This window comes from Brienomyrus brachyistius, chromosome 25 (genome assembly GCF_023856365.1).
Source record: "Brienomyrus brachyistius isolate T26 chromosome 25, BBRACH_0.4, whole genome shotgun sequence".
Lineage (NCBI taxonomy): Eukaryota > Metazoa > Chordata > Actinopteri > Osteoglossiformes > Mormyridae > Brienomyrus > Brienomyrus brachyistius.
Genome location: NC_064557.1, coordinates 4,185,856 through 4,250,228, shown reverse-complemented (window position 1 = coordinate 4,250,228; position 64,373 = coordinate 4,185,856). Strand labels below are relative to the sequence as shown.

At 47.5% G+C, this 64,373-nt stretch overlaps 4 protein-coding genes across 10 annotated transcripts; 3 read left to right on the top strand and 1 right to left on the bottom strand.

The window, feature by feature from the left end:
- Positions 1-4,193: 4,193 nt before the first annotated feature.
- Positions 4,194-15,327, top strand: smox (spermine oxidase). The gene is made up of 7 exons (XM_048995510.1): positions 4,194-4,446; positions 8,789-9,023; positions 9,474-9,700; positions 11,229-11,402; positions 12,234-12,924; positions 13,757-13,917; positions 14,894-15,327. Exons 2-7 carry the CDS (start codon positions 8,816-8,818, stop codon positions 15,044-15,046), a joined length of 1,614 nt encoding a protein of 537 aa, XP_048851467.1. The 5' UTR covers positions 4,194-4,446; positions 8,789-8,815; the 3' UTR covers positions 15,047-15,327.
- A 144-nt stretch (positions 15,328-15,471) lies between these two features.
- Positions 15,472-34,642, top strand: si:dkey-37g12.1 (atrial natriuretic peptide receptor 1). 6 transcript variants are annotated; one of them, XM_048995499.1, is made up of 27 exons: positions 15,472-17,526; positions 18,158-18,349; positions 18,558-18,679; positions 19,177-19,266; positions 19,488-19,633; positions 19,835-19,953; positions 20,615-20,761; positions 21,206-21,360; positions 21,732-21,816; positions 21,900-21,991; positions 22,364-22,502; positions 24,326-24,404; positions 25,173-25,263; positions 25,951-26,043; positions 26,336-26,413; positions 26,550-26,654; positions 26,756-26,827; positions 26,933-27,092; positions 28,559-28,711; positions 28,941-29,115; positions 29,893-30,036; positions 31,390-31,513; positions 32,030-32,098; positions 32,233-32,407; positions 33,298-33,396; positions 33,516-33,689; positions 34,212-34,642. In XM_048995499.1, the coding sequence occupies exons 2-27, from the start codon at positions 18,160-18,162 to the stop codon at positions 34,298-34,300; spliced, it is 3,165 nt and encodes a 1,054-aa protein (XP_048851456.1). In that variant the 5' UTR covers positions 15,472-17,526; positions 18,158-18,159; the 3' UTR covers positions 34,301-34,642. The 6 variants fall into 6 exon arrangements, with proteins under 6 accessions (XP_048851456.1, XP_048851460.1, XP_048851455.1 ...); XM_048995503.1 differs by having other exon boundaries at positions 21,681-21,816; positions 33,516-33,607; XM_048995498.1 differs by having other exon boundaries at positions 21,681-21,816.
- Positions 34,643-40,509: 5,867 nt separating this feature from the next.
- Positions 40,510-49,376, top strand: LOC125720296 (5-hydroxytryptamine receptor 4). The gene is made up of 2 exons (XM_048995514.1): positions 40,510-40,581; positions 48,036-49,376. Exon 2 carries the CDS (start codon positions 48,041-48,043, stop codon positions 49,100-49,102), a length of 1,062 nt encoding a protein of 353 aa, XP_048851471.1. The 5' UTR covers positions 40,510-40,581; positions 48,036-48,040; the 3' UTR covers positions 49,103-49,376.
- A 1,398-nt stretch (positions 49,377-50,774) lies between these two features.
- On the bottom strand, positions 50,775-62,704 carry adra1d (adrenoceptor alpha 1D). Of its 2 annotated transcripts, XM_048995512.1 has the most exons (3): positions 61,791-62,704; positions 61,270-61,544; positions 50,775-52,409 (listed from the first exon to the last, which is right to left on the bottom strand). In XM_048995512.1, the coding sequence occupies exons 1-3, from the start codon at positions 62,219-62,221 to the stop codon at positions 51,841-51,843; spliced, it is 1,275 nt and encodes a 424-aa protein (XP_048851469.1). In that variant the 5' UTR covers positions 62,222-62,704; the 3' UTR covers positions 50,775-51,840. The 2 variants fall into 2 exon arrangements, with proteins under 2 accessions (XP_048851469.1, XP_048851468.1); XM_048995511.1 differs by having other exon boundaries at positions 61,270-62,704.
- Positions 62,705-64,373: the final 1,669 nt, after the last annotated feature.

Below are 64,373 nucleotides of genomic sequence, written 5' to 3'. Positions count from 1 at the left end.
ACACACTCCGAAACAATGTCAGCCCAAACCCCATCTTTAGGGGTACATGACAGTACCATGATGACCCCGCATGCTCCTATAAACCACTTCCTGTCAGTCACATCTGTTCTCTTGTATGAAAGTGTCAACCTGTCTCCCTGTCATCCTACTCCCTACCCACAGCTGACTGGATTCACTTTGCTGTTACTCCTGACAGCAATGTGATGGTTGTTGGTTCGAGTCCCAGGACTGCTCTTCTGGCGCTGTCCCCTGTCGTATCATCTTGTGCAACATTTCATGTGCCGTGACTGCATAATAAGCCCAGATGCTGCTACATCCTTCCATGTGCAATATTATATACCATGTGTACTATATTATGCTGTATATTATATACTGATCACCAGTGTTTACAGATATGCAGGCAAAAGCTTATTTTGTATTACATCTACATATACATTAGATGCGACTGGATCGTTATTGTTATATTGTCTTGTGTCTTATGTCTAATGTCCACTGTCTGCACTTTAGATTAGTTCAAATCATAAGGCCCCTGCTCTGGTGCCGTTCTCACTTATTCTGAGCCACTAGTTGTTGGTTCGAATCACAGGCCCCTTGCTCCAGTGCTGTCCCCACTTATTCTGAGCCACTGTTTGTTGGCTCGGGTCCCAGGGCCCCTGCTCTGGTGCTGTCCTCACTTATTCTGAGCCACTGGTTGTTGGTTCGAGTCCCAGGGCCCTTGCTCCAGTGCTGTCCCCACTTATTCTGAGCCACTGTTTGTTGGCTCGGGTCCCAGGGCCCCTGCTCTGGTGCTGTCCTCACTTATTCTGAGCCACTGGTTGTTGGTTCGAGTCCCAGGGCCCTTGCTCCAGTGCTGTCCCCACTTATTCTGGGCCGCTCTCGAAATAGGTCAGACACGGTAATTAGCTTTGTTTTAAAGAACAGGCTGACAATAAAATAACACTGTTAATAATGATCACGTCCTGCAGTGCACAGTGTTCAGTAACAACCACTGTCCAACTGTATCTGTGACGTATTGGTGTCTTCTCCCTTTACATGTCCTACTCTGTAGAGTAGCCACATCTCCGTTGGGCTCTTCAGCGAGGCCCTTAAGCCCCCAAAAAGGGTCCAGGGGCCCCAGATAAATGGCTAAGCCTACGCTTAGACCCCAAGCTTCACTCTCACCTCCATATTTTTGTATATGTCCTAAAAGAGCAGAGCATCATGGGATATGCAAAACGTTCCAACATACCTGTACATTTACAAATATCAAATGAAGTTTCAATTTGTCTTTTTTAATGAGCTGATGAGCTTCAGCTCACGGAACGCCACTTTTAATTTGGATAGCTGAGCTTACCGTAATAATTAGTAATGATTAACATGTACTCGCTTGGCGTCGTCAGAGTTACTCTCTCCCCATACTAAGTCACATGGCTCCTCTCCAGTTCCGTTTCGATTGTAAAATACTGTTATTGGAAATGTGCATCGTGTGACAGGAGATGACTCTGCAGGCATCGTGAAGGAAGCCTGAAGGCACGTGAAAACCGTCTGAGCAAATGGCCAGTTTCAGGTCTGTGCAAGGCAACAGTAATCCACTTGTGTTTTCTACCAAGGCCACGGAAGAAAGGATTTAGATCACATGGCACTAGAGTAAACACTTGGATTAAAGTGTGAAAGGGCACGATCTGCTTTGTTTATTTCCATTCAACAGGCGGGCATTTTCCCAACTCGCTACACTCGCACTGGCACATAACCTGCTTCTGTTCCAGAAACTTCCTAAGTTAAAGCAAAAACAAGTTCTATTCTTCCCACAAGATGTGGCGAAAGTCCCACCTCAGGAGCAAGGAATAACTCAGACTGGGATCCAAACTGGACAGCAAGACCTGGTGAAGGGGTCATCTACCAATACAAACCTCACATTGTATTATTGTGTGGTTTTAGTTTGTTCTGTAGGGCAATCAGAGACAGATTAAATAGATAAGATAAGGATCTTTATAGTTACTGCGTGCACAAAGCAGTGAAATGTCATTTGACAGCACTACAGCCAGCAGTCAAACATAGAAAATACAAAATATGCATAGACAGGGACAATAAATATAGATGCATTCATGGATGGGCATAGAAATACACAATATGCATAGACAAGGACAATAAAAATAGATACATACCTGGATGGGCATAGAAATACACAATATGCATAGACTGGGACAATAAATAGAGACACACCCACAGATGGACAGTGAAATACACAATGTGCATAGACAAGGACATAAAATAAAGATATACACATGGACGGACATAGAAATGCACAATATACGTAGAATGTTACTCATGTAACAGTGCAAAATCCAGAGTAATAACAAGCAGAAAGTAGAATTTTTACAGAACTTCAGTTTACTGTTGTTTTCGCTATATGGTGATGATTAAGCCATCGCTTGTTTCGTAAGACTATCGTGTTATTTTTTCCCCTTGCATTGTTCTTCACCAGCTCCACCTTTATGAACATCACCTCCATTATTCTCGAATAAAGGCTGTGCCGTAATAAGAGGCCGGTTCTCAGAAAGGTCTCCCTCAGACTTTCTGACCCCAATCCGGCCCAAACAATAACAAGCTACAGTTTCGTCCTTGGCCTCTCCGCCGAAGGAGGGCGAGAGGAGAACAGAAACCGCCGGAGGAAGGAACAGAAGAGCGTCCCGGTTCCTGCTTCACTCCAGGACACGAATGAACGACTTAATTTGATTTAGTTTGCTTTGTGACTTGGTATATATTACACAAGTGCGCATGACCACAACTTCTGCAGTCCTGTCAGCAGACGGGGCTCACCCTTATAATTAAACCACAAGAATAACTCCTCGTTTGGTGATCTACAACACGGTCGGTCAAAAAGAAGCCAACGTCAGAGTCCAGAGACTTTAACAGATCAGCATGTGACTGGTGTATAATTAACCGAGACTGAAAGTCGGAACAGGAGCGAGGGGGTACAGACTTCAGCCTGCATAGCAGGAATTCCGCCGATCATGGGTTAACTTGAACTTAAGTGACATTTCTGTTCGTCCGTCTCCTTGGTTACATCGGTCACGTTTTTTGCTGATGATGCCGCTGAATGTTGCTGTATAAATAGCTTCAATGGTGACCGCACACCACAGAAATTAAAATACTTCAATGCACACATGAGCCCTGCAAAATAGACAAATACGCAGATTTTCTACCCGCTTATCTACGAAAGGAACTATTTCACGTTCACATAATTTGTCATGCAAGAACGTTCTTTTGTTATTGAAAACATCTGATTGAGCTCGTTTAGGGTATACTGTGTACGCAGCCTGTCGTTTCAGTTTTGTTAATCTATAAAAAGGTCCCTGCTGTCTACACTTACAGTTTGCATACAATCGTTTACACTGCACTTTCATAAACGATGAAAGCTGTCTCCTTCATTTCCCCTGCTGGTCTGCACACTCCCAGTACACGTAGCTGGTGTACTTACAGAACAAGGCCCACTGCACCACTGGGTACAAGCACATCTTCACACGGTACAAGTCGCCTTGTTAAACAGCGTTTGTGCACTCTGAGGACTGCTGTGGTTTGTTTTAATTTACAAGCAGTTCAACCTGCTGGGATCATACTTCACTAAGATCCATTTTTAAGGTTCGTTTTTTTTTAACAAATTTTATGTGCAGATAACATTTCAGTTTAAAACAAACTTAGGAAAATGAACTCATTGTTCTAATAACTGAATGTGGTGTGAGAGGAAGGTAGTGTCTCACATATGTGGGCCCTTCTATAAGGTAAATGTCATACTGAAAGTAGTCAGTTATTTATATACAAAATACTGCACCTTATAGTCGGGGAAATTAAAGCATGTGAAGGTTATAGTTACACAAATGGTTCTACCCATATAAACTGCTTTTTGTTTTATCTGGTGACAACTTCGGTAAGGAAATATGGGAACGTGGTGACTGGGCAGGCGACCTTATTTTTCATTTCCTCTTGACAAACGACACTTGTGAACGATGACATCACTCATGTAGTCCGGAGTACAGGAGCATTACAGTCTCTACTACAAGACTATCAGGCTCCACAGTACACGACCTTTCCGTTATGTAGCACCTGAGTATTACAGTTTGCACTGCAGGGCAGTTATGGTCCATTGCACAAGACTAGCGCAATGTGTCACGCGTAATGATTTCAGTTTATAGTACAGCTGCGTGCTGTAATACAGGATCTTTACAGTCCGCGACACAGGGGTGTGTTTGCGCTGGCAGGTCGGAGCCGGTAAAGGCGATACTGGGCTGGTCTTTACAAGCGCGTCACCGCTCCTCATATTTATTTAGCGAGGAGGCAGGGGCGACTGCGAACTGGCTGCTTCTGGTTTTTAAGGCACACGAAAATACAAAGCGCAGTCGGAGACGGGGAAACACAAAGGACAGGAGCAGCATCGAGACGCTTCATCCCCAAGACGAACGGAGTCAGGTAGCGTCCGTCTCAACGCTCCGCGGCGCTTGTTTTACGCATCTCATTAACGTGCTTTTCGGTCTATAAATATTATGTTACGCGGCAAACGTCAAATTAGTAAACACCGCCGTGGAGTACAGAGCTGACAGCTGTAAATATGATATGTTCTGCAGTTTAACGTGTGCAGATCACAGTGTGTTATTCATCATGTAAACATGCCATTTAAGAATACATTCGTTTAATGTGCTGATCCGCAGTATTTTAGTTATATTGACAGTATGGGATGTGCGGCAACAATTAGACTTACGAAACGCCGAAACTGTCACAAAAAATAACAAGAAGGGGGATTTTCTCGCGTTTAGCTGACGAAGTGACACGAGCGAGCGCTTAGGAAAAGTAGTTAATTTTTAACCCCGTAGTGACGCCCAGATGCCGGCTGGCAGGTCAGTCCGCTTTACGTGGCAGAACTGTCACAGCGGAGGATGGGGGGGGGGGGGACTTCCGGGAAGGGAGCGGGCCGAACCGAGCCGGGCTGCCGAACCGGCGCGGGGACTCAGCGCGCGGCTGCTCCGGGACTCCCCCCATCCCCGACATATAACAATGCGGGGCAATGCAGGACACCTGCGACCCGCAACTTCATAATGACCCCAAGTCTGCGGAGCTAAGCGCCAGCGAGAATATATTCAGGAAATAACTTTGAGATTTAAAAAGTATAACAATATTAGTAAAATAAATAAATAAATAAAGTGGAAAAACAGGGGGGAAATATTCCCCGCACCAGTGAGAGGGAAATTGGGCCCCCCAAGGTGATGGCAGTGGTTTCCGAGGTGTGACAGTACAGTCCAGCAGTGATCCGTTACAGGGATAACATTTGGCATTTCCATCTCTGGCCATGGGGAGGATGTTTACATGACCAGCTGGTCAGGATGACATCCAAGTACACTCAGTTTCTCAAGATGATAGTGGCTCCACAGAGGGTACGGTCAAGAGGGCTGTTCTGATTCAGCTGCAGCTTCTGGCCCTACTGAAGAAAGAGTTTTGTTAGAGACAGTAGCATGGAAATATATAGAGAGGGCAGGCGCTCCTGACCTGACCCCTGCTGGTCATCCTTGAGACGGTCACCTCAAGAACCTACTCATCTGCTTCTAGTGGTGCGGAAAAGCAGCATGTGTGGATGTAGTGGTTTCTAGGTCATGCGATGTCTCCTATCCCGCGAGAAGGAGCGCTTTCGACGTGCTAAATGCAGTAACCAGCACTGTAATGAGATCGGCTGGGGGGGGGGGGGGGGAGTTTGCCAGTAGATGTTTTTTACCTTTTGGCAGAATGTTTCTTGAATTACGGTTCGGAAAACCCGATTCTCCGTCTTTGTTTTCTCATAGTCCACAAATTACCCTTTATCTCCCGCCGCCCTGTTTTTATATTTCTATATATTCTGCTATTAATCCCGGAGTCTGGTGCTGACATTGAATTTGCCCTTATCTAGGAATGCATGGTGTATTCCTGCTCTCTGCACCACCGAGATGTTCCCCGGTCACAGGAACACCCTCTATCTGCAGGAGATAAGTGACGGCTGAGTTTTGCTTGGGTGGACCTCAGTCAAGCAGGGTTTTGTTCCGACTTTTTATATATATTTCTACTTCCGCACCTTACTAGATGTAACTTTTGACCCATTTTCCCTCGAAACAATAACGGGCAGGTGAATCCTCGTTTCAAGGGAAAAGCAGATACACGTCTGATCCTGTGTAGCTAATCGACTCGCTCAAGCCCGTAGGTCTCGCCGAGGACCCTTCCGACCTCTGGATGCGGACGTCCTCGCAGAAGCCTGAATTAAAATTAGAGGGACATTGGAGGGAAAGGGGGGATATTCACCTGTGGTCTCTTAATGGGTGGCGCAATGACGCTCCGCATGCTGCGGACACTTGGCGTCCATCAGGTGTTTTCTCCTCTGACCAATGAGCTGAGTAGTTCTCTGTATATACAGGTACTCTAAGACGTTACCGCCTGCGATCTGAAGAGATGGGTTATTTCCCTCAGGCCATTTATCAGACAAACCCTTTGCTAGATATATTGTACCTGGGTTAAATTGTGGGGGAATAGGGGTGGGTTGTAACCCCCTCAATAATCAGATCCGGCCAATAAACCCCCCCCCCCCCCCACAAATAATCAAATTTTCATGATGAACTGGAAGGAACCTCAACCCCCCTCCCGCCCCCCATGTTCAATCCAAAGTTACACCCTAGATATTGTGTGAGTTAAATGGGTTATATGGGTCTGTATGTATCTATACATATATAGCCTCAGTAATTGTCACATTTGCCAGGTGCACCCGGCTCGCCCCGTTGTCATTTGGGCTGCTTGTTTCTGAGGGACGATGTTGTACCGGCATGTTAACATTTCGCACTCAGTTTATCTGTGTCTGGTCCAGTTGCCATGTCTGCCCTCACTGAGCCTAGCATGTAGGGTGGGGTGCTGGAAATGATGACACAAGTTAAAGGCAGCCTCTCGCTTTGATCACAGGGAATTTTAGGGCATGTAACGCCCCCCCCCGCGCGAAAGAAGCCAGTCAGCCAGGGAACTGAGATTTATGAATGGGACGTGGCAAAATGCCGTTACCGTTATTGTATTTATAGTTGGAAGTGTTGCCAGACTGCTAACATGTCACTGTTTCATTCACAGTTGCCCCTAGCGTTTGGATGGGGGGGGGGGGGTTAACTAAGAAATACTCCAGAAGGGAGGATCTAGTGCACTGCCTGGGTACAATAGGGTTTAAAAAAGGGCAGGTCAGCCATCAAACTCAACCGGAGGCTCCGGCACGAAGAGGGCCAATGCTTGGCTTTGTGCTGGAAGTGTCATCCGGTTTCCGAGTGTCAGTCCAGGGTTCGAAACATGGCCCCCCGGGGCCCGACACTCACTTAGAACTACTTAAAACGGAAAAAAAAAACACAAAGGCATGAGAAGCGGCTTGATGCCAGGCACAGAACGTGCCGGCTCATGAGGACGGCACTTAATGACGCGAGGCTTCACACCACGCACGTCAATGTGAAGACACACACTCCGTGCTCAGAGGATCTCGCAACCAGAAAAGACTGTTTGTTTGTCTGGGTCTGGGTAAAGAAAAACATGCATTAACATAATGCGGTAATGCAATATGGGCATGTCTGCATCGGCGGCAGGCCGTTTACAGCTGCCAGTCTTTTGAAATGAATGAACCTTGGAATTCTAGGGGGGGGGGGGGGGGTAGGATTATTGCCTGCATTAACGTGGTGGGGGCACTCGCAGGAAGTGGGTTAAACCAGTTGGTGACCGGTAGTGCATGACCGCCCCCCCCCCTCATAATTTAGCTCAAATCCACACATCTCTTATCATTTTTACAGAACTCGCAAACCTCAGGCTTCTCTCTCCCGAGTATGATCTGTCTTTTTCTCCATTTCTTTTTCTCTTTTACGCCGTTTGAAATTAAATCCTCGCACCGGAATGCTGTTGTTTCCCACCTGGATCTGTTTTTCCGAAGCAAAATTGCGACTGTTATTTTTTTTTTTGTGTGCAAGTGTTTTTTTTTTTTTTTTTGCGCATATCTGTGCCAGGCCGACTGTGTGGCCCTGCGCTCGGTGTTGCCTTGACGATGAAAGGGTGGGCACCGCGGGGAGGAGGGGGCGAGGTTGCGCTGATTCTGGCTTCCAGACGGTCCCGCCCCCCCATTCTCCCACACGAGGCTTTTGTTTAGTCTACCCCATACGGAAACCCGGTCCCCCCCCAGTTCTGCCGTGACACCCCCCTTCCGGAGCCTGCTTCTCGTCAGGACGTGCCTGGCCCTCACGCCCAGCACTGTGCCCTCGAATTTCCCTGTGTCACACATTAAATGAAAGCCATTATTTCCCACCTGGTTTTAATCTGTACAGTCAGTATCCAAAGAATGAGGACTTATGGGAAAACAACACAACTCAGTGGAGGGCAGCTGCTCTGGGCTGATCAGGAGAACAGATCGTTTTCAGCCATTATTTAAGGTTCCTTGAGATTACAAGCACTTGGCGTGAATTCAAATATGAACGTGTCACTGTTATTGAAGCGCTTAGCGGTGTGAGGGTTCAAAGGAAGCTATTTCAGAGGGATAAAGTGCTTGTTTGGGACATCAGAGGGAAGCTGTAAGATGTGGAATGAATGGGTGGTTAACGAACACACCTTCGGGAGTGCGACGATGTCGTGCTTGACGAACACGCCTTTCGGAATGCGATGTTGTCATGAAGTCATTCAATGTAGCGGAAGGGATGGAACTGAGGCGTGAGATGAATGGAGTTTGTTCGAGGACAGAGTGAGTATATTATTAAACATCTTTCCTCTCCTGTTTCTCCGTTTTCCATAGGACCCCTAGAAGAAGAGCTCGGAAGGCATGCAAAGTTGTGAAATATCTTCAGACAGCACTGATGATCCCCTTAGTAGTGGCTTACGCAGTCAGCGGCAACCTCGAATAGTAGTCATCGGAGCTGGCCTAGCCGGCCTTGCAGCGACCAGATCTCTCTTGGAGAACGGCTTCACCGATGTCACAGTCCTAGAGGCCTCGGATCGAATTGGCGGTAGAGTGCAAAGTGTTCAAAACGGTAAGGGTCACATGTGTTCTGTGTGACGGAGATTAATGTCATTTAAATATGGTTTGCGGAGGATTAGCCGTGGTGGGTGTGCCGCTGTTTTTAAGGACTAAATAATTCATTTGAGGCTTAATATTTCATAGTGGTTAAGTGACAGATTTCGTTTTGGTGACTTTAGTGTGAACCCGACAAGTGCATACATGAAAAACTTCCGCCTTTGTTCACTTTATATTAAGTCTGATTCATATAGAGGGAGGTTTGTTGTTACACCCTTGAGTAAGATTTATAGTATTAATATATTTGCAATGAACTTTGATTGGATTATGTATTGATGTGAAGTATTAGCTTTGCTGCTAATTATGCTAAGTAATTAACGCTAAATGCTAATTATGCTAAGTAATTTATGCTAAATGCTGAGCAATTAATGCTAAATGCTAATACCACTGACTTTTAACGCTTCAGGACAAGCGACTTTGGAGCTCGGAGCCACCTGGATCCATGGCGCCCACGGGAACCCCATCTTCCACCTGGCTGAGGACAACGGCCTGCTGGAGCACACCACGGACGGAGAGCGCAGCGTGGGTCGCATCAGCCTGTATACCAAGAACGGCGTGGCCCACTACCAGACCAACAGTGGCAAGCGCATCCCCAAGGACCTGGTGGAGGAGTTCAGGGACCTGTACAATGAGGTCTGTGGGGGTGCGGGATCAGCCATCGGAACAGCAGCTTGTGATCAGGCACAGTCAAGGAAGGAACATAAACCAGTAAATGAAGTATGAAAGCTCTTAGGGTTCAACTACCTCCACCACCCCTTTTCCCTCACCCGTTGCAAGTTGTGTCATTTTTTATGTTGTAAGGTGTAGTGACCATGTGCTTATGTTGCTGAGGTGTTTTTTTCGGTTCCTACAATGTCCTCCCCACTGGAGTACAGTCTGGGGGCTGTTTTTTTATTCTCCTCCTCTCTCCTCATGTTACTCTGTTTCTTTTCTTCTCTCTTCCCCTGTCTCCCGACCGGTCTACCCCCTACTGTGATGTTTGTGTATATGTATGGTCGGGTTGATGGCCAGTTTTTTCGCTGGTACTCGTGACTAGTGACATGGTATATTGCAACAGCAATAAAGGGTTTCATCAATCAATCAATCAAACTGAAATTTACGAAGGGTACAACAGTAACTCCCTTCCTGGGATTTCATGAGTGCTTCCTTCCATACTCCTTTAGCCCAGTTTAGCTTCTCCACATCCGTACCCGAAACTGTACGCTCAACCTCTGTGTGGTTCCGCAGAGGAGGCAAAGCAGGTCTCCAGAGTCAGACGTCACGAAAGGCTCTGGGTCTCTGGAATCCGCAGACTCCCCATCATTTGACGTTTACTAGGGTTTGGAAGCCACCCCATTTCCATCCGGCACACGGGGTCTGTTTTGGGAAGCCATGCCAACGATTTTCCCCGCCGGGCTTAAGTCCTACTGGCGTGTCTGTAAAACGGAGGATATCCAGGCTTCCAAAGGGTGTAAGTCTGTGTTTTGTTTGGAGAAACTTCTTCCGTCTATGCCAGTTGAAAGATTGCATGCCTGTGGTGACTCCAGACAGCCTCCTTCTGCTGGCATTGATGGACACTCACGCGGCCCATACTCCAGAACCACACTGGGTCTAGAAAAAAAAGGCTTTGGTCCCGAGACCGCCTGTCAGCCCTCGCTCTTGGCACTGACCAGATTCATGTCATTATTCTCATAATGAGGTGGGGTGGGACGACTCGCTATCATCTTACTCATGGCCCAGATGGGGTCAACCCTGGGAACAAGCAGTTAGATCAGTTCAAAATGCCACTGACTACGTTATGATCCAGATATGATCCAAAAAGATAGAGGGAATATGATGTAGAGCATAACATAGGTGACGTTTATGTGGTGCAAGCCGGGGAGAGGAACTGCTGTTGTACCATTGGGGGAAGGGACTTACAGTGAATTAATCCCGTCATTAAGCTTCACCCTTGGAGTAACATGATCTCAGGGGATGGCTGGGAAAGTGAATACATCATGAATACTTCGGTTTAAAGTTTGGTGCAGGTCGTTCATGCTTTTGACTTCAGATGGAATGTTCGATACTGTGGGTGACTCTGGGGTTGGTTTCGGGTATTGGCTCCAGTTAGCCGGTTTTGACCCGTTACGCGTCATCGCGTCACTGCCTTGGCACTGACGTCTCCGATGGGGTTCTGCCGCAGGTCTACGAGCTGACCCAGGAGTTCTTCCAGAACGGGAAGCCCGTTGGAGCCGAGAGCCAGAACAGTGTGGGCATCTTCACCCGCGATGTGCTGCGCAAGAAGATCATGCTGGACCCCGACGACTTGGAGGCCACCAAGAGACTCAAGCTGTCCATGCTGCAGCAGTACCTGAAGGCGAGTGCTGCTGCTCCCTTCCAGCAGGGGGCGGCCTCAGTGTGGCGGTCACACCCGTGTTGCTTTCTGCTGGCTCCATTCGGAGCATGAGTACTCTTCATATAAGGGGGCCACTTGAAGCAGAAGTAAGGAGAGCGCTTAACGCCTCGAATGAAAATCCAGCTGCTAAGTGCTGCAGCATGTATGGCAGCAGCAATGTGACCCCTCTGGTGAGGGAGCCATATGCCTGTCTGCCCGTCAGGTTCTGATCTGCTGAGGGCTCAGAGTTTGTGTTCCTATCTCAGGCTGGTTCATTCTTTGACATTTGATGGCCAGTAGGAAGAACCGTCGATTAGCCAGTTGATTCTTTCAGGTCCGGCTCAGGTCTGACTAAGATATGACAAAGTTCTCATTTTCACCGTGACTGGAAAGTCATCCTGATCCGTTCACATGGCGACAGTTAACCTCATTATGCTTTAATTTAACATGTGGCCTGATTAGCTTAATTGCTCATGTTAAGAAATGTTGATGCATGGAGTGAACTGTGTGTGGAACTTGTGGTTCTCTTATGAAAGTCATGGGTGGGGGCATAATTATTGCCCTCTGCCAACCGCTCAGATCCCTGGGGGGGGGTGGAGAGATGGACCCTATCCCAGGCAGCATGAGGTAGGGGTACCATATAGACAAATTCACACCCAGTCATACATCATGTGAGAAGGGTTAATGATGTGGAAAAATGGAGGGAAAATATCTCACCTCAAGGTTATATGATATTATAAATGGGGGGGGGTGGTAGGGGAAATCAGGGAGTCTCAAAGTAACTTTTGCCCCCTCTCCCCCCCCCCCATTCAGGTGGAGAGCTGTGAGAGTAGCTCTCCCAGTATGGACGAGGTGTCCCTTAGTGAGTTTGGAGAGTGGACCGAGATCCCCGGAGCCCATTACGTGATCCCGGCCGGCTTCATCAAGATCGTGGAGCTGCTGGCCCAGGGCATCCCGGAGCGGCTGGTGCGCCTGGGCAAACCAGTCCGCCGGATCCACTGGAACTACTCTCAGCGGGAAGAGATCGGCGACACCGATGACCACAATGCTGACACCCAGCCGGGCCGGCCCGTCCGCGTGGAGTGCGAGGACCGCGAGTGTATTGCCGCTGACCACGTGATCATCACGGCCTCTCTGGGGGTGCTGAAGAAGAGCCACGAGTCACTGTTCTCCCCCAGCCTCCCCGAGGACAAGGTGCAGTCCGTCCAGAAGCTGGGCATCAGCACCACCGACAAGATCTTCCTGGAGTTCGCCGAGCCCTTCTGGAGTCCTGAGTGCAACAGCATCCAATTTGTGTGGGAGGACGAGGCTCAAATGGAGCAGACGGTCTACCCTGAGGAGCTGTGGTATCGCAAGATATGCAGCTTCGACGTGCTGTACCCCCCTGAGCGCTACGGCCACATGCTGAGCGGCTGGATCTGCGGCGAGGAGGCGCTGATCATGGAGCGCTATGACGACGAGGCTGTGGCGGAGATCTGCACCGAACTACTCCGCAAGTTCACAGGTTGGAGCAGATACCAGGCCACGGACTGGGGGCATGCTGTATTTTATAGTGCCTCAGCTTGCTTGGTGTCTAGGATGGGGAAGGGTGACCTGGCGGGGGGGTCTCTGTGTGATATCCCGATTGATATTCCATAACCACGGAGCTGTGACCTCGAGTGAGGGGAGCCCTTCAGGGACAGGTTAATGGGGTCGGTCTGGTTTCCTGAAGGGGGGGGGTGGTAATGAAGTACTTCAGGTAGACAGGGAGCCCTCCTCTGGTGCGGCTGTCCCCCGGGACTGCAGAGCGGTCCCTGTCGTCACCTCCGAAGTGGGCCGAACTACTCTGATTCCCCCTCGGCCCCCCTCGTTGAGATTAGCCCCCGTCGCGTGGCAGCCTCGATTAATTAGTGGCCTGAAATTGGATTCGGATCCTTCCTGGGAGGGTGGCACTTTGGGGCGTGCGGTTTCACTGCCTCCATCCTAATCAGGATTAGTTTGGACTCGGCTCTGAGAAAGAAGGAGATGGAAGAGGGTTAGACGGAACTCGTTCCATGGATAGTAGTTACCTGCGAACAGTGGATTGGCCAGTCAGTTGTCATGGACTTGATTATTCTGATAGGTGTGAGGGTACCCACGCACTGTAAGGTGGATATTTATTTATGATAATTAATTATGACGACGGGTCGATAATCGAGAAATACCCCCTTTTTTATTAGAATAATCTTTGTTGAGGCCCACATCAACTACACAAAGATCTCCAAGGCTACTGCATTGAAAGGATATTTCTCTGTATTGCCTAAATGTTTGTTATTATGGTGGCCATTTTTTCGATGTTCTCCTTTCTTCCATTCCAGGGAACCAGAACATTCCAAAGCCCCGGAGGATCCTGCGCTCATCCTGGGGCAGCAATCCCTACATCCGGGGCTCATACTCATTCACGCGGGTAGGCTCCAGTGGGGGCGACGTGGAGCGCCTGGCCATGCCCCTGCCTTACGCCAAGAGCACCAAGGCCCCGGTGAGTACCTGCCCAGCCCCCCACCCCATACGGCCTAGCTACACCCAGGTCATACCAGTTCATTGATGCTTTTACATCCCACAAAATTCTCCATGTTTATATGCCTGATATACAGACGCTCCCTGGGTTACGCTGGGGTTACATTCCAATAACCGATCGTGAAGCGAAAATATTGTAAGTCGAAAATGCATTTTAATAGAGTACACCTAACCTAGCGAACATCACGGCTTAGCCTACCTTAAACATGCTTAGAACATTAGCCTACAGTTGAGCAAATACATTAACACAAAACATATTTCTTAAATGAAGTGTTGAATATTTCAAGTAATTTATTGAATAATGTACTGAAAGTGAAAAACAGAATGAATGTTTGGGTACTCACCATTAACGTAAACAGCTGAAAGCACACTGGGCCTTGAAGAATGAAACGGTATATTTAGGATAATGTAGATGCGACAGGGTCATCAACATATCGCTTTGAATTAAATTCAAAGCTGGAATACCCGTCGTAAAGTTAAAATATCGTAACCCAGGGATCGTCTGTGCATCCCTATGCCATGGATGTCCATCCATCCATCCATTTTCCAAACCACTTATCCTACTGGGTCGCGGGGCCATGGATGTAAAATCCATAAATAAACTCAAGGTTGGCAACTCAACTGAGGCCCTCCCACGAACATTACCCCCCAGTAGACCCCCCCAATAATCAGTGAGCGAACAGAGCATGGCAAAGGTCACCATTGCCTCCCAGGACCTGCATCACTGCGCCCCCTACTGTTTGACCTGCCGCTGTCCCGAAAAGGACGACCCGGCCCTGTTTGCGTCATTCCCCGCGTGCTCCTGGAGAGCCGGCTTTTTCACACAAAGACATCCTCGCTCCGAAAATAACCCGGACGCGGGCAGCAGTAATAGCTCGTAGCGCTTGCCGGCTTGGGCTAACTCTCACCGCCGCCATGCTACCCTCCTTTATCCACAGCCTCTGCAGGTGCTCTTTGCTGGAGAAGCCACCCACAGGAAGTACTATTCCACTACCCATGGTGCTTTGCTGTCCGGCCAGAGAGAGGCCAACCGCCTCGTCGAGATGTACCAGGATCTGTACAATGCAGAAATCGCCAAGCCTAACATGTAAAACGAACCACCGACTAGTGAATACAACTACATGTTTATTTCTTTATGTATTTTAAACTATAAAAACCGTAGGGGCATTAAACATCGTTTTCACTGTATGTAGTTACAGATGTGTAGACTGTGGCGTGTGCTCTGAGAGATGCCATCATCTCCGATCTAACCATGTTTATATAACATTTAAATGATTTTAACTTTTTTGTAAGTGCCTTCTGTATTTACTGTCCCCGTGTTACCAAAAGAACAAGCCGTCATTCGGAAGGAATAAATGGTATGTTTATGTCAGCAGTATGCCTGCAGCCTTTTTTTTAAAAATAGCCGAAACCAGAAATCGTTTCTGTGGAGTTGGCAAGTACTTTTCTCCTTTAAAACGGGATGACGGAAAGGATGGACTGTCTTTGCTCTTTTTTCCTCAGAAATAACTCAGGTATGCGTTAGTAGGGGGCCTGAGCCGAAGTGTGTCCTCGTCGTGCCTGAGCAAAATATATTGCATTATTACATTAAATGGCCTTTAAATGATGTAACTTATTGTTGCATGTGTTTCTGAGCCTGTTTCACTGTGCTTCCATGGAAAACCTGAATGATGGTGTGCAGCTGATAGGATCTTGGAATCAGGCCAAGATGGCCCTCAGACTTCCTGAAGTACCATTTTTCTGGTTACTGGTCTGACATGCAAGGCATTTGCAATGACATATGAACTTGCTCTGTATAATGTACAAGTAAAGGCAAAAGGATTTAATAAAAAAAATGCAAAATGTTATTTTTGGTGTAAAAGCCATGAATAACCATGGGGGTTGTTCGGTCCGATCACTCCGGGCTACAGCCCTCAACAATTTAGCCTTATTTTAGCTTCGATGCCAATCTGCCGTCAAAAAAGTAAGTCCCAGGTAAAGCTGACTTAGCCCCTGATCTTTTCCGTAGCTAGGAACTCCTCTGACTGTCACAAGAGCAACCTTGGTTGTGAAATCAGTGCTCTTGAAGTTCCGTTCCCAGTGAAGGATGACTTTGCTGCCACCTATTGGCATGAAAATGAACACGCAGCTGTCGCCACCACCGGCTTGATGCCCCCTATTCTCACATAATAAAGCCAACTGATGGTCTTACGGCGCATAACCGTAAATGTCACAACGGGATTGCCAATCAAAAAATACAAATGGTAAAAATCGCACTTAAACACACCCGGTTTTCCGTTACGTTTTTTTCCCATTTTCCTAAGGAAAATTTTCCTTGAAATACTGAATTACGTAAGTACGTTTAGGCGTCGGTGATAAAAGATTTCATTTACAGAAAAGTATTTCATTCACAGCGAACACATCTATATAGAAAGGCGAACAAGGCAAACTCTTGACGTCAGGAAACACAGTACAGTGCTATTTTCTGTCTATTTAATTGTACATATATAATTTATACTGGACAAAATTCAGGTAACCTTTAAATATCAACGCCACAGAACACAGGTGGAAATACCGAGATTTATCTCTGAAATAAACAGCCATCAGTATTTTCACCATTAAAAACATTGCTTGATTTTTAAGTGACGAAAATGTAGTGGGTACATTTCCATTTAGATGGTTTTGTCCAAGGCGGCATCAGGCAAGTGATCGCAAATAGGTCGACCCTTACGTGAATGACCATCGTACATTGCCCTTTCGAAAGAAACCTGTTTACGTCAAGAAATAAACGATTAAGCAAAAACAAGAGATTATGCATACGTGCCGAGCCACAGATAGGTCAAGCTTTTCCCATCGTTGAAAGAAGATGTTTCCAGTGACTTTCCAAATATCATTCATCTTTATGTCAGACTTCTGCACTCAAGTATCGTATGGTCCTAAAGCTGCGTTAACAGTCCCACGGTCCAAAATGCACGCACGACATCTCCCATAACCTCTCCCATAACCAAAGGAAGATTTCGTTATACAGATGCGGAATGGAAGGCTGCATGTTGCTATGGAAAGACCGAATAAATAGCTCTCTATGCATCTGTCAAACAAAATTGTGTGGATACGAGCAGGCCGTGCCAATTTCATTTTAGCATTCGAAAATAGCAGCATTTCAAGTGCTGCGTCCAACTTTCAAGCATTAGATATTTTTTTTGCTCAGCAAAACCACGCGCTCAAGTGCTTGTACATGTAGGGCAAATAAGTAAAGCGCAAGCAAAACAGCGGAATTGCAGTTTTTTTTCCATAGATTTATTTTTAACGTTCCCATAAAACGTCATTTGAACTGTTTATTCTCTCATGTCTATTAAGTAAACAACCTAAAATGGGAAGTTCCCAGCGAAAGCCAGGGAGAGCACGGAGCGATGGCGAGCAGTCAGGGTGCTCCGCCGACGGCGAGGACTCTGCAGGAGCGGCTCATCTGGACTAAAGTGTGTGACAGATCTGAAGAATTTCTGACAACGGGCTTGATTTAAAAACTGTTGCCTTACTTATGTGTGTCATCACGAGGGAAGCATAGTTTCCAGTCTTCTTGATTAAACTTACGGTGAGTTTACTTTCTACTTAAACGTTGCACACGTCATTTTGTCAGGGAGAACAAATTATGATCTTGAATGTTACAGAGGAAATTGTATTCACCCCCTTCAGTTATGTAGCGCTTTTTATTGTCGCAGCAATTATGCCATGTACATGAATTAAACGTCCACTGAAATTATTTTAATTATGTCTGATAGGAATTACTTTATACAAAAGCTTCTGTTGCTTAAATAATTATGCCGATGGTGCTTGTTTTTTTTTTTTTTACACTTTTTTTGATTGAGAAAATTAAGTCTGGAAATAATTGGGGTGTTTATAATAATGTATAACCCAGACAAAGTGGAATGTATGCAGGGACGTCAGGGAGTCATGAAGACCCTGTCAGATTCAGGGGCCCAGTACTTGAGAGGGGCCCTTGAATATGTAAAATCATAATTAAAATAAAAATTGGGGCATAGACAAGGAGCCATTTTCTCAGGGGCAGTTTCTAGGTGCACCCCTGAATGTAGGACTTGGATTTAAATGATTGCTGGCTTCCTTTGTGTGTGTGTGTGTGTGTGTATTTGCAGTTTCGCAGCAGTCCTGCATTGTAGAAACACTCGCAGGTCATCCTGTGACCTATGACCTGTGACCCCTGACAGAAATGGAGATCCTTGCCAGGGCTTGGTGGCTTCAGATTCTTCTGCTGCTAGTGTGTCACGGTGCCACTGGGCTGAACTTCACGGTCCTGCTCTCCATGCCCAACACATCCATTCCCTTCAGTGCCGGACGGGTTGGTGCTGGAGCCCTGATAGCGATCGATAAAGTCAACCAGGACCCAAATCTTCTTCCAGGTCACCTGACCACCCTCAGAGCAGATCTGCAGGGTGTACATCTATTGCATTGTGTCTTTAGCCTGTGAGATGTATGGAACATTTTGAGAGAAAAACAACATTATTTATTCTCCCTTAGAACTTAGGGCTGGTGGTAACGTGCAAGGCTGCCACGTGAGCTTGTGTATTAATGTGACGCTGTGGCCTGCGTTGTTTTCACTGACTGCAGGACACCACCTTGACTATAAATACTTGGATGACCACTGTGATTCGGTGGTGGGACCTGGGAGGATTGTCGACCTTCAGCGCACGCATAATTTCAGCGCTTTCATTGGTCCGTCCTGCTCCAAGGTGAGGCGGTTTCCTGAGGGGTGGTAAAGCCTGCTTGTTAATGCCAGATCTGAAATGTGGTTGGGACTAGGCCTTCGGGGTAGGGGTCCAGCCTGAGAAGACTGCTTTGGTTTAGTTGATTGTCCCAGCATGCAGTTGAATTAATCAAAGGTGCCATCTGCTCCAGCCTCTTCAGGTTTGAATCATTGGCTGATTGGAGCCACTCTCGAGTCGGTTGATGCTTTAGCTTTTGTATCTGTGATTTTTCAGTTGAGTTCTGGGGTCCCTGGCCTCAGTGACTGTAGCGGTTCTTTTGAATGCTTTCAGAGTTTTGAGATATAATTTTGTCGTGATTAGTGGGCCCAGACGTCCCAGAAGACTTTCTGTACACTTGAGCAAGGAACTTAAGAACTTGGTGACTGTCCAAGTGCATGGAATCATTGCATTTGTCAGGTCCTGCTGTTTCTTTAAGGAAAAACCATGCTGGTGCCCTTCTTCAATATCCACCTGCCCTCTAGGTTTGCTCTCTCATTGGCAGACTTGCTTCTTATTGGAACATTGCTATGATCAGCCCAATATGTGCAGACCAGCAATTCCTGGACAAGAAGGTAAGGCTTATAGATATATATGATTTTCTCACAACCATTTTGGAAGCTTACCTATTTGTTAGATTTCGAAACACTTTATCTTTGAGGGACCTACAACTAGCAACTATGATTTCTATGAAAAAGCTCTATGAACCGTAAGAAAACCACAGGAATGTCAGCAGACGTTGCGTGAAGGTCTCGGCTGTGGTTCCCCTGTGCAATCCTCTCGCCTGTGGTGGCAGGACTTCTCCACGCTCACCAGGGTCTTCGGCCCTTTCACGAAGATGGGCTCGTTCTTCGTCCGCATCTGTGAGAACTTCAGGTGGAAACGTATCGGGATCATCTACGACGAAAGTCCTGCTTGGAACATACCAGCAGAGGGAATCAGGTGGGTGAGCGAATCACGAAGCTGTGTCTTCAGTAGCTGAGCTGTCTGATTGGCTGCTGTGACTGCTGGTGATGTTAACATAGCAGATGTTTCTCTCAAAGTTGGCTAGATAAATGTACTGCAGGAAGATGATTGAAAGCCAGACATGACTCGGACTATCATTTAAAGACACTTAATTTGATTTGTTTTAATTTCTTAAAGGTACAGTGTGCAAAATAATTCTATCACTGTGGCCAAGTACGTTGGTTTCCGAGACAACAACAACAGGGATGCCTCAGACTTTGCCAAGATCCTCCAGCAGGTGGCTGCAGTGTCTCGCAGTGAGTGACGTGGGATTGGCGGGTGGGCACGGTTCGTGCCAGGTGTGTGATAGGGGAGGGGGGGGGGGTGTACCGCCCCTTTAAAGTTGTAAAAAAGGTGAACCAGTTCACTAAGTGTCTGTGTTATCCAGACACCTCAGATCTCATAAATTCACATCAGAAGCCAGTGAAGTTAAACATGCTACCATCATACGGTTTTTCTGACTACATAAATCAGATAAACACCATCTCAGGGACGTTATTAAGATATGAATCGTCCGTATGTACAATGGGGATTGAATCTCCGAAACCAAGAATCCATAGCGTTGTTATGAAACAGCTCCAAACAGTATGAGATGTTTACACATAATCGGTAATCACAGAATTGCAGCCGTTGTGGTTGGGGAAGCAGTGGGACGTAATTATGATTAATCACGGCTTGCCTGCGAGTTGCCACGTTGGAGCACAGACGTGCCGACATGCTGTAATGTAGCATTAGCATTAGCGGCTAGCCCAGAGTCTGCACTGACTGTGTGATGCCCAGCTGGCTGGCTGCCTCCCAGAGCTGATTACTCTCTCTGCTCGGCCGGCAGTGCCACCTCTCGCCATACAGATGTTGCCAGTTCATTTGGGGAGTCTGCCCGTTTTCACTCCGTTCGCCCTTACTGCCCCCCCTCTTCAGTTATTGTGATTTCAGCCCGAGGCGAGGTGGTGAGGAGGTTCCTCATCGAGGCCCACAAGCAGGGCCGGACCAACGGGGACTTCGCGTTTTTCTCGTTCGAGCCTTACAAGGAGAAGCAAATGTTTGGCGATTTCTCCTGGAGGAGAGGTAGACTTGCCCCCTCCTTCTCTAGCCCCCTGGCTTATGTTTGTGATGCCCCCACGCTGGGCTCTAGGGCAAAATCCCCCCACCCGCCAGTAGGATCTGAATGCTCTTGGTTTTCCATCTAGGGCTGAAATTTACACAGGTCTAGCCTGGAGCATTTTTGGTTCACAAGATGGCTCGATTCGATTAATTTAATATGACATAGATTAAAGGATTAGCTTTAACACTTCAGTTCAATTATTTTAAGAGACAATTTTCAAGTGTACACAGTGACGGTTGAAGCCCCCATGATGCCGTAGGCAAGTCACCCAAGTCCTAAGTCGGGGCCCTGTCAGATGATGGCTTCCTAGGTGGCCACCTGTGTCGCCTGATGGGTTGACCGGCACTGAGTGTGCAAAGCTGGCCTGCCCCATCGCTCACCCTGGCTCCCCTGCACCATGTTCCCAGGAGACCCCGACGACTCCATTGCCAAGCAAGCCTTCCGGGCTCTCTTCCTGCTCTCCCTGTACAAGCCCAGCAACGAGATGTACGAGAACTTCTCAGCGGAGGTGGTCCGACGTTCCAAGGAGAACTTCGGCTACACGTACGACCCGGATGAGAAGGTGTCCTCTTGCGTCCGTCACTGGAAGAATCTCAGTGGTTCTGTGTGCGCATACAATCGCCTACATCGACTAGAGTGGATAGGAATCGAAAGAAAAAAAATACACTTTCAAAGTGCTTGGGGTTGTTTGCTACTGAGAGGAACAAAATCATTAAGATCCAGTTAGGCTGCCAGTGCATAGTGGCATCATTACAAACGCTTTGTACTGACCAGTATGTCCTGAATTTTATTATATGGCCAAATTAGTCACCAGTTTCCTTTCTTTTTATCGCTGTTGGATGTAAACCTGTGTAGGTTTTGCGTGGCTGTTTTTTTAAACAGGTGTCAATCCTGGCTGCCCTCGCCCACGATTCCGTGTGGCTGTACGCCCAGGCGCTGCATGAGACCCTGTTGGAAAACGAAGACCCCTACGATGGCCGCAATGTCACCCGCCGCATGTGGAGCAGAACGGTGACAGGTGCAGTGAGGCTCACGGTGGACCGATCAGCCGGACGGGGAGACGAAGTGGACTGACTCTGTTCTGTTGTCGTTCTGCCGCAGGAATCCAGGGCGATGTCACCATAGATGACAATGGGGATCGGGAGTCGGCCTACATGATGTACCACTCCCAGAGCAGCGAGGGCGTATTCAAAGTGAGCTGTTCTCATTGTGCTACGTGCTGTAAACCAGCTGCCTTTGTCACAGAGATTAGTATTGCAGCTATTTAACAATAAAACCGGATTTGAACTATATCGTTACGCTGTACTTGTCTGTCCATATGTGCATATGTCAACATGTAATGTTTACAGCTTTCTTGCACTGGGGAAGGTGGTGGTGCAGGAGGTAGTGCTATCGTTCGGCAACTGGAAGGTTGCCAGTTCGAGCCTTGGTTCCTCCTAACCCTATCGAAGTGTCTTTGAGCACTGAACCCCAAATTGCTCCCGGTGTGTAGGTTGGTGCCTTGCATGGCAGCCTCTGCCTCCGGTGAATGAATCGTCCTTCAGTTCCTCTGATCGTCCCTGCAGGTGATCGCAAATTATTTTGGGACAAACAAGACCTATGAGCAGGTGAAGGGGGTCCAGATCATGTGGCCGGGAGGCAGGAAGACCCCGCCCAAAGACACACCAACTTGTGGATTCGGTGGGGAGCTTTGTCCGTTTGCTGGTACGATGTTTTCCGTTGACCTTCCTTCAAGATATATAATAATGTAAAACCTGTATCAGGTGGGATTATTAGATTTCTTTGCATGTGTGTAGAAGGACATAAATTTGAGTCCCATGCTGTGTACTTTGCTTTGGACCAAGGTCCCCCAATTCTGACCTGGAGAGCCAGAATCCAGCACAGTCTGCAGATTTTCCTGCAAAGCACACCGTAATCAGCTAATTACCAGGGGCCTGTAGTACGAAGAGGGGCTACGGGCTTATCGGGGTAACTTCTTGGATTTAAGGTACCACAGTTTAAATGGACTTCATATTCGTTCACTTACATTTTGCTCAAACTACCTTAAATCTGACAAGTTACCCCGATAAGCCAGTAACCCCGCTTCGTAGTACAGGCCCCAGGTTAGGTAGGTGTGTTTGAGCAGGCAAATCTACAAAGGGTTTTGCAAACTGACCCTCCAGGACTGGAATTGGGGAACCATGCTTTAGACACCAAACTAAATGTAGACAGGGGTGTCGCTAGAGATTTTGGGCCCCATGAAAGCAAATCATACTGGGCCCCCAACCCAGAGCAATCCAATTATGTGTCAAATTTTTTAGGGCCCCTGTCTCTCAGGAATCATCCTAACTTTCTCCCTCTCTATGGCGTCCTTGAACAGTATGTATGTATCCGGGTCTCTAAGCAGTGGAATGGATGATCTGCCAACATCACGGCTGGATTGGGATTCGTCTTTTTTTGTAGTGTAATGGGATCTAGAGAATGACCTGAATTTTGCAAGCTTTTGAAAAGTTTAAGGAAAATTCTTTTTTGCCAAGTGCTAGATTAACAGAAGATCGGAACTTCTGCACTGACAGGCAGTCGCCTACATTGGCCAGCAGGGGTCAGTACTGCACTGCCTCAGAGCCTTCGTTCCTTCTTCGCTAGTTCTCCATGGCTGCCTGCTACATTGAGTCTTTCTTGGCTTGGATCACTGCTAAGGTCACCAGACTCATCAAATCTATGTCCGTGGTCTTTGGTTGCCTCTAGAAAAAAATAAAATATATCAGTGTGCATTATTCACTTCTACCCCGTAGACCCTAAGCGCGCCATTTATTTTAGCTGAAATATAGATTTTCTATAATAATCCGGGATTATTAAATTGCCCTCGGCCAGCAGGTATTTGCAATAAAAAAAAAATCAGATGAGCTTATATGACATGGCTTACCATTTTATTGTTTTTATTATACAGTATATTGTTAGTTATTTATTTGCTGATACATTGTGTCGCTTGAGAGGTTGGAGGTAGGTCCTGGGTTGAAACCTGGGGCTGACTGAGTCATTTACCTGGGAGTGGTGTGTAGCTGGGGGGGGGGGGTTAGGTCTCTGTGCTTGTCAGCAGAAGGTTGCTGGTTCAAATCCCATGGTCAACAGTGTAGTCATCTCACTGTTAGATCCTCTCCTGTCTGTGTCTCCCTGAAGCAAGTGTGGCATATTCTGTGTATCCAGAATGTTAATATGTCTCTTTCAATTAGCGTTCAGTGATTAATTGTTATTGTTGTCACACCACAGTGCACAACAATGAAATGTGTTCTCTGCATTTAACCCATATGTGTCAATGTGACATAGCAGGGGGCAGCTAGGGAGCAGTGCTTGGGGCGGTACCTTGCTCAGGGTACCTCAGTGGTGCCTTGCTGGTCAGGGATTCGAATCTGCAGTCTTTCAATTACAAGTGCGCTTCCCTAACCATTACGCCACCACTGCCCTCTTTGTCTAACCTGCTGAACACAGTCTTTTTTTAATATGTCTGTACTGTGCTGGACATGCTCTGGTGATTGTACATCCTACAGAGAGGACCCTGATCATCTCTGTGGCCTTGATCCTTGGCCTACTGGCTGCGGGGAGTCTGACCATTGCCCTGCTCTACAGGTACCCCCCCTCACTCGCACGGCCCACTCAATGGCTCAGGTGAAGTCGCCCAGGCTGATTTTAATGAGCCAGTTAATCATCTTCTCCCATTCTCTTTCAGTGGCCAGTTATGTCAAGTGGTCACAATTACAATTAATGATAAGGGGAAAGGAAACGATTGGTTTCCACGAACAGACATTTGATTGTGGCGCTCAGGATGACATGACATGAGAGAAGTGGGGCCACCTAGAGGCTGAGTGGCAGAATGGCTGACGTTTTTCTGAAAAGCATTCCGCGTCGGAATCAGAGACAAAACTGATTGTTGAATCAATTTATAATATCTTCATAGTGTGGAGAATTGTGCTTTAATGCTTTTAGCACTATGTCTCGAGGAAGTAATCAGGAACAGTGATCAAGAAAGGGAATCAAGACCGTGAATATAACTGGTAATCACTTGGCTTCAATGCAAGAGATCATTCATAATATGAAGATAATGTTTAATGTGTAGATAAAAATTTTATTCATCCTTTATAGAAGAGCAGAGCTTATTGTACCTGGAAATCAATTGTCTTTTTTGAAGTGGAGTGATTATATTAATCTATACTGGCATTTTATTGGCATTGACATTTTATCGGCATTGACATTTTATCTGCAGGATCCGCAGGCTGCCGTTTTTCAGTAGAAGTCCTTATGCCAAGAAAATGAGTGCCCAAGAGCGGCAGGGATGGGGCAGAGGGGTTCCCCCCAGCATGCGGATTATGCTGATGTGTCGCCCATGTTTGGCTCCAGGAAGTACAAACTGCAGGAGAAAGCGTCGATGATGCTGTGGATGGTCAACCTCGATGATGTTGCCATGACGGAACACCACACTTCGTCCTCGGTACATGGTCCCCGGAAACCCCAGCTCACATTCAACAGACAGCCTCGATCACAAGGGGCCATTCACCCATAATGTGTCACAGCGCCACCTAGTGCTGTACCATAGGACTAGAATCCTGTCTAGGGTGCCCTGAGATGGACTGGCATGCCATACAGGGTGTCCCCCAGCCCTGTGCCTTGAGATTCACTGGTATCCCATCCAGGGTGTCCCTCTGCCCTGAGATGGACTGGCATCATGTCCAGGGTGTCCCCCAGCCCTATGTCCTGTGACAGACTGGCATCCCATTCAGGGTGTCCCTCTACCCCGTGCCCTATGATGGACTGGCATCCTGCCCAGGATGTCCACCTGCCCCGTGCCCTGTGCATTTCTCTTGGATAGACTCCAGATTCTCCCCTTTACAGAAAAAGAGCAGTTATATAAGAAGGGTAAATGGATGTCATTTCTTATTCATTCAGTATTTTTAATTTTGTGTCCTGACCTTGGATCAGTACTTTGCATTTGCTCTCAAGTGACAGATGGGAGGTTTACATGATAACACAGATTGCAAAAAATGAAATATATTAATGAGTATACAGTAGAGGGAATAAGAAACCACTGGCAAAGGTACACAACACGAATGCGCGTCTCTTACACGGCTGTAGAAGACATTGTAGTGCTAATACTTCTGTCCTGTTACTCTTTTTTAAGATGTTCTCTTTGAATGGCGGCTCAGCACAGGACGAAGCTGCTAGCAGTGAGGTGGACAGTGAGATGCTGTCCAGCAGGACTGCACTGTATAAAGCAAGTTTGTCTCTTCTGTCCCCACGGTGATGATTGGGGTTTAGTCAGAGTATAGTTCACTTTACTGTAAACCACAGACTTATTATTGATTATGAATCGGTCCATGTTTTGATCATGGTACATTCAGCTCATTGAAAACCCCAAGCTGCACTTAGCAGATATGTTATATTCATCAATGTTTATGCACTGTGCATATTTTATGCACTGCTTTTGAACACATTAAGATGCACGCTTAAAAATACAGGTTTCAGTCTTCTCATTTGCTCTAGCCTTTTTCCATCCTCTTTTTAAGGAGAACATGTGTTCCATCCGGTTCTTGAACGTGCGGAGTGTCAACCTGACAGGCGACCTACTTGCGGAGTTGCAGCAGGTAGGCGCCGCAAAGCAGGAGCGTGTGCCAAGTCAGGGATGGGTGCCAGCAGAGGCTACCGCGGTAATAAATGCGTCGCGCTCTGGGGAATTGGCTTGTGACATGATTCCCGGTGCGTTCTCCGCCATGGCGGCAGTGCAAGGACCTGAGCCACCCGAACATCTGCGGCTTCGTCGGGGCCTGGCTGGAGTCACCTCCGCTGTTTCTGCTCACCGAGTACTGCTCCAAGGGCAGCCTGCAGGTGTGCACCGTTGGTTTCCATCCAGCCCCGGAAGGACCTACCGTACCAGCAGAACCGTTTTCTGTCAGGGAGCTGAGCTGGTGCCATGGCTTGTCTTTTAGGACATCCTGAGGAACGAGTCCATCAGACTTGACTGGACGTTCAAGTACTCTCTGATGCTGGACATCGTGAAGGTGAGCAAGTAAATTCTGGGTTTTCCGACCTATGGGGATTCTACTCCCCACCTTCTGATGAGACCGCTCCCCACCTTCCATCTGTCACACCACGCACATGCACAGGGAATGGACTACCTACACCGCAGTCCCCTACGTTCCCATGGACACCTGTCCTCATCCAACTGTGTGGTGGACAGCCGCTTCGTGCTGAAGGTCACCGACTTTGGTCTCAGCTCTCTGAGGCGGCCACCAGGGTCCCAGAACCACCAGAACCACTGGCAACGTGAGTAGGCTTGAGGGGATAAAATCCTGGGGCTGGTTGCACAAAACAACTTAAGATTTTTCTTAAAGTCTGAGTTAAGGTTTCCGTAAAATAAAGTCAGTTGCAGAAAACACTCTTAACTCCGTTCGTTAAAGTTCTCTTAAAATGTGCACTTAAGTATTTCAGTTTTTTTCCTTATCTTGGTCTTATACTGCTGGCCCAGGACGTGCTTGTTCTCGAACTGCTCCATAGCCCTCACCACAGTCTTAACTCCTTATAGTTCCTTTAACGATTGCACGAAAGACCTTGACAACCAAAGTAAAGAGAACAACCTGAGGCGCCTCTGGCTGAGTTCATGGCGATAAATGAAGAAAATTAATGCATCCCAAGATGAGTGTTCTGCGACTGAGCACCCCAAGTGGATACGATTAATGACGAGCAATTGATTTTACCTCACCGACAGTCGATTTATAATTTTATTTGCATGGCCCGCGACATGTTTATAATTCATATATTAAATCTGGCCAGTAGATCAATCTTTCAGTTTTACAGAATAAAAAGTGAGGTAATGTTACCCCGCTAATAAGCCCTGGCAGGTTTCACCGCCGGCACCGCCAGTTATATTAGACAGAAGTACATTGGTCATTGATTGAATTTTCTGGTGCAGAGATTCGGAGACGCATACAAAAATGCATCTAATGTAACTGAGATACAACAATAATTTTGTCTGCTCAATTTTTTTCCTCTGTTCTCTTTTCCCAGTAGTTCTACGTATCTTCTAAGTTAGCACCGGTACTTGTCGTCGACCATTCAGCAAAGTTTATCGCTATATGCTCCACTCAGTTCTTAGTCGAACGAAAAGTACCTACTTGCAGTGAACGAAATACACCAGAGGGAACAGTCTTTCAGATTAGGATGTAGTGGTGATGAAATCTGGGTCTTTTTATTTCATTTATATTCGTCAGACAAATAATATGGTTAATTTTATTAACACATATTTTAATTACGTTTTTTGTTTTCATTATCATCACGAAAAAACCTTTCCTTGGGCTATATTTTCGTCAATATTTTTGTCAATGAAATTAACATTGGAGGTGATAATGGGTATCGTGAGCAGGTGTGAGTGCAAGCAAACAAATGGTCTCCATGGAAACTGTACAATTTTACTGCTGTCAAATATCTTTCAATACAGAATAATACCATAAATAAGTAAATAAATAAGACAGTAAATAAATAATGCAGTAAATCCCTTAAGGTTTTTCCTTAACTAAGGAAACCTTTTAAAGGCATTCTGTGCAACACCCGTAAATAAATCCCTCTGCTAAGGAGGAATTAAACTTTAAGTGTCATAGTTAAGGGGAAACCTTAAGGTGTTTTGTATAACTTAGATTGTCTGGGTGGGTGAGTCTTCTGCTTATGAACACATGCTGGTTCCGTTTTTCTTTTACGCTACTGTGGTTCTCACTGTGTGTCTCTCCTCACTTCAGGTCTGCTGTGGAGAGCCCCTGAACTTCTAAGGGGCACCACGCCCCACAATGGCACTCAGAAGGGGGACGTCTATAGCTTCGGCATCATCGTCCAGGAGATAGTCTTCCGCCGTGAGCCCTTCTACATTCCTGGGCGCACCCTTAAGGCTGAAGGTGCTACGCACTAATCCTTGCATCCCATTCATGGCAGAAATCCCAAATTGTGTCCAAAGAGCATAAGATTTTAGAAGATTCTTTGGCCCATATAAATGCCGTTAGCCTCTGGCAGCTGGCTCTTCTAGGTGATTTATCAAGCATCCCTGGTACAGGAAGCATCCGGTCAGAACTAGTCCTTCTCACAGAGCAGATAGAGTGTTTTGATATTCCTCTGGGTATTTTCAAGATATCGCGGAGCGGGTGAAGGCGGGAGGCTGCAGCCCCCTCCGGCCACATGTCGACCGGGCAGAGTGCCCCGAGGCTGTGGAGACCCTGATGCGAAGTTGTTGGAGGGAGAGGCCCGCAGAGCGACCAGACTTCCCCGCACTGAGGACACTGGTGAAGAAGCTCTCCCCAACTGGGTGTGTACAGAGCGTAGGGCTGAGGTCAGCCATGTCCTGCTAGAAACTGGGCTCTGCCAACCACTGTGGTCTTTGATCTTGCCCATCTCACTGTCCTATTGTAAGTCATCTGATGGATCCTCAAAATGATAAATGAAAGGGCTAAATCTGACAACATGTGCAACACCCCTTAGTTAGAGGATAGCAGAAGCATCTTCAGGCACAGATGCTGGAGCAGGGGGGCTGGGAGGCAGCAGTATACGTGGGAGCTGCATGACGAACAGCAGTTAAAGAATGAACCAAGAGCAAGATGAGTTTGTGTTAATGGAGGTCTCTGTGATGTGTGCTTTTAGTGATTGCTCAGTTGGTTTGGGATTGCCCACCAAACTCTGGTCTGTTTTCAGGTCTTCAGTGCTGCCATTCACCTGCAGCTGGGGAATCGGCACAGTCTGTAGTATGATTACACACATTTCTGACGAGTGAAACTAAAGAGGTGTAACTGGAGCAATAGTTGAATAAAGTTCTGCAGCCTCTATCGATTGGAATCGTTTCCACAACTTTGGCGACTAGTGTAGAGGATTTAAAATGAAGACGTACATATTCATAAACAATGTACATAATTGCGGTGCATGGACAAAACTTGATTGCAGTCTCACTTAAATTTTTGTTTTCTCTGACCTGAGTTTCATTCTGAAATTTGTGGTCTTTGCAGTTGTAGTCCGTGGTTTGTGTGGTCTTTGCGGTTGTAGTCCGTAACCTCCTGGTAACATGGCGGGCGCCTCTCATATCTGAACTCAGGGGAAGCGACAACATCCTGGATGACCTGCTCTGCCGCATGGAGCAGTACGCCAACAACCTGGAGGAGGTGGTAGAGGAGCGCACTGCCCAGCTCGTACAGCAGAAGAAGAAGGCGGAGAGCCTCCTCACGCAAATGTTGCCTCGGTAACGTCGGACTGCTGACGGGGGATAATGTTTGTAGCAACTCCCCGGAAAGGGGCACCCGCTTCTTTATTGGCTATGATCGGCACCCATAGTACAGGGTGGGCCATTTATATGGATACACCTTAATAAAATGGGAATGGTTGGTGATATTAACTTCCTGTTTGTGGCACATTAGTATATGTGAGGGGGGAAACTTTTCAAGATGGGTGGTGACCATGGTGGCCATTTTGAAGTCGGCCATTTTGGATCCAACTTTTGTTTTTTCAATAGGAAGAGGGTCATGTGACACATCAAACTTATTGGGAATTTCACAAGAAAAACAATGGTATGCTTGGTTTTAACGTAACTTTATTCTTTCATGAGTTATTTACAAGTTACTCTTTGTTAACAGCCATTGACATGTCGCAGAGGTTAACACATGAGGAGCGGATAGAAATTGTGTTGATGTCTGGTGAACGCAGTAACCGGGTCATTGTAGCTATTGGTCTGACACTAACCCACATTGGATAGATCCCTCCAAGACTGTTGGAACAAAAAAATTGATGGTATGGTGTGGTGTATGGGGTACAAAGATAGTGGGGCCATTCTTCATCAATGGAAACCTCAAGGCCACTGGATATGTGAAATTGCTACATGATGATGTGTTTCCCTCTTTATGCACTGAAGCTGGCACGTTCCCTGAGTTTTTCCAGCAAGATGGTGCACCACCACATTATGGGTGTCAGGTCCCAGCATTCCTAGATGAACAGTTTCCTGGAAAGTGGATTGGTCGTCATGGGCCAGTTTAATGGCCCCCAAGGTCTCCCGATCTGACCCCCTTAGACTTTTATCTTTGGGGTCATCTGAAGGCAATTGTCTATGCTGTGAAGATACGAGATGTGCAGCACCTGAAACTACGGATACTGGAAGCCTGTGCTAGCATTTCTCCTGTGGTGTTGCTATCAGTGTGTGAAGAGTGGGAGAAGAGGGTTGCATTGACAATCCAACACAATGGGCAGCACACTGAACACATTTTATAAGTGGTCAGAAACTTGTAAATAACTCATGAAAGAATAAAGTTACGTTAAAACCAAGCACACCATTGTTTTTCTTGTGAAATTCCCAATAAGTTTGATGTGTCACATGACCCTCTTCCTATTGAAAAAACAAAAGTTGGATCCAAAATGGCCGACTTCAAAATGGCCATCATGGTCACCACCCATCTTGAAAAGTTTCCCCCCTCACATATACTAATGTGCCACAAACAGGAAGTTAATATCACCAACCATTCCCATTTTATTAAGGTGTATCCATATAAATGGCCCACCCTGTACATGAGCTCATTTTGGTTTTTTTGCATGTATGTATCCTTAGGTCAGTTGCTGCCCAGCTGATAGCTGGACAGACAGTGCAAGCGGAAACGTACGACTGCGTCACCATCTACTTCAGCGACATCGAGGGATTCACGGTGTTGGCGTCCAGTATTACTCCCATGCAGGTGAAGACCGCTTTCTGGTCTGGTGAACTTCTGGCTGGTTTCCTCTGAAGGACACTCAGGAAGAGGACAGCGCAGGAGCAGATCCACTTTTATCACTGGCAGGGAATCACAGCTGTTAAGGCTTGACTTGGCGTCAGTCTCACGGAGGTCATAGGAAGGATGGGTGGTAACAGATTTTTTCAAATAACTGAGATATGAGATCAAAAGACCACGCAGCCCCCTCTTCCTGCTCCACCGCCCTTCCACACCTTCAGAACAATAGCTGTAGATAAACAGATTCCCACAAAACAGTATTTTGGGCTTGCGTGGGCCTGGTCCGGCTAAAAACAGGTTCTCAGTTTAAGAGGACCCTCTCATGGGGCAGAGGCATGATCTCCAGGAAAGCAGAGAAGCAGGTCATGTCAAGCTTTTGACACTAGGAGTTATTTTGGGACAGTAGATGGATACCGGACAGAAAAAGACTATCACCCCCCCTCCCGTCACTATGTATCTGGTAACCAGATCTATGTCCCTCAGGTCGTAGACCTTCTGAATGATTTGTATACAAACTTTGACAAGATCATCGACAATCACGACGTCTACAAGGTAAATGGATACGTCAGGTCTGTCCAACCTTGGAGCCTCACTTGATATTTGCTTTCTGATATTTTAGTGGAGACATGGCAAGCTGTCCTTGGGATGTTTACGACCGTGCTCATCTTCACCATGACCACCTTCAGGTCGAGACCATTGGAGATGCCTACATGGTGGTGTCAGGTCTGCCCATCCGGAACGGAGATGACCACGCCAAAGAGATCGCCAGGATGTCCCTGGCTGTGGTGAGGGCTATGGAGCAGTTTGAGAACAAGCATGTCCTGGGCCAGCAGCTGAAGGTCCGGATCGGGCTTCACTCAGGTAAGTGTGGGTAACAGAAAACCTATTTGCACGCACAGACATTTGTTTTTGAAATAAAGGCCAGCTGCTGTGAGATATCAATCAAAACGAACTAGAACCAGAGTATTTAATGAAAACTGCTATGATACATATAAATGTCACAATCATTTCAAATTTCGGTTATTGTCTGGCAAGCTGTGCATAGGGTAATAAATCTACACTGAAGCCACTTGAAATTTTATATACTCTCAGAACAAAAGAGTAAAAATGTGTACCTTTACTTGTCACTGTGGCTATACCCTTGTAATTGTACCTTTAAGGTACAGAAATGCACTCTGAGGAACATCCCAAAGATACGAACAACATTGATGTACCTTCAATGGTCCACTTCTGTACCTTAAAAGGTTCAATTACCTACAGCTAAGGGTACAATTGGCAGAGCCTTGAGGTTACAGGCCCCAGTGACAAGCAAAGGTACAAATCTTTACTGTTTTTTCCTGAGAGACATCAATACATGCCGATCTTCTACTGCTCAGTTGAACCGGTGGCTGATAAACAATCATACATTTCAACACTACATATTAGTCCTTTACCGACCTGTTCTGCTGTTGTTTTTATTGTACACTCTCCACTGATCTGTTTTTTTTGTGTGTGTGCATTGTATCAATTTGGATATTAGTCTGTATGTATATTATTTGTATGTGACATTTTGATAAGCTAATTTATATTGATTTTAGGTTGTGTTTTTAAGAACAGGTGAGGAACAACCGATGAAAGTTAGCTTATAGAGCAAACTCTGGCTCATTAAAAGTCTTATCTGTTGATCAATCAGCACTGTCTCTGTTAAAAATAAAATAAATGAAAAATAAAACTACCTTGAGCAAATGATCTTAAGCGAGTCTGTCTCTTAGGGCCCTGTGTGGCTGGCGTCGTGGGCCTGAAGATGCCCCGCTACTGTCTGTTTGGGGATACGGTCAACACGGCTTCCAGGATGGAGTCCCACGGCTGCCGTAAGCAAGGCCCGGTGGGGGCTGACGGTGCTTTGGGCTCAGTAGCACTGCCAGGGAGGGTTTCGTCTCAGGGTGATGTTGACAGCACCTAACCTCGCCCCCGTCTTCCCCTCCCACAGCGCTCAGGATCCATGTGAGCAGCCCTACCAAGGCGCTCCTCGATAAATTTGGGACGTTTCACCTGGAGCTAAGGGGGACCGTTCATATGAAGGTGCGGGGGCTGCCTCTTCTCTCTCGTTGCTGTCGCTGTAATAGGACAGCAGGTGGCATTGCAGTTCATGTCCACATACCAGGTGGGGGCATCTGCCATACCATTCTGCAACATACTGAACCCAAATTACCCCAGCAATTGAACAAATGGGTATGAATGATATCTCTTTGTATATGATTCAGTTAAACATGACTAAATGAACTAAAATAGCCTACTAACATAGTTTTAATGTCATATGACATTTCATGGGACGTGTCACACCATTGGCGGTAATTGTCCTCTTTTTGGATTGGAATTGAAGATTAAGTGCTTTGACTAGTCAAAATGTGAAACTCACAGGATTATATTTTACTAGATTTCCTATGCATTGGCATGCATTATGGGGGGTGGGAATACAACCTCCCCAATAATCATGTCTCCTCCTAAATGTGTAGAGACCTCAGCCCCCCCCCAATGTTCAAACCAAATTTACTCCCCTGCTCCTTTGAACAGCTATTTCTACAGCTTAGCCCAATAGCCTCTGGTCCCACAAACTGAAGCTCTAGACTTTGTTCAGAATGTTGCTTCTGTCTCTGCCTTTCTTTTGTCCTCCTTGTAATCCCAGGGGAAGGGTCCTGTCACTACATATTGGCTCCTGGGAGAAGAGCAGTGAAGAACCGCAGCACGATATACACGTCGTCTCGCACTCCGTAAACTGATCCTCAGTTTTTATGTGGGCTCTCTAGTGGTTATTTAAATTGCTACCTGTTTGGATTTGGATTTCCCATTCAACACTGTAGCGATCCATAAGGTATGCATGGAAATACATTTATTGTGAATCCATAAAGAGAGTTTATTCTGCTAGAAAGAAGAAAAGTCAAGTCACTAAAATATATAGATATACATAAAAATAATCACAAACTACACTGTAATTTTTAAAAAAAAATTTGGATGACATAATAAAGAATGTTTTTCATGTGCTTGGACCAGACAAGAGGAATTAGGACTTATTTTCATCTGCTTTTTTATGCTTTGTCGTTGTGCTTTGTGCTTTATGTTGACAGTGTTTATTAAAACTTGATAAATGACTACTTTTAGGTTTAAGTGCTGCTTTATTCTACAGAGCTCTTCACCTTCCTGAATCACGCTCAAGAATCTAAAATATCCAACCAGATGTTCCCATCCATCCATTTTCTAACCATGCATCTTAGTCGCTAACCAGATATTCTTCATCATCACTATCATTTTCATGGATTATGGTGGCAGTCCACTGAGGAGATCCAAATGTTTTTTTTCCATGGCTACAGACTCTGCATCATTCTGGGGGATACTTAGATGTCAGTCATTCTAGGAGATACTTAGATGTCAGTCACTCTGTGGGATACCTTAGATGTCAGTCACTCTGTGGGATACCTTAGATGTCAGTCACTCTGTGGGATACCTTAGATGTCAGTCATTCTGGGGGATTTATAGACGTCAGGCATTCTGGGGGATCCTTAGATGTCAGTCATTCTAGGGGATCCTTAGACATCAGTCATTTTGGGGGATCCTTAGGTGTCAGTCATTCTAGTTGATACTTAGATGTCAGTCACTCTGTGGGATACCTTACATGTCAGTCATTCTAGGGGATCCTTAGGTCTCAGTCATTCTGAGGGATCTATAGACATCAGTCATTTTGGGGGATCCTTAGGTGTCAGTCATTCTGGGGGATCCTTAGAAGTCAGCTGGGAAGTGTAATTCTTCCAGTATGGCCTGGGTATGCTCCAGGGACTCCGCCCAGGCAGATGTGTCTGGAACATCTCCCTTAGGAACTCTCTCAGAGGCATCCTAAGAAGATGCCCAACCCACTTCAGCTGACTCCTCTTGATACAAAACAGAAGCGACTCTATTTTGTGGCCACTCTAAACTTACCTTGTCACAGAGAGTGAATCCAGCAACTAAACAGCGAAACCTCATTTTGGCCACTCGTGATTTTTTTGTTTTGGTCGGCCTGTTACCGTAGGTAAGGATAGGGATGTAGATTGACCAGTTAACTGCCAGTCCTGTTTTACTTAATGCTTTACTGCCGTGAACCTCCTAAAAGCATCAGTGATGTCAGAATCTGCCTGTGAATCTCGCATTCCATTTTAACATCACTTGTCATCAAGATCCCTGAGGCACTCACACTCCTTCAGTATGGACAAGTACTACCTGAAAGGGGCAATCTACTCTTTTCCAAGAGAGTATTTGGATTTAGAGGTGCTGATATTTTCATCCTCACAACTTCACATTCTCCATCATATTGCTCAAGTATGTCCTGGAGGTAATGGTCAGATCAGGCCAAAAAAGCATGGTAAGATAGCCGCAGATAGTAGGGATGTCACTTCTAGGCCCCCATGTCGGACGCGATGTCAGATGCAGCTGAGCCTTGAAATCCTTCCGAGACTCAACGGCATATCATGGTGCTCCTGGTTCCCCATATTCCTGCAGCACTTTCCACAAAATATGCCAGGGCATGCAATCCACAAGGAACGTAGAGACTGCTAGTAATGTATATTCTCACAACCCTTGAAGTGGGTCTGCAATGAAGACGATTTGGTCCAGTGTTCCAGAATCCGCATTGTTCCTCCTGAATTCCAGATTCGACTGTCGGTGGTGGGGGGGTCTCCTCTCCAGTACCTGGTGTTTTTCTATGGACAGTCCAGGGCACAGAAGTTCAATATCAGTTGACTCAAGTTTAGGTTTGGGAGACCATTCTTCCTAATCATGTCCTCCCAGGTATCTCTGTCGCGTTGAAACCTCCGCATAGGACCACTGAGTCCTCAGGGAATATCCTTTCGAGTACCTGACCCACGCTCTGCTTTTCGATGTCTATGCAGAAACACAAAGGCAGCTGTACTGCGCACTTGGAAAACTCCAGCAGGGGTCCCCACATGAGCCTAAGGTGTTTCACAATGGAGAAGCCCAGAACAGGAGAGACTCAACCCTTGATCAAGATATCTGATTCCAGAACCCACAGTCTGCGTGAAGCTGATGTTCCTATCTCCTGTGGTAGCTTGGGCTGCTATCCCGCCAATGAGTTAACATTCCACCTCCATCCATCCATCCACCCATCCATCCACCCATCCATCCATCCATCCATCCATCCATCTAACCATTTATTCTAGTCCGGGTCATGGGTGTTGCTAGAGCCTTATATTATTCACTGATGTCTGTCAGAATGAACTGGACCTCCTTTGTGCAATGAGAGAGTTTCGGTTTCTTGGTTTAGGCATTTGCCGTTTGTCGCCTTTGGCAGTAGAGGAATATTTATGTTCTTGGGACAAAGAGGTGCCCTAAGTCTGAAAAATTCATTCCATTTAAATTGGGTCTGCGTACTTTTAACTGGGTAATTTTCTAGCTACTAAAAGGATGGTAATTTGAGCAGTCCTTTTTTTTCCTTGTTTTTTAGTTGGGAAAAAAATCGAAATGAACAGTTTAATAGACTTTATTTCAAACTCGGAATGGATGAAGCGTTCTTTAGAAAGACACAGGCAATTGAATATTTAATGTAGCTGTGCAGAATATGGCAGTGGGGGTTTGTGTTTAATTTGTGCAGTGCTCACTGACGTTTACTGTAAGATGACCAACCGTGTTACCGTTAAATTGTTTCTCAGTTCAAGATGGTCATTGAAGGCGTTTTAGCTTACAAACTCGGCCCGGTAATTGTGTCCGTTGTCGTTACCATCAGAGTCTGTTAAAAGACTCTGCAAAAGTCCATTATGAGAATGGCTCAGAGTGCTTTGGTGAGTCAGGTGCATTTGGTTCCATTGGTCACTTGAGCCTATTTAATCCAGGGGCTACTGGCTTGGAGGTCTCCACCCAAGGGGGCCACTTGAGTGATTTTTTTAGGAGCTGAAACAAATGAGAGAGAATAGAAAGTGATGTGACCTCTAATTAGTGGCTTCAGTGGGGGGTGGGGAGGTTGCTGGTGGTGCAGCTCCCCAAGGTGGGAGAAGGGGAGCGCCAGTGGAACAATGACATCGACAAAGGAATTCGACCTGCAAGCCAGATTTCATGATGAATTAAAACATGTTATGGGCCACATGAAACGGACTTGTGGGCTGGGAAGGTTTAAATGTAGTTCTGCTCCTCGTTCTGCTAACAGTGAGACTGCAATGAGGAACCCAAGCTTTCTGGCTGCCTGGATTCTGCTGTTTACTCTCAGCACCCTGTGTCTGCGTCTGTGTGTCTTCATTAATGAAAGTGGGAGCATGACAGCAATTAACATAGGACTAAAGGTAATTGATTAACGTCCCTCGGTGGGTGTTATTGGATGGTTACGCCCTTAAATGACATACTAAACCAAAGCTGCTTCAATAAATGGAGCACTTGCAAGTCATATGAGCGAATTTTAAAGAAGCGTTCTACTACGTGTGTAACTAACAGTAGTTGTTAATAAACAAAGACAGTCAGGGGAACCTTCCCTGATTTTTTTGAAGGAAGCATCATCTCCCTGATTCCATGATACCCTCCCGGCCCTGAGGAAGATCCCTGTAGCCAATCCAGCTTGGAACCATGACCTCACAACAGCAAAGGTCAGCAGGGTCATGGAACCGCCACCGTTTCCCCGGCAACAAGAGGAGCGTCTACTGACCAGAATAAACAAGCAGAACAGATGTTCATTATTTTTGAACCAGATTTTACCAGGATCGCTCCGTGTCAAATCCAGCGTTCCTTATTTATTTCCTGGCAAAAGTTGAAAAGGCATGAAAGGCAGCGGTAAGTGACAATAAAAATCCCCATGTTGTCAATCAGCTGCCAGAACGAGATTAACTTTGAAGCAGGAAACCTCAACATGATCCTCCTTAATATCCCATTTCCATCTTTTGATTTAGGTCTTGGCTTCAGGCGTTTGAGTTGAAACCTCCTTCTTTAGGTGTAAATTTAAAAAAACAAACAAAAAAAACTTTACTAGTTTAAAAACTAATAATAAAAAAAAACTTAAAAACTTTACAAGTTTAAAAACTAGTTGTTTTGCTGAAGTTTCCTATGGTGTAGAGATCTCGATGACTCACAGGCGTGCATTGGCTGACTATTTCTACCCAGCTGAGTATCGGTCTGTGAGCTGCTGCCAGATATCACTGACTTACGGCCGGGGGTCGATGTGGGCAAAATGCTGCAGTTTTAAAATATATTTAGACAGCGAACCAGGAACTCAGGCCACTATTTAAGAAGGGCAGCTCGGGAAGAGGGAGTGTACTTTTGAAAGCGTGTTCAGGGGCTGCGGGTCAGCGTTTTTTTCCCCTTTATTGATTGATGTGAAATTGGAGCAGAAAACAGAAGGGGTTTCTTTCTATGAAGCTGAATGGTGACTTTTCCAGGTCGTGACTCCAACGTGACCGAGTTACGTGACGCACACTGAGCTGAATCCACGACCTGTCACGAAACCCCCCCCTTGCCGAGAGTTTGGCGTGAGCCATGGTGATGGGTAACCAACCCCCCCTCCCGAAGTTATCATACACGGTGTCACAGCACATGAAGATGGAGGACGGCCTTTTGAAAAGGCTGGGGGGGGGTTTCTCCCCCCCACACACTCCTTGCCAATTATGAAATGTTTGATCATATTCTTGATTAATCAGGCTGCCCATTGTGTCGAGTTAATGCGCTCGATCATTGGCGGGACGACTCGAGTGCCGCAGCCCACACGCTCAAAGGCACAGATGTACTCCCTACCCCATGACACCACTCACATTACACATATGAATAAACACTGCCCGCGCGCGCTGAATGCGCATTATCCCGCTTTAATGAGATCCCCCCCCTGCCCCACACTTAATTAAAGTACAAGCTCCACACTTGAGAGACGGTCCTCAGCCAGGTATTTCGGTTCCTTGGGGTTCTAGGTAACAGAAGCAGGGTTTAGCGTTCCTTGGTTCCACATGGTGATTGGGCCCAGTAGCATCCTAACAACACGCTTAATCTGCTCTATTACTCCCCCCACCCCACCCTATGTTCCCTGAATGGCCTTACTGTTACACTTCCTGTTGATATTGAATAACAGTATTATTACGTTCTTGCTTTGCTTGAAAGATGTTGTGTAGCTCTTGCTCCAATACTGCTTACACTCATATCTCGACTCCTTGACTGCTGTAAGTTTGTACTGTGCCGTTTGCTTCCCTTGTATGTCAATTTTGACATAAAGGTCAGCTAAAGAATATAAATGTAAATTTCAATGCGCCAAGAAAGGCCTCGTACTTTGGCCCTTGTCGCTGAGCCCCTGAGCTCGATTCACTTAATTGATTTGTCCCAAATGTCTAACGTGATTTTGTCATTTTTGTTTGTTTTTTTTGGTGAATTCCCTTAACCACTCCGGTGCAAGTAGGTGCATGCAGTCAGAAAAGAATAAATCAAGATTATAATGTGCTGGGAATAAATTAGTAATGCTTTTAATTTTAATAAAACTCAGCTCCCCTGAAGGACTGCTTTCAAAATCTTTGTGTTTTCCCTCCTGAAATTAGTCATACAATGCGAGCCCCACACCGCACAGTTTGAGCGATAAGCTGTAAGTCTTTTCAAAACTGATGCCACTTATGGGATATGATTTTATGAATGAGTGAGTTTAATATCTCGGACTGCTAATCGACTCGTATTAATAAGTTCCGAAAGTTCTATCAGAGTTCCTTTGGGTTGGCGGGGGGGGGGGGGGGGGGGGGGGGGGAGAGAGAGATAATTACTTAATAATCCGGCTCCCTCCACAAACATTTTTAACATCCGAGTCTTGCAGCCAAGCAGGTGCTAAATTATTTTCTGATGCTAAATAAGCCAGACAACCAGAGTGAGCCAACAGGGCCTTGTTGGGGGGGGGTTAATAATTAGCATCACAAAGCCCCCTCCCTGGGCTGATGAAGAGGGCTGCTTTAGCAGTCATTAGGGACTTGCACGTCTCTCTCTGGTCGCACAGGGATCGGAGAGAGCTGGCAGCTCCCAAATTCAGCATGCATCCTCCCAGGCTGGGTATCGTCGTCCCCTAAACTGTGAGTACCACTCTCTGCCTGGGGGGGCACGTGCAGCGTCCCGCTCGACAGGCTAACGGAGGCGAGGATGCTGAAGGATTTACCGGGAGGCTTGGGGAATCCCCAGGGATATACTGATACAATTGGGAATCCCGGCACATTGTATTTGACCTCAGTCGCACATTTGTGGCAGGGCATGAAGTCTGCATGGATTTTGTTTCACAAGTTGGGGGGTCTGTTGCTGGGGGCGGGAGTCAATGATGGCACGTCAAATAGTTATGGTGTGTGGAAGGTACAGAGGGCAGGCAGATGGAGAGCAATGGAAGTGAGGGGCATGAGGACAGTGTTGGTGTTATTATTCAATTATTATTATTAAATAGTTATTAAAATTGTAAAGAGGAGAAGAGAGAGTTGAGAGACAAAGGCGATGTGATCCACTTGAAGGAAGAGATTGAAGGCAGAGATTTGGAGCATGATATTCGTGTGAGCGTGTATTTAAACAAAATCGACGGGCCGGTTTGTGTGTGGCTTTGTTTGCTCATCTTGGAGGGGGGTGGTCATGTTATTCACCCCATGGAGAATAAACTTTCAGAGCTATTCACCGAAAGTGTCTGTACTTCGGTGACCTATACGGGAGTGAAATTAACAGCAAAGACCTGAACTTGGGTTCCAGAATGGAGAAAAAAAAAACCTTTTGAGAACTTTGTCTACTTGAGGTGACACTGCAAAGGTTTTCGTGGTAGATTGGGGGTCAGGGGTGATTAAGCTCCTCAAAATGGGAAGCCATTGGAAGGTCGTCGGGATGTGTAGCTGTATGTGTTGGGGTGCTTGTGTGCCTCGGATGGATGGATGTTGTTATCTTCAGCATTCATATGTGGCGACCGAGCAGAGGAGATGTGTCGGTGCGTGGGTGTCCTTGGGGGGCCGGAGTCAGAAATAAGTTCTCATCTTGGGGGCAGAAGGCGTGTTAGGGTGCAGGTTGGAATCTGCAATACTGACCGATGCTGGAAAAATGAGATGCGTTTTGTAATAATCGTGAAGGGATGTAGGAGAGGTGGTGGTGGGGGTTGGGGAGGGTCATGATAAAAACGCTATAAACCTACAGGAGTGGAAACGAGATGCCAGAACCCCCCTCCTCTCAGGGATTAATATTCCCAATGGTGTGTTATGTTACGTTCATGGTGCTGTGCCCCTGGCACATGATTACTACTCATTACTATTCATTCTTGGAGCGGTACAACCAGCCAATCTTTTAACACGAAGAAAACTGCTTAAAATGAACTTTGGATGAATGGGTTAGATGCAGTGCTTAAGTGGTGTTGGACTGGTTTAACTGGAGTAAGATTGATAGTGAAACAGCCAGCGAAGGAAGATGCTGTTTTTTCACCGTAAGGAGGGAGTCCTTCTACAAGCTTCTACGGCATCCCAGAGGGACAAACTTCCTCGGGAAGGGCAGAAACGGCTGTGGGATCGCAGGTCAAAGGTCGCCTGCTTTTAGTCGCCTGATGTGGGAGTGACTAAATGCCAGGATCGGTCTTGTTAGCAGCCCTCTCACCTGTGATTTATTAAAGAGGTCGAATGCATTATTAACGAGTCTCATTTCCTGCCGTTTAGAAAGTTTGACCTTTCGATGAAATTTCTTGCATTTTGATGAACCCGAGTTACTGGTGGTTAATAAGGCAGAATGACTTGTCTGGTTGGACTCGACATGTTAACGGACATATTCAGTTCATTAAGATGAGATTCATACAAATGGATCTCTAAATTCACATGCTATTTCAATATTTATGTATACAGCCATGGAAAAAACAGACCACAGCACAATAATTTTTTTCGTTTAGTTCATTTCTCAATTTCTCAATCTCAACCGCACAATGATTTATGGGTGTGCGTCTGTGATTTTTATACATATATATGTAGCCTGGTTCCCTGTTTCTCATTAATGAAGGGCTTCTTCCTTGCTTTATACAGTCCTAGCAGTGCACTTCACACCTCCATTAAATGTTTCCCTTTCCTTTTGAAGGTCACTTACTGTTATCCTGTGATTCATAACAAACTCCCGGATACGTTATTATTATTATTATTATTATTAACGGTCATCTCTGGCCTTAGGAAGTAGCTTCCACTCTTTACCTGGCTGGTTTCTGGTCGTTCCCAGTGTCTCCTGCTTCACCTTCTTCTTGTTTGCTGCCGTCTTAGAAACTGTGAACCTGGAAGCAACCTGCTGCTCAGCGTCGCCTCCTGCCAGCAGAACCACGATTAAACCAGGATATAAAAATGCTGATGTTTTTTTTTTTAAATAGTGGTCTCTTAATTTTTTTTCCATGGCTGCATGTGAATATATGTGCATTCTTTATATGCACTTTTTGTGATGAATTTCTTGTTTATTAAGCTTAGGGGCTATTAAACTTATAAATCACAGTAATGAGCAAGAGTGAGGCTGGAGTGATAGATATGGGTGTTCGGAGTGGACTGGAGACTCTGTGTGGCCTGAATGCTGATGAGATCCCTGGGGAAGCTTACCTGCCAACCCGCCCCCCCCCGGGCGAGTCTCAGGTGTGGCGTTGCTTGGATGCCTGTGAGTGACAGGAGCTTGGGGGGGGGGATGCTGCAGAGTGTGACGGCTTCCCACCGGTACTAATTAGAATTCTATTTTCACGGGGGTGGGCCTTTTTCCCCCTGTGATTGGGCCCCCGCACACAGCCAGCTGTTACCTTCCCTCCTGGCCCGGCGCTGCTGGCACTCTCCACCCAGAATGCTAAGCTGCTGCCCCCCCTCCCCCCAGTAGAGGCCCCTCCCCCCAGCCTGGGATACATCCCCTGCAATACCTCCCGCCCCCACCCCTCTGGCATGGAGATTTCCCGATGCAGAATAAATCTTCCCTACATTAAGCAGGACTGTCAGTTGGCCTGTAGATGCACACCTCCATTGTCATGACATGTTTGCCGTGAGGGGGGGCCTGAAACTATGGGGTGGTGTGTGTGTGTGGGGGGGGGGTAGCTTTCCGGAAGCAATTCTGTGCCCCCTGCATTGAGTCTATTATGTGCAATAAGCGTCTCTATTTTAAAATGCGTTTTAAATCAGTGCCCTGAGCCTAAGCCCAGCTCCAGGGGACCAGCCCCCCCGCCCTGCCCCGCTACCACAGAAAATCCTGTGGCCCACTCAGCATTTGAAAGTTAAAGCCGGGTTAGCCTTGGACCCTGCTGCCCTCCAGGTGAACGCGTCATTCCGAGAGCTCTGCTCCGATGGTTTTTCCAGTGACGTCCGGCTGAATCAGCTCAGGACTCCCAGTCATTGTTCTGCAAAGTTGACATTTTGAAATCACCCACTGGCTTGGGTCCATTGCGGGTCTGACAGCTCGTGTATCGGTGAGTGGGAGGACCTCGGACAAATTTAAAGAAGTGAAGAAATACTGACTGGACATTTTATATGGGGAAGATGGCAAGATGTTCGAGAATTTACGACACAAATTATGGTCGGCATAACTCACTCCTCTATAACCTTTTTAAAAGTAATGTTAGCTTCAGATGCAAATATTGTTTCATTCTAATAGAAGTTTGAAAATATTCAAAAAGTTTGTGAATTTGCAATTTTTGCATATGATTTGTGTGTTTTGTATACTGATTTGTTTACAGATTTTAATGCTCTACATTAATCTCTCTGGAGCAATTTTTGCTAGTTTGGTGGGCATAGAACATCCATCCATCCATTTTCCAAACCGCTTATCCTACTGGGTTGCGGGGGGTCCGGAGCCTATCCTGGAAGCAAGGGGCACGAGGCAGGAAACAACCCAGGATGGGGGGCCAGCCCATCGCAGGGCACACTCACACACCATTCACTCACACACGCACACCTACAGGCAATTTATCAAGTCCAATTAGCCTCAGCATGTTTGTGGACTGTGGGGGGAAACCGGAGTACCCAGAGGACACCCCACGACAACATGGGGAGAACATGCAAACTCCGCACACATGTGACCCAGGCGGAGACTCGAACCTGGGTCCTAGAGGTGTGAGGCAACACTGCTAACCACTGCACCACCATGCCACCCCCAGTGCTAACCACTGCACCACCATGCCACCCCCAGTGCTAACCACTGCACCACCATGCCACACTGGGCATAGAACAATCTAAAGAAAAAAAAAGTAGGAAAATCATTAACGTTTCTTTTATTTTTATTTTTTGGTCAGAAGTAATTAATTATAGAAAAATTCAAACAAATATAGTGTGCATGTCATACCCGGCTCGTCCGCTCCTCGTGTGTGCCACGCCCCCTGATTACCCACGTGTATTTCCCTGATCGTCTCCTGCTTTGTCTAGTTACTTTGATTAGTCCTGTGTATTTAAGTCCTGGTCTCCCCGGTTTCCCTTGTCCGTCATTGATGTTTCCTGATGTCTGTTGCCGTCCAGTGTTCCCTGACCCGCTTATCCTTATTAAAACCCCGTTTTCCCGTATCCCGCTTGCCTGCCTGCTCCTTACCCGCACGATCGCCGCTTCACCCGTACCCGATCGTGACAGAATGACAGACCACAAAAGGAAAGGCCCCCGGAGAAGGAGAGGACCGGAGGAGACGATCCGCCTGGGAGCCTGTTCGCTCTCCCGGCTATGGATCGCTTCGGAGGAGAATGAGAGGGAAGTACCCGCTCTACCTCCAGCCCGGAAGCTGACCACACACTACCCCGATCCCGTGTGGAAGTACTGGCTCTCCAGTGAGGATGAGGACGAGGAGCCCTTCCTCTACCCTTACCCGGAGCCGGAGCCGATCCTTTCACCGCCTGTTTTTCAGGACATCGCACCACCTCTCGCCGCCGCTGGGCGCCGGAGAAGGAGGAGGAGACCGGCGATTGCCTGTCCCGAGGAGCTCCCTCCGTCAACGCCCACGGACACACAGCTCTCTCCCCCTGCAGTAACCACCCCGGAGGCGCTACCCGCGCCTCACTTAGGGAAGCCGGTGAACTGCGCCTCCCAGTTCTTTGCCCTCCAGGGGTTGTTCTGGAGGATCTGGGGGGAACTGGTCCCTCCAGTAAGTCCGGAGGTAGCGGGGCTAGCGGAGCGACTCCAGAGGAGCTTTGCGGCGTTTACTCCCGCTTCCGACCCAGAGGAGCTGGAGAGTATGGCAGAGGACGTGCGGCAGCTCCTACTGCTCCAGAGGGCTGCAGACCCCGCTCCCGTGCAGCCGCCGCTGCCGGCTGACCCCGCTCCCGTGCAGCCGCCGCTGCCGGCTGACCCCGCTCCCGTGCAGCCGCCGCTGCCGGCGGACCCCGCTCCCGTGCAGCCGCCGCTGCCGGCGGACCCCGCTCCCGTGCAGCCGCCATTGCCGGCGGACCCCGCTCCCGTGCAGCCGCCATTGCCGGCGGACCCCGCTCCCGTGCAGCCGCCGCCGCCTGCGCAGCCGCCTTCGCTGCCGGCGCCCCCACTGCAGCCACCTGCAGCTCCAGGGCAGGCGCCCCCACTGCAGCCACCTGCAGCTCCAGGGCAGGCGCCCCCACTGCAGCCACCTGCAGCTCCAGGGCAGGCGCCCCCACTGCAGCCACCTGCAGCTCCAGGGCAGGCGCCCCCTGACCGCGCTCCAAGTCCTGACCGCGCTCCAGCGGCTCCCGGGCCGGCGCCCCCACTGCAGCCACCTCCTGTTCCTGACCGCGCTCCAGTTCCTGCAGAGGCGCCCCCTCTGCAGCCGCCTGCTGCAGCTCCCGGGCAGGCGCCCCCTCTGCAGCCGCCTGCTGCAGCTCCCGGGCAGGCGCCCCCTCTGCAGCCGCCTGCTGCAGCTCCCGGGCCGGCGCCCCCACTGCAGCCACCTCCAGTTCCTGACCGTGCTGCAGCTCCCGGGCAGGCGCCCCCACTGCAGTCGCCTGCTGCAGCTCCCGGGCCGGCGCCCCCACTGCAGCCACCTCCAGTTCCTGACCGTGCTGCAGCTCCCAGGCAGGCGCCCCCACTGCAGCCGCCTGCTGCAGCTCCCGGGCCGGCGCCCCCACTGCAGCCACCTCCAGTTCCTGACCGCGCTCCAGTTCCTGACCGCGCTCCAGTTCCTGACCGCGCTCCAGTTCCTGCAGAGGCGCCCCCACTGCAGCCACCTGCTGCAGCTCCAGGGCAGGCGCCCCCTGACCGCGCTCCAGCGGCTCCCGGGCCAGCTGACCGCGCTCTAGTCCCTGACCGCGCTCTAGTCCCTGACCGCGCTCTAGTCCCTGACCGCGCTCCAGAGGCGCCCCCTCCGCCTGCAGCAGCTCCAGCTCCTGTCCCTTCTCCTCCAGTGACTTTGTCTCTCTCACCCCGGCGAATTCGACCCCGACCTGGGGTCATGTCTGTGTCCCGTAAAGGGAGGGGACACAGACGCAGGGCTGGGGTCCCGCCCGCCCTGCCCCCTGGCTCGCCCTGCCTCGCCTGCGCTGGGGCTCGGTTGGCGCCTGCGGGTCCTGGCCCTCCGGGTCGGTTGTCGCCTGCGGGTCCCTCTCCGGTGCCTCGTCGCCCTGCCTCGCTCCCCTCTCCGGGTCCTGGTCGGTCGCCTGGGGGTTCCCCGACGGCGGCTCCTCGGTCGCCTGCGGGGCCCTTACCTCCGGCCCTTCCCCGGACGTCGCCGCCTGCTGCGGCTCCCCCCTCCTCCGGGCCTTCGCCCTGGCCCCTTCCTGCTCCCTCGTCCCCTTCCCCGGTGCTCCCTCCTGCTCCCTCCCTGGCCCCTCCGCGGGTCCCTCGCCCTGCCTCCTCGGCCCCTCCGAGGTCCCCTCCGGCTCCGGCCTCCCGGCCGCCTGCGGCCCCTCCGGCTGCCTCCCGTCGCCCGCTGGGTCTCCCTCGGGCTCCCCTTCCTTCCTCCTCGTCTCCCTACGCCCCTGCCTTTGTCCCGCCTGTCTCTGCCCCTTCGTTTTTTGCTCCCCCTTGCTTTGTTCCTCCCGTCTCTGCTCCTCGTCCTTCTGGGTTCCCTCTGTTCACTCCTGGCCCTTTTGTTCCGCCTGTTCCCTCCGTGTCCCCGTTTCTTGTCTGTCTGTCTGCCTTTCCTGTCCTGTGTCATGTCTTGTCCTGGCTTCTGCCTCTGTGTCAGTTTTGCCTGTCTGTCTTGTTCCCTGTCCCTCGTTGATTTCTGGTTTTGTTTTTCAGGTCCTGTTTTGCCTCGTCCCGTCCGTCGCCCCCTTCCTTGGCGCGCCCTTTGGGGGGGGGTTCTGTCATACCCGGCTCGTCCGCTCCTCGTGTGTGCCACGCCCCCTGATTACCCACGTGTATTTCCCTGATCGTCTCCTGCTTTGTCTAGTTACTTTGATTAGTCCTGTGTATTTAAGTCCTGGTCTCCCCGGTTTCCCTTGTCCGTCATTGATGTTTCCTGATGTCTGTTGCCGTCCAGTGTTCCCTGACCCGCTTATCCTTATTAAAACCCCGTTTTCCCGTATCCCGCTTGCCTGCCTGCTCCTTACCCGCACGATCGCCGCTTATCTCCGGCGTGATCGTGACAGTGCATTTCTGATTTTATTTGTCGTGTGCTGTTACCCAGGTGACATGGCAAACGCCACCCAGTGGCCAGAGGGCGCCAACGCTTCCTTGCCTGGCGACTTGGAGCCCTGCGTGCCGCGGTGGAGTCCCGCTTCCCGCCTAGCGCTCTATACCCTCCTGCTTGCCTGCATCGGCAGCACTGTGCTGGGGAACCTGTTGGTGGTGCTGGCCATCGTCTACTTCCGGCGCCTCCGCTCGGCCACCAACACCTTCATCATGTCCTTGGCGGTGGCCGACCTGATGGTGGGCCTCGTGGTCATGCCCTGCAGCGCGGTCCGCACCGTGGATGGCTGCTGGTACTTCGGGCCCGCCCTCTGCCGCCTGCACTCCAGCCTGGACGTCATGCTCTGCTCGGCCTCCATCTTCCACCTCAGCTGCATCGCCTTCGACCGCTACCACGCTGTGTGCCACCCGCTGCTTTACTCCTCCAGGATGTCTCGCGGTAGGGTAGTCACCCTTCTTCTGCTTTGCTGGGCGGTTCCTCTGCTTATTTCCTTCGGGCCAATCACGTTGCGGCTCCACGAGGTGGCCGTGGACCCGCTGTTGCCGCGCGACTCCTGTCTCTTCCTCGTCAACCCGACGTATGCCGTCGTGGCCTCCCTTGTTGCTTTCTACCTGCCCATGACCTCCATGCTGGTGGCCTACTGGAAGATCTACAGGGTCGCCAGGAGACAGGCCATGCAGATCAGCGCTCTGGAGAACCAGGTGAGCGCACAGGGCGTGGGCGCCGGAAAGCACCAGAGGGCATCCATGCGGCGGGAGAGGAAGGCCGCCAACACCCTTGGCATCATCATGGGCGTCTTCCTCCTCTTCTGGTTGCCCTTCTTCACCACCAACATCATTGACCCGTTCATTGAGTACCGGACTGCAGGGCTGGTTTGGGACATCTTCCTGTGGTTGGGCTATGCCAACTCATCCCTCAACCCGTTCCTGTACGGCTTCTTCAACAGGTCCTTCCGTAGGGCCTTCGTCATGATCCTGAGCTGTCAGATATGCCTGCCAGGGTTGCCCCCCGGCATGGACCTCTCACTCCAACAGGGACGATCACATGAGCAACCAGTAGACTAGCTCACAGTCTGAAAGCCCCAGAACCACCACAGCTCTCAGGTCTACCCTGATTAATAGCTTCTTTGCCTTTGTACTGAGGTACCAGAACAGTTTAACGGTTCCTCCTGCTTTTGTAGTCAAGAAATGACCCTTTAATGATCTTCTGCACCCGATGATGAAATTAATGTTGGCTAATGGCCAAGATACTGAACTGTACAGGTTTAATTTCTACCTTAAGATTACACGTGATGCGCATTCTGGGTATAAAGTCCCGCATTGAACTGGAGCGCCTGTATTCCATGATGATTACGTTCCAAATGGATGTTTTATGTGTTAACATATAAATAAACTCTGCCATCTCTTTGGCACGTCTTTGTTAATGTTTTTTAAATTTTATTTCCTGATGTTTCTGGGTCAAGATGTAACTGTACAGCCTCAGTGCGTGGGAGTCAAAGACGGGTTCGTAATCCGATGTGTGAGCTGGGTGTCCGGTGAGAATTCCTCACTTTGGCTGGTTATGCGCACAGGGGTCGTGACACGCAGGGGCGACTGCTGCCAGCAGGGGTCACCAGAGAGGAAGCATCTGCCCCAAGACTATGATCTTTCCCAGTGTATGTGCGTGTGTGGGTCAGTGTGTATAATTACTCAAAGAAACTACCACTAAAAGAAGACTGTCGGCTTATTTCCTTTATTAACACGGCTTATTTCACAGTCCTCCCCCGTCTCAGTGCAAGAACAGAAAAGCCTCTGCAGAGTTATTGGCTCATCAGCCATAATTCAGCTCGCGCACAAATGAACGGAGCGAGTCCCAGGTTGTTCCCTTTGAACTCCACATTCCCGGGCATGATCCAAGTACCAAGATGAGCGTAGTTCAGCCTCCCACCTGCCTAACTGATGTATTTAATGACATGAAAGCAGCATTCAAAGGAACTTTTATAGAAAGTGGATAAATAGTATATATATAACATATTCCTACAGAGGGGAGTCACACTGCAGCTGCTTGCAGTTGTATGCAAGTAAAGGGCAGGTTTATGGTATGTGTACAGTGGACCTCTAGGGGGCGCCCTTGGTCAGCATGTCAGAAACTGCCAAACTCTCCTTGATGTCTACAGTGACAGCTTGGGCTATCCCAGAATCCCCCTCTGCATTTGAGGGACCCAGGATGGCCCGTTGAAAGCAGAGATTAGCTGGAGCGGCATCCAAGGACTCTCAGCCGGTTTGGCCTCCCTGAGGGGTTTCACAATGTGCAGTGTGACATTTCTGGTGCTGGGGGGTAGGGTTGGGGGTGGGTGGGGGGGCATATGTGCGAAAGCCAGACAGAAGTCCCAGAGCCACAGGCCGACTGATGGATTGCGTTCCATGATGAACGGAATGAATGAGCGGTCAATGTATTCCCATCGGATTTAGTCATGAGTCATTCTGGGTGCCTGTGATTTCCGTGTGACCTCACAAAACCCTTCTCCGTTCTTTCTCGCAATAAGAAATGGCACCTCTTGTACTCTGTGATTCAGTGTGTAACACACACACACACAATCACCACACCCCAGGAATCTGAGTCCGATTCCCTCATTTACATGTTTACTGTCGGATCCAGGGGAAATTTTCTCCTGATTTCTGGATGTCCGCTGCTTGGTGCGTCTCTGCCTTATGCTCGGAATGTGCGTACCGATCACAGCAAACACTCTCAACCATCTTCCTTTGATGTTTTATTTAGCTAGCATATTCACCAGCCTGCGAGGCTCCCAGAGGGTATGAGCGAAGCAAGGGGCTTTGAAAAGTCAGGAAGGGGGGGCGGAGGGGTGTACTACACATTTGTTTTTGGAATCAGAGAAGAAAAAAAAAAAGAAAAAAAACGACAAACATAACACTGCCATCTGCTGGGGAGGGGAGGTAATGCAGTATGCTTCCTCCAGTGCGTCTGGCAGAAGAGGGATCGCTGGGGCTCACACAGCAGTTCTCTCAATACTATTACACTGACGCACTGTCTCCCAATCGATAGATTCAGCTTTTCTTTAAGTAGATAAGAATCCCAGAGGTAAAGACTGAAAACTCAGCAAAATACCATGAGCCATAAAGTCAAAGCCAAGTCTAATGGGCAGCAGGAAAAAGTGAAATTGATTTTTTAATTTTTTTTTGTAAAGCCCATTTTCGATTGTCATACAAGTGACTTTGCCAAATGCCTAAGCAGGCAGGGAGCTGCCGGGTTCTTATCTCCTCATTCTTCTAGGTAGTATCTGATTTCGGTAAAATCCAACAGTTAAAAAGGAAATTACTCCGACTGAGCTGCTTCACAGAAATATGGATTAAACAGACCTGTTGTGTCTGAACTATAGCAAAGTTGCCTTAAAAATATCCAGCACCTGTACTTACAATTTCACAACCCGTTTGATATTTATTAACAATGTTTTTTTGTTTTTTTTTGATTGATCGAAAAGACATTCTCTGAGTACACGTTTGTTAGAAACCAAGGCGGGAAATGTACACTGGCAGAGAGAGTAGATGCAGGACCATTGATCCTGTATGGGACACTGCAGATGGTCTACATACCATGAAGAGGAAGAGTCTACAAACTGCAGTTCGTCCACTTTCAACAGAATCGGGTCGATCGCAAATAAAGATGTACAACATTATACTTAAGAATCTCTAAACATGGTGAAATGTTCTGGGAAAGGCTTTGTGTACAGTGCATCTGTGCGTTTGCCTGTGTGCGTCCCCTCGTCTCTCGGCTCATCATTCACGAGGCAGCGGTCTGGATCATTCTAGATGTCCGTCTCCTTGAGGCTGTAGCACTCGCCCAGCTCGTACATCTGGTAGGTGCACTGTTCTGAGCAGTCGTTATATATCGCCATGGAGACGGTGTCGATCTCCGCCCTGCCCAAACCGGGCGTGGCTCCCTTGCCCGGGCCATTCCTGATCCGGTTGGAGAGCCTGTTCATTTTTTCTTTGAGCTGGAAGGAGGACTTCTGCAGTGGAGGGAAGAGGTTCCAGGCCTTCAGGCGGAAGGTCCCGCCCTTGCACAGGAGCGAACCGCTGCAGGAGCCATGGAGCGAGAAAGCAGTCCTGTAGTCCCCGCAGCCGTCCCGCCCGGACCCCTGACCCGGGCTTGGCCCCGAACCCCTCACGGCCGTGCGCCACCGCTGGTCGTAGAACCTCCTTAGGACCCTCTTCCGCCGGTGGCACTGGCAGCGGAGGAGGCGTGTGAAGGCCCTCTGGAACTCCTTGCTGGAGCACGGATAGATTATAGGGTTGATGCAGCTGTTGAAGTAACCTAGCCAGAAGATCACCTTGAAGACCATCTCGGAGGGTTTCAGGGCTGGGAAGAAAGATCCTGGAAGGAATGGTGGACAGAGAGGGAATGTTACTCGACTGTGCCATGGGTCAAGTTCTTCTACCTAACTGGGGGGGGGTGCTAGTTTTGTAGTTGGTATTATAGTTCACTAAACATTTGGATGGTAAGTTGCCTAAACTTACATGCATACCAACAAAGACACAAATATAAGTGTCTCCTTCATTCCTCCTCCTTTATTATGACTTACTTCAAAGGAGACGCATTTGCCTAATCTATTTCTAACTCTTCTGTGGGTGTGTGGCCCTCTGGCATCACTTAGATCTGAATGCCTTCACCATGGGGGGGGCGGTGTTCTTCCTTTCAGGCTTGGGACAGCTGTCATCGTCTAACCTTCAGATACCACCAAGTGACACTCATCTCCGAAACAGTCTATTACCGGTGAGGCAGGTAAAAAATAGAATGAGAAAGCATTTAAAAGAAAGCCGGTAGGAGATGTGTTGTTGCCCAAGGCTACAACACGATTGAGCATAATTAGACCCCAAGATTTATGTCTGCATGAGCTGGATTCCATAATTACCCTGTAATTGTGCACATTGTTTAGGTACAATTCCTCACCAGGACAATATGCTTTTTGGGGTGGGGGAGGATCATTAAGCAGGAAAGAGTTTTTTTTTGGGTCAGTGATTAGTGGAGCTTTTTAAAAACCAAGTCCAATTATATAGCCTCAGAAGTAGCCCAGAGAGGCCGCTCCTCTGCATGCTGGATGCGAGGTGACTGATGGCCATGCTGGACCGCCTTCCCTGACAGGACCCAGATGATGTTTATGACGTTGGCGCCTCTCAGGGTCTGTCTCACATGCATGTCTTAATGTGATTTTCCTGTTGCCTCTGACATCAGTGCCACTTAGGACTTTCTATCCTACACAACCCATAATGCATAACAAACAGCAAATTTTCTGTAAAATACAGAAAGACCTGTCGAAGGGGCTTTTGCATGGTAAATGGTGGGGGGAGAGACATTTTCTTCGATGCTCATATAAAACACAGCATGTGTGTCGTCTGTGGGAGGGAGGGGGACACTTTATCAGAAACCTGCCCCTAGATCCAATTTCTAGATGGCTTTCATCTCAGGAGCAGCATCCCCCGCCCCCCCCACCACTCGAGGACAGGAAGTAGCTGGGGGCACAGCGTGGGGGCAAGTTTTTAGGTCAAGGCACCTGTAGGCTGTGGCTGTCAAATGCTGGCAAATCCAGCGGCAAATGGGCAAGCAGTTATGTGGACTCACAGCCCAGGAAATTCTCCATATATAGCCATCGTGACATCAGCGATGAATCATGACGTGCGTTACGCGCGCGGCCGGCGGTTCGGCGACTGGGTCACGTGCCGCGGTTGCCGTGGCAACTCCAGCCCATCGCCCCCGCTCACCTTCCAGCAGAATAAAGGCTCACTTGTGAACTGAACTTAAGAAAACCCACCTTTTCTCCATAAAGGTTTGACAACAGTGGGGGGGGGGGGGGGGGGGGGGGGCTTTTATTATTGAAAGGCCGAGGTTTTCCCGTATTTCACAGCTCCGGCCTGAGATCGATTGGCTGGTGCCGGCTCGTTTAGCTCCGCTGGGTGATGCAAGCATAGCCAGGATGAATGCCTTATCATTCTTTTGTTATTTCGGTCATGCAGACGGCTGCCGACAGCCAGAATTGTTATGTTGTAAAATCGTACGCTTCTGCGTGACCCCTGTACTTGGGAACAATACTGGCCCAAGACCAGGTGGAAATCTCGAGAGCTTCTTTTATCTGCCATTTAAATAATGACCGAAAACCAACGCCGGTTCTGTATCGCTTGTTAGACCAACCGGCGTTGTCATACATGTACACGGAAGCGAAGCCTGAGAATATGCTCCATAAGTGCGGAGCGAGTGGACTGTAGGCCTTTGGCAGGTTCCGGCGCCGCGTACTTGTGAGGGAAACGACACCTAGGGCGTGAAAGCCAGAGTCTTTCCAAGCTGTTCCCGCTTTCACACGTCAGCCGAACGATCGAAAGTCAAGATTCGCGGCCAGCGGGTGTAGCTACAAATTCGGGACCCCCTGACAAAATGTCGCCTTGGATCCCCCCACTCAGATTGCCACTGAAAAAAATACGAGTCCCCAGCAGTATATTGAATGTACTAGGGGGGGCGATGTATAATTTTCCCCAAGTGTATTAATTATAATTTTTTGTACTCAGGGGCCACTACGAATCTAGGCCCCCTGAAACTGCCGGGGTATCCATGCTCCCCCCATTCCCCGGTTCCCAGCTCGTCAGCTGGAGCTTCCAGCCTGCGGGTTTGACCGAACACTGCGCCCATAGCAGAGCCCCACTCCGCGGGTGTGTTAGATGCCTGCTGGAGAAGGTCAGGAGATCAGGCCAAGTTCTTATTTACCGCCTTCTGCCATCCCTTCTACCACTGGCACTGTGAACCTTTTCTGAATACACAGTGCTACAGCTAAACAGTGCACCTTGTACAGATGGATACTCATTTAACGCGACAAACTGCTCAATTAGCCAGTCCCGCTAAATTAATGCAGGCCGACACCGGAGCAGAGACATGTGACTGATAAGCTCTTCTCCGCGCCATCTTGTCTTGGGCGCCCCCAGTCAGCCGTACGGGCGACCCCTGGCCCCATCTTGGGCCACACGGCTCCCATGGCTTGTTTAACAAGCTCGTTATTGGAGGGAGACGAGCTTAATTAGGCCCATTAGGGAAGCAGAGGCCAGATTGGGCTAATTAGGCATCCAGCTGGAACAAAATAGTGCTGATATGAAGGCCCTACTGGGCTGGCGTTGGCAAACCCTGAATGATTTATATTTCTATACGGTGTCCAAGGGGATGTACATGTACAGAGGATTAAAATCGCATAAATGTGCAGCTGAGTCGACATCCTCTCCCTGTTTGGTGCAGCTTTCCATGGCACACTACAGTTTCCATCCAACTCTTCTCCAGTGCCGGTCAACCAATTAGACGACAAAGGCATAGGGTTCTCGCTGCGTGTTGATTGGTCAGTCTCCTATAATCATGCAGCTGTCACAAATGTTAATGTGAAACAGCCGAATGAGTCTTTCAATCAAGGAAACAAACCAGTCAAAGCACAAGAAGAACTGAACTATTTAACCAAGTACAGGAACCTTTCAGTTTTAAAGCAGTTTGTAACACCTGAAGCAGCTCAAAGTGTCGTCTTACATAAGTGGGCACCTAGGATGTCATCGTCATAACGAGCCAATTTCACTTTCTCTGACAGGGGGCGCCAGCAAGGAGGCTTGCCTAAATCTCCCTGTGGACTTTGATTGGTACAGCCCCCCCCCCAGTACCCCTACTATATGGGTAGCTGTTATAGAAGACAGATATAAGTGTACAAATGTATAAATTATGCTATAGAATAACAAAATCTCAGCAGATTCATTTATCTCACAAGCAGCAAGATATATATTTCAATGTAATTTGTATTTAAGTTCGGTGTTGAGACTTTTCCTGTCGTAAGACTGGAGCCTGAACCCTTACATCACCCCCAACTCTAATACCCTATGTCACTTCAGCACAAGGGGCTCTGTGACTTCATAATTTTCTCTGGCCAAACCAACCTGAAGTTAAGGCTAATATTTTTAAGACTATAAAAAGCCTGCGACGTTTTGTTTTGTTTTTTTATCTGAGAAAGGGACAGATTTATTCAGCTCACTGTGCCAAAGAATTCCCAGTAAATACAAAGCCTAAATATTTGCAATAGCCGAGATGTTTGGCTAATTAAAAATAAAAGATAACATCAAACTCAATTTTCCTTCGCTAATTATTTGCCTTGGCAAGCACTCCATTCCGATCCCGTTCCAGAAATCACTGACATTCTCACTGACTTGGGAAAATGAATCCAGAATGAATCGGACATGGCCGTCGAGCTTTTCATTTCGGCTAACAAAAAGAGCGCAGGGTCGTCTGTGTTCTATGATCCCCGGTTTCCTGACTAACTACACATGAACAGATCCTATCACCTTCAACACATTTCTCTAGGTGAATCATCCTGTTCCTAGAGGAAAAAATGTCTCTAAAATGGCATTAATATTAAGATAAATTTAGTATACTTATATACTATAGTATACTGATGATTTTCTTCGCAAGAACTGAGCTCAGTTTACCATAAAACCAATTAATGTGTCACAGGCATACATTACAGTGCTGCTATGGCATGGGATAAACCTTATGAGCTCATTTTAAAACAAAATACACAATTCAGCTGCTATTTTAAATATTTAGTCTCCAGAGTTGCCTGTTTTACTTTATTAAAATAGGAACTTCCTCTGGATAATGGATAAACTTAAGTCTGCCATGAACGAGAGGTTGACCAAACATTTTATTTAGCTTGCACCCATGCGTCCATCCATCCACCGCCCAGCTCTTGCCCTGATCAGGGTCACGGTGGCTTGGAACCTGTCCCAGGCAGCGCAGGGCGCTGTGCCACCATGGCGCCCTACAATCCACTTTATTTGCTTGTTTTTTGATTTTGGGTCATGTCTGCAGATTGGTATGAGAGATGGGAGGGAGTGACACCCTGGATTTGGAATCGGGGGGAAAAAGAGGCGAAAACTGCATCCGATGAGGTTGAACTTGTGAGGAGCGAGAGTGTGCACTGCACATGTCAGATGTTTATTAAGCGATTTATCTGTCGCCGCGGAGACCGCGGAAAACTGGTGAAGATCCATGCCCACTGCAACTTTCACCTAGGTTTCATTTTTCCTTATCTCCAGAGTGTCAATCTCTTTCCCGACTCGGTGAAGCCAAACCTGACGGCAGACAGGAAACACCATTTTGGGGAGATGTCACGATAGCCAATGTCGGGGGGGGGGGGGGGGGGGGGGGGTGGGTGGAGTGGAACTGAAACATCAGTCAAACTGCCTTCTGTTAACCTCACTGTTAACGCTAACCCCTGGAACCTCCATTACCGCACTGCGGACGAACCGATTCCCAGACTAATTGTCATGCAGAGAACACCATCATTTCGCACATTTTCACTCTCAGGCACTACATGGTGATGCTTTCAAGCTGCATGTGATTCAGCCCTCTGACAGTTTGCTCTTAATTTAATTTAAACTGAATTATTCAGCCGAATAAGTCCAAATAATAATAATAATAATAATTTAAAAAAAAAAAGCTTCTCACTGAAATATTTTTGACAGCTGCCAGGTTTTTTGTTTTATATATAAGAGTCAGTGGGTGGGATATTGCAGGGTGAGTGAATGTCCCAGCATGCACTGGGAAGAGTCTGTGCGCGACATGGGACACCGTGACAGGAACAGGGCTGTCCCAAATGCTAAAACCTCAGTGGTTAAGTGCTTGTAGCAGCAGTGTTAAAGTCCCTTGTCTGAGTCACCTGTGACTTGTCTGCTTTGATACTCAGTGAAGCCTTAACTGCGTGCTGTACTTTTGTCCTCCCAGGGGACTTAAATTGAACTGGTAGGTTGCCGGTTCAAGAGAATGAGGGAAATATTAGCCTGATAAGATGTAATGGGGCTGTCCAGCTCAGCATTACAATGCCCCCCCCATCACCCAGCATACGGTGCGTGTGGAATGGTGCCATCTTTATCCCGAGTTGGTCGAAAAGCATCGGAGTGGGAAAATGGCATCGCTATCGGCAACGCCCCAAAGTCTTCATTAGGCAAGCGGAGCGTGTTATGGGGTCAGAAACCCAGACAACTAAGTCCTGCCAGAAGATGTTATCTCTACCCCCACACACCCCCACACACCCCCAACACACACACAGTAAAAGTCAAGCCAGAGCCTGGTGGAAGAGACTGAAAGTGAGTTTATTTACTCAGAGCCGCTATTAATTTTTTCAATCTGATTTACTGGTCGGAAGGTCTGACCTGCAGCCACCCTGACCTTCCTCCCTTCACTTACAAGACCCTAATAAACCACATTTCAGTGTGTTACATGAATGGGTCAGGCCCAATATGAAAACGCATAATGTACCTTTTAGCGACGCTAACGTTTTCTTTCTCTACTCCAGACATACATTACGTAAGTAAACGCGAGGGAGTGGATGGTGAGAGATCTTTACAAACGCGTTGTAATATAATGCGTTACAGCCGGCCTTGTTGAATAACGACGTCGTGGTTGGAGTGACCTTCATCAGTCGATGAGGTCGTCGTAATCGCAGTGGCTCTTATTCACATTAATGGACCCCTTATACATAGATTAATTCTGACACGATAAAAGCCAGTTGCAAAGAGGATGTTGTATTGAACTCCTGCCTCGGGAAATTAAATATATGTCTCCTTCTGTTTGGGATTAATAGTGGGCCAGGTTTGTCACAATGATCTGTTGTAATGCTCAAGGAAACGTATAAATGTCACGTCTCAGTTCTAGAGTCTACATCTTCATTTCTTCATTATGCAAAACACTGTTTTTCTTGCATAATAATATAACATGATATATTTATTCTGAAATTAAGTAGGTTAGGGTTAAGCGCAGCTTCCACAAATCATAAATACCTTCAAACGATATTTCCTGCGGGTTTTCCTGAATGTTAATGCTGCTTCCTGATGATTGTAGACAGTGGACGACTTCCAGTGTGCCAGGAAACGCCATTTAGAGGAACTTTCCTCTACATTTGGGGGCCTAACGGGCTGGAAGGGCATTTAGTCGCAAACCCGGTCAGTTTGGATCACATTAGATAATTAGCTTCTTGAGCTCAGTTGAGGTTCTACGCTTTGTGATACACACACTCATGTGCTGCACTGAAAACCCACATAGAAATTAATCAGATATAGATTGTAGTGCATCCACCCCAACCTTGGAGCCCGACCATCTATTTAATGAATCTGTCTCAACAACAGAAGCAGTTGATGTTTGCTTTGGACTCCCGTTGATGCCAAGAGGCAGAAAACTAAAACCGCAGGCTTATAAGTGCCTGTCCTTCATCTTCGCTGAGTGGGCCCTGTCAGTCGCTCTTGACGTAAATAACCCCTGACTGGGAAGCAGGACAGAGAGGTCTGTAATGGGAACAGGTAGCCACAGTAGCCCATGAGAAGCATGATGGACGTGGAGAGTTTTGCTCTCCTCTGGGTTCCCGCGTTTGCGGTTTAACCCGCTAAATCCCCAACGTTGCCGGCCGAATCGCTGCGAGTGCTGGCAACGCCACAAGCCGGAGTCCCAGAGGACCTCAGGGGAAAATGAGAACTTCTAGTGTGAAATTGCATCCTGCAGCTGGTGAGAGAACCTGCGCTGGCATGCCTGTGAGGTAATTAGCACTGTAATTGGAACAGATAAACACATCGTGGCTCCAAATACATGTAATTAGCATTAGGGTTTGGGCCTCACCAGTACCATCCCCCTTGCGTGCAACGTGCCCATTAAGCTCAACAGACACGGCTGTACTTTAAACGAGGTTACACACGGCTTCTCCATCCCGTGTTTCCCATGCTAAAAGATAAGGGTGTTGTATACACTCCTATGTACGATAAGGCTGTTATCAATCTGAGTGATTAATTGGACACGTTTCACCAAATATGTGTGTACCCTATTTAACGTTCTAGGGTTGCATTCCTCTTTTTAACGCGATACTATTTCGGTGCAACAGACATTCCCAAGCAGGGAATCGGGCAGCGCACAGCAGTCAATCACCCGCTCAGCCTCGCAGATAAGAGCATAGTTAACCAGGGCGCTTCAAAGGATCCACAATAAAACCCGTCTTTATTCTGCATCCAGGAAATTTAGAGCGCGAAAGTAAATAAATCTTTGCCGTGAGAGTCAGTTTAACTAAAAACAGAAATCGTAATTTAATCATGGAAGACCGGCGTGAATTATTTTGACAATAAATCCGTACTGCCTGATTTATTTACCACTACGCGTTTTCGTCGTGCGTTTTCCTTTAATTAACTAGGTTTATTGGTAGAAAGACACCATTCTATTAACTATTAAACATCTTTCATGGTGGTTTCCGTGATGTATATCAGAAGCACACGGAAAACAGGCTTACTTTTTAACCGTATTAAATTTATTGTATAGCTATAAGAAATAAAACGCCTATACTTTTAAAATGTATTATAGATTAATACATTTGAATGCATTCATGCATTTGCACATAGCTTTACACCAGCCGAAGATCTATATCTTTTTTTTACTGAAATTAGGGGTGAAACAAGTTTTACAATGTTAAATATTAAGTGCAAGTCATATATTACTCACAAAGGTCCTTTTTTGTTAATATAACCTACTTTTATTACTACCGCTACTACTTTTATTCTCAGCAGCGTTAAAGACGACGACGACGATGACAACAACAACAACAATAATAATAATAATAATAATAATAATAATAATAATAATGACAACAGCGGATGTTTTGTTTAATTTATTAAGTTTCAATTATTTCGACCAATGTAAAATAATTTTCAAAAGAATTCCGTGCAATATTAATGCCATTAATTTCAACATTTTGAATTTCAAAAAAGTTGATTATTTTCCCGATGACACACCGTGGAACAAATTTACATTTTTGTAATGCGCACCAGCGATGCAAAATTAAAACCAGTCCTTCTTGAAAACAGGAACAGGTGAAGAAGGTGAGTTTCTTTACCTGATTTCTAAGAGGATGGGGGCTCTATTTTATGCATAAATACGGATGAAAAACTCGAGTGTCTTTCAATGTATATGAGCTTAGAGGGGGTTCAAGGGGTAATTTAATTATCACCAGGGTAATTACTTTAGTAGATACACGATGGTTTAATAAATATTTTCACAGAAATACTACTATTTAAACAAATGTACCTTGGACGCATTGTAGGAGTTCAAATTAAACCATTCTCTTAGGGGCTACCTATCCAAATTACGCACACACTCCAGCGCGAACACACACTCAAAACCAAGTGTTACATACCCAGAGGCAAAACGAAGAAGAAGGGTAACCAGCAGAGGATGAACACTCCGACCACGATGGCCAGCGTCTTGGCAGCCTTTTTTTCTCGGGAGAATTTCATCAGGCGCACCGAGAGAGAGCTCCGAAACGGGTGGTTCTTGCTCTTCGCGCTCGCCGCCGACTCCTCCAGGACGCTCCGGCAGTGGATACGCAGCACCACTTCCATTGACTTGTTTCCCTCCCGCTTGACCCCCGCTTCGAGATTCTTGGTAGTCCTCCTGGCCACCACGTACACCCTGAAATACATCACCAGGATGACCATGAGCGGGAGGTAGAATGAAAACAGCGAGGAGAAGAGAGCGTAGCCAGGCTCCTCGGTGATGCTGCAGATGCTGTCGTCCAGAGGCGGCGGTTCTTTCCACCCTAGAAGTGGCCCGATTGAGATCACCATGGAGGATAGCCAGACCACCACTAGAATGACCCCGGCTCTTTTCTCCGTCATGATGGTGGGATACTTTAAACAGTACTTCACTCCGATGTACCTGTCTATGGAGATGATGCAGAGGCTCATGATTGAGGCGGTGCAGCAAAGCACGTCCACAGCTGCCCAGATGTTGCAAAACACCCTACCGAATACCCAACAGCCAAGCACTTCTAAAGACGCCGAAAACGGCAGTACGATTGTGCTCAGAAGCAGATCGGCTATGGCCAGGTTTACAATAAAGAAGTTGGTCACGGTCTGCAAATGCCTGTTGCAGACCACGGACAATATGACCAGAATGTTCCCCACGATGGCAATCAAAATAAAGACGGAGAGGAAGACTCCGACGGCGATGAACTCAGTATGAAGTGCAAGGTTGGTGCAGGTCGTGTTGCTGATGTTCGCGAAAAGTTGGTCCAAGAAAGAGAGATTAACGGCGTTCCTCGTGTAGATCCCACCATAGCTCTCGTTCATCGGATTAGGACTGGTCATTTTAAAACTCCATGTAGAAAACTTTTAGATGAGCTACTCTGCGACCAAAGACGTGTAGCCATTCACAACATGCCACAGACATGCTGTCTAGCATGTGGGCATGAAACGGATATGTACGCACCGTATTTCGTGGTGCAAGATGCTGCGCTGCACCATACCGCTGGACCCAAAGTCACCAAAACCGTCCATTTCTAATGTTAAAAATTGAAGAAAAAAAAACTTTTATTCCGTTATGCAAAGCGCACATACACCTGAATCTAAAAAATAAATAAAGTACTTAAACATATGGACGTGTTTTTCTAAATTCATTTTTAAATTTTACGGAATTATTTTCGTCGTGTAAGGTAGCACCCTGGCTTCTAATTCTCTAGGTGTGTTGCTTTATGTAAAGTTCCCGTGTGCGACATTGTCAGGTGTGCCGATGGTCTAAAAGAATCATGCATAGCAAGAAAAGTCCCAACCAATTTGCTGAGCCACCGATTGCGCTCTGGCTGCTCGAGGTCTCCTCCTACCAAGCAACTAGGGAACCGGTGACGCGTCGACTTCTAAATCGCAGCTCCCCAGATTGCCACAAGGGGTCGCTCCCTCCCCGGTTTATTCCCCCGTTCTCCTGCCTTACATCAGAACAGTGTGTTTTGGGTTTACCTGTCGTGTGTCCCTCGGTTTTATTTGAACATTATGTATCAACTGTCTTAAATAAACAGAATAGATATAGTGCGCTCTGGAAATTAACAGTTTTTATATGTGCTTTGAGGGATTTTGTTCTTTTTGGAATCTCTCCATGTTGTAAGCAGATTTTTAAGATCAAAGGGGTTATTTCATGAAAATTTTGATAAACAGAAGGTTCAAGTGTTCTTAATGGAGCATTCAGGGCCACGTTTATCAAATCAAAGACACATTTTGATAAAGTCTCCGATGAAATATCCTTAAATTCACTGCGGCTACGTGGCCAGTGTCATTGATCCCAGTGGAATAAAGTAAAAGCATCATTCATCCATGATTACAAGAAATTTGTCTATCCAGAAATATAAATGTTCATAATGAAAATGTTAAGCGCCAGCTAGATTATGTATATCACTGTACATCACGTAATAATACAGACATTTTCTGTCAGAAAACAGTCAGGCCTCTGGTATATAAAAGTACAAGATTATATAGTAGGTATGTAAAAATTGCATTCAAGAGTTTCAAAATATTGCATGCTTAATTCTTATGTTTTGCTTCTGCTTTGAATAAACGCGAGGCTCCGGAGATTTCCATAGTTCTGTGACGTGATATTGACCATAAATCTTTGGGGCTATATAATGAATTTAAGAGTAACTTTTTGAAGACTTATCGCTTCCATTTCGTGCTCCCTATAGGGAAGCATCGACGCAGGTCCATCTGTTGTCCGTGAGATCACAGAAAAAGGGGCACTAGGTCCTAGGAGTAGAACTAGTAATATCAGGCCACAGAAAATGTTTTACCCTTTTAATTTTCTACCACGCTGGAACTTCTTCTGACGAATAACCCTTGACGAATTAAGAGGTATTTAAAACCGCCCTTTTACTAGTTAATTTAATCGTGTTGGTTTATTCTTAAGAGAGTGATAAATAAGGAATTATCGAAGCACTGTGCAACAGCAACAACGAGCTACAGAGAATGGGAAGGAGCGCGGCAGATGCATCCAAGCGGCCCGTATTTAGACGGGATCTTGAGGCATAAATATCTAGCTGACGGCGTGCAGCTGGCGCACACTAAGTCTGACTACAGGGACCTGTCTTTATGAGCCACTGGGGCTGCGGGTCGAGAGGCTAAGAGGGTAATCAGTGGTGACTTGTGGGCGGGAGGTCTGGGAAAATATAAGAAAATGTAAGTCGCTAGGATACGGTGTGTCATGGTGTGTGCTGTAGACTTTTTTTCCCCCTTTAACCAGGGTGGGAGCATGTGTTCACCAAAACGGCACATATGAGGACTGAGAAAACAGGACCAGGACACGCTGTTCACCTGCAAATGTGCCGCAGTTCGCTGGAATGAACCGTGAAATGCTGCTTAATCGGAACGAAAATCTGTGCAGACCCACCGCTCTCCCATATCTGGATCCGATATAAGCTGCTTCTTGGCTTTATTATTAAATTACTTTAACAGCTTCAAAATAAGTCCTGCACAGAAT

Coding starts and splice junctions, on each gene's coding strand:
- adra1d (XM_048995511.1), bottom strand. CDS start 62,221: ATGACCAGTCCTAATCCGATGAACGAGAGCTATGGTGGGATCTACACG. Junction 52,410..61,269: donor CTTCTTCGTTTTGCCTCTGG/GTATGTAACACT, acceptor CATTCCTTCCAG/GATCTTTCTTCCCAGCCCTG.
- si:dkey-37g12.1 (XM_048995497.1), top strand. CDS start 18,160: ATGGAGATCCTTGCCAGGGCTTGGTGGCTTCAGATTCTTCTGCTGCTA. Junction 21,992..22,363: donor GCAGCGAGGGCGTATTCAAA/GTGAGCTGTTCT, acceptor TCGTCCCTGCAG/GTGATCGCAAATTATTTTGG. Junction 32,408..33,297: donor CCGGATCGGGCTTCACTCAG/GTAAGTGTGGGT, acceptor TCTGTCTCTTAG/GGCCCTGTGTGGCTGGCGTC.
- smox (XM_048995510.1), top strand. CDS start 8,816: ATGCAAAGTTGTGAAATATCTTCAGACAGCACTGATGATCCCCTTAGT. Junction 9,701..11,228: donor TCAGGGACCTGTACAATGAG/GTCTGTGGGGGT, acceptor GTTCTGCCGCAG/GTCTACGAGCTGACCCAGGA. Junction 11,403..12,233: donor TGCTGCAGCAGTACCTGAAG/GCGAGTGCTGCT, acceptor CCCCCCATTCAG/GTGGAGAGCTGTGAGAGTAG.
- LOC125720296 (XM_048995514.1), top strand. CDS start 48,041: ATGGCAAACGCCACCCAGTGGCCAGAGGGCGCCAACGCTTCCTTGCCT.